Source organism: Macaca nemestrina, chromosome 13 (genome assembly GCF_043159975.1).
Source record: "Macaca nemestrina isolate mMacNem1 chromosome 13, mMacNem.hap1, whole genome shotgun sequence".
NCBI classification, from domain to species: domain Eukaryota; kingdom Metazoa; phylum Chordata; class Mammalia; order Primates; family Cercopithecidae; genus Macaca; species Macaca nemestrina.
The window spans coordinates 49,784,459-49,856,547 of NC_092137.1; the positions used below are offsets into that span (position 1 = coordinate 49,784,459).

The following is a 72,089-nucleotide window of genomic DNA, read 5'->3' on the forward strand; positions in this document are numbered from 1 at the left end:
TCTCAGATGAGTCTTTGGACTTAGACTTTTGGGTTAAAGCTGGAATGAGTTAAGACTTCCGGGGACTATTGGGAAGGCATGATTGTGTTTTGAAATGTGAGAAGGACATGAGATTTGGGAGGGGCCAGAGGCAGACTGATATCATTTGGCTCTGTGTCCCCATCCAATTCTCATCTCGAGTTGTGATCCTTAGTGTTGGAGGAGAGACCTGTTGGGGGTTTCTGGACCATGGGGTAGATTTCCCCTATGTTCATCTCATGATAGTGAATAAGTTCTCATGAGATCTGGTGGTTAAAAAAAAAATGTGGCACTTCCCCCCTTGCTACCTCTCTCTCTCCTGCTCCAACATAAGAAGATGTGACTTGCTTCCCCTTTGCCTTCTGCCATGATTGTAAGTTTCCTGAGGCCTCCCAGTCATGCTTCTGGTTAAGCCTGCAGAACTGTGAGTCAATTAAATCTCTTTTCTTCATAAATTACCTGGTCTCAGGTAGTTTTTTATAGTGTGTGAAAACAAACTAATACACCTCTCTATGGACTCATCTACCTTGTTATTTAAGAACAAAATATCTAATAGTAGAATAACTTATGTCATATCACAATGCAGTAGTAATCCATGGTCATAAAAATGATACACTAGGCTAGGTGTGGTGGCTCACACCTGTATTGCCAACATTTTGGGAGCCTGAGGTGGGTGGATCGCCTGAGGTTGGAGTTCGAGACCAACCTGGCCAACATAGTGAAACCCCATCTATACTAAAAATATAAAAAAATAGCTGGCTGTGGCGGCATGCACCTGTATTCCCTGCTACTCAGAGACTGAGGCAGGAGATTCGCTTGAACCCGGTAGGCAGAGGTTGCAATGAACCAAGATCACACTACTGCACTCCAGTCTGGGTGACAGAGCAAGACTTCATCTCAGAAAAAAAAAGAAAAAAGATACAGTAATCTTTCACTACTGATTATTATTTCACATTAATCTCATATGATCCAATAAGGACAGTTTATAAACTGGCAAAAAATTATGATAAAGCAAATTTTGGCAAAGAACAATGAACCCAAGAATTGGAATGGGTTAACAGTCATAGGGTTTTCCTTTATGCTGATAAAAGTATTTTGGAATTGGAGAGTCATTTTACAACCTTGTGAATATACTAAAAGCTACTGATGTGTACACCTTAAAATGGTGACATTTGTGGTTTGTGAAATATATCTAAGTTTTTAAAAGATGAAACTACTTTGAAAAACAAAAGTCTTATGAATATGATACTTTAAGGATAAACTTAGTTTTTAATCTAATATTACTGCCATGTTATTTTAAATATATTTGTTTCAAGAGTGTTCATGATAGTTCACTTGAGAATTTTTATAGCAACTCATTTAAAATCTTTGTTAAATAATACCAACATCTCAATTATCTCATCTTTGGTATCTGTTGATTGTCTTTTCTGATGCAAGTTGATTGTCTCACATTTCTTTATATGCTGGAATATTTTGAATATTATATCAATAGACTCTGAGTCTTGTCTAAATCCTACAGAAAAAATTGGTATTTAGTTTTAGCTTTCTATGGCCGTCAGTCCCAATATGAGCTTAATTTTTCATGCATTTACACTGTTATTCAGATCTGTCCCATGTGGATACTACTTAGTAGTAAGTCTGGGACCCATCTTCTAATTTCTAAACATTTTTTATGCTAAATAGGATAATATTTGTATATGTGCAGTTTGGGGGTGAGCCCAAAGGTTTATGGTGTCACTTTCCCTCTTGCTCTCCATGGCAGCCCCAGTAATTTTTCTCATGCTTCTTTTTGATTGTCCAGCTAAAAACCACCTACTTTCACAATTGTACCATGCCTGGGGCTAATTAGTTGGAGGATCAAAAGTGAGAAAGAAAGGCAACTGAGTTTGGATACATTAACTGGTGCAACAGATCCACTACATGGAGATGAATGTTTTCTACATTCAGAGTTTTGGCTCCAACCAGCCTCCACTGCTGACTGATATCAGCATCACTGATCTCTTCACCATGGGATTTCCTGGGACTGAAGCATGAGAAAGCATAGAAAAAGAAGAGAAGAAAGTCAAAGGATTTACCCTCATTCTTTCTGAGTTTTAGAAATTCCCTTTCATGCTCATACATGCAATTCTCTCTCTCTCTCTCTCTCTCTCTCTCTCTCTCTCTCTCACTCTCGCTCTGCTTGCACTACAATGCTCACTTCCAGGTTTCAGGCTTTGTTGAATTTTAGGCTGGGAGAGATCTGTAGGCAAAAAAAGATAAACTCACCACTAGTTCAATGATGCTCCAAATTCTGGTGTTTTTCTCTGATCCACTTGTTGCTATTTGTTTGTCAAGTTCTCAAATAGCTAGGCCATGATTCTTTCCTGGTTTTACAGTTGAATTCAGTGGAAGTGAAAAGGGGCTTGTGCTAACTCCATCTTAACTGGAATGGGAACTCTGTAAGGCATACAATATGCAAGTATTATTTAAACAATACATAATGCACGCAATTTATAAGTAGTATTTAGAAAGAGTTATCTTGCCTCAAATTCTTAAAATATTTTAAGACATTGTAAAAACCATGAAAATAATTGATGATCATCAGTTTACGGTTTCCAAGTTTTGCTTGATCAAACTTCTTTATCAAATTATAGAAAATCAGAAAACATTTTAAATAATAAAAACACTGTAAACAATATTAATTGATGTTTTGACCTATGACCTAAGCTTGGCGAAATGGTCTAAATGTGTCCCCTCAGAAAACATATGTTAAAAATTTAATCACCAATGAAACAGTGTAGGGAGGTGAGGTCTAATGGGAAACATATCGGTTATGAGAACTCCACCTTCATGAATAGAAAAATGCTGATAATAAAAGAGCTTCAGCCTGAAAGTTTGATCTCTTGCTCTTTCTCACTTTCTCCTTGCCCTTCTACCCTGGGATGTTGCAGCAAGAAAGGTTTCACCAAATATCAACTTCTTGATCTTGGACTTCCCAGCTTCCAGAACCATGAGCCAATAAATTTCTGTTTGTTATAATTTACACAGTCTGGAGTATTCTGTTATAGCAGCACAAAACAGACTGAAATACTTGAAAATGTAGAAAAATACAGAAATCTAAAATAGGATATATGCCCTCAAAAAACTTTTTAAACTTCTCAGGAAAACTAAATATAAACTAGTAAAAATTTATGTTACAGCAAAAGAGTAAAATAATAATTTAGGATAACAATTGGAAGAAAAGAGGAAGGCAACACATGTCAAAATTGACAAGAAACTCTCAAAGTCACAAAGAAAGATACAATATACTCTTGTGGGGAGAGATCTTAGCTGGGTCTAGAAGAACAGCCAGAATGTATATTGGTAGTACAGAAGATAGGAAATAATTCTAGGTGGATAGTGCTGCATGAACAAAGTATGACAAGAGAAAATATAAAAATAGATAAGCCAATTTGTCTGGAGATAATGGCTTATGAAAAAAGTAGGTAACTATGGTGAAAAAAAATCAACTATGAATGTAAAGCTCAAAAGTATAATTTTGAGTCTACACTTTTTCTTCTTGGGCATATTTATAGCTAAATGCTATGTAATAGGCTTAATAAATTTGAACAATGTATTTTCAATTGGTTGGTACTAAATGTTTTTTGCTTTTGGTGGGGCAAGGCCCATTGCTCAGAGCGCTCACATGGACAAGGGGTAATGAATAGCAAGTTTAGAACAGGGATAATGTACAATATCATCTTTCTGATTCTGGTGACAGAGTTCAGAGAACAGGAAGTCAATTTAGCAGCTTCAGCACAGCCCTGCCAACAATAAGCCTCATGCAGTAGGACAGCTCCCGCATTAAAGCAGGCTAATTCTAGGGTCTAAAAAAGAAATCTCAAGCAATCACGTGATAAGAAAGCTGCTCTGACAAACTGATCAAATAAATTATGCCCTTTGATGTATCATGCGAGCTACACTCAGAAGCAGGGACATTTTAGTTATGAAGGAACAGAGTTTGTTGCTAAAGATTGTTTAGGTTCTCAGAGACATAGCTTGGGTCCTATAGCACCCAAGAACTGTGGTCTCTAGATTGTATGCTACACCATGTTGTTGCAGATATGTTTATTTTGGAGAGGCATGTTGCTGTTAGGTTTCCCACTATCATGTTCTTATTCTTCAATCCTAATGCTGACATTAACTCAGTTTGGTTGATCAGTTTCTCCTTTCCTCTATCCCCACTTCTTTCTTTCTCTCTTACTTTTCCAATAACCTATACTCTCTGTAATACCTTCTTACAGAAATACTGCACAGTCTTATAATGATGCATTCTCTGACCCATTGGAATGTAAGACCATAAAGGCATGGGACACGCCTTATCCATCTCTGTATCACCAGTGTACACAATTGTTTGATGGTCTACTTTAACAATTTTGACTATAAATGAAATAAATCAATCCTTACTACACAAAGCAAACTATGTGCCTTGTTCCGTGATGATAATCTAAGAGAAGAATAAATAGAATGAAAAAAATTAAGTGATTGAAATTTTAAACAACGACTAAAAAACACATTGTGATAAATAACAAAAGCAAAATCCCTAAACATTCATTGTAGGTGACCATTCATTTTGCAAAACCAACAGCCAGATATATTGTTTGCATGCTGAATCCCTTCATATTGATTATGTGACAAAAAAATAGCAAATTCAGACCCATCCAAATTAACTAACCTCTACTTGGGATGATCATTACAGTGCATTTTATGGAGCTATGTCAGTTTGTGATACTAAATTCCAAGGCAAATGCTATAGAGCTTTGAACAATACCTTACTGTGTCTGACAACTTTTCAACTTGTGCTTTTAATTTTAGAACAACCATATTTAGAATGTTGATTTGAAAACTTGGCTTTTCTCTGTCCCCATGATTACAGCCTGCAAAATTATCACAGTCCTTCTTCAGCTTGTTCCTGTGCTCACTGTGCATCTTCATTCAGGTATCAATTGATTTCCAATGAGCTATTAGTTCCATGTGGCTCTGAAGACAATTAGAATCAACATTGTTTAAACTAAAAGGCAGTAATCACTATTCATATAGACATATGTATGTTTAATTCCTTACTGGCCACCCACTTTCAAATCTTAGCATGATAGCAACATTTCTCATACACTTTCGTCTCCAACATCTTCATAGCAACTAGCTTTCTAATTTCTTGACTTTTTTTTTTTTTTACTTCTATTTGCCAGTGGGAAATCCAATCTGGTGATATAGTCAGTGACAAAAAAAGTGCTAATTAGCAGATGAATGCAATTAGTATTTACCTCAACTGTTTTCAGGTAACTTTTCTTTCTGATATACATAGTTACAGTATATGTCAGCATTTTTTATTTTACACAATATATACTCAATGAAAACATTAAAACACTGAAGAAAAAGACTACAAACCTAAGCAATTTCATGTTAATATTTAAAAGGATGGGAAATTCTAGCCTTTTCTCCAGCACAGAAGGTGCATACCTGACCTCTCTGTTCAGCCAGTGATGGCCTTATCTCAGTCTCCAGAGGAAGGAAGTAAAACCTCTTCTCTTCCATGGAGCCATCTCTGCCCTTTTGCTTTGTCACCATACTCATGCTGAAGTCCAAATTATTTTCACCAGACTTTGACAAGTGGTCACCAATTTTTCTTGACTTTATTGTATTGTTGTCTGTTACATAATTCTTGTTTTTCAAATACTGTATACTTAGCCTTCTCCAACTAGACTGGAAACAACTTGAAGAGAAAGACTGTCATTTATTTTCTGCATTTATCACTGTACCAAAAAATACTGCCTTATATTTCATAGGCCCTCAATAAACACTTGCTGAGTTAGGATCTGAGTATCTCAAGCACCTAACAGTGATAGAGAAATGGATTGATGGATGGAGACATGGAATGATTGATGAATGGATGGAGGAGTCATACACATCAGAGAAAAAGGAACCTAATAATAATGGTCTGATTCAGGCACTTCATTTTTCAGATGAGAAAACTGGGACCCAAAAAGAAGAAATGACCTCCATTAAGGGCAACACTACTTAGCATTGCAATTTTTATTTTGTATTTGCTGAGTCATCTCGATGTAGTGATTCTCAAATCATGTTCTCTACCCCTTCAACTAATTTTTTGCCTCCTCTGTCTCTGTGTACTTCATTGGGATTATTGCGAGTCTCCGCATACAGCAAGTGCTCAATATTTATAAGAATTGTGATGGAAATATTAGTTTTTAATCTCTCCCACATATCACACATTTGCTGGGGAAAAACAGATGATTGCCCTTTCTTTGAGTTCTGTACTTCTTCCTGCTTCTCACATGATTATGCTGAGAATTGATAATGAGAGTGACTCCATCACTCTGGGCTTGTGCCTCTGGTCAGGTCTATCAGACCTGCTTTTCCAAAGACTTTTTCAAAATAAAACTGAGAGGAGAGGTTATTTACCTGAGGGCAGAGTTGGGAAGATGGGAGCCCAGGAATAATAGGCAGCCTTGGTTGTAGCCTGGGGAAGAAAGTTAAATATTGAGAATAAAATGTCCATTTAGAGAAAAGCCAAACAAGGACCAGAGAAGTGACAAAACATTTAGAGAATGCCCAAGCAGTCTGCCATAGTTCTACAGACCATCTTTTTTAATCCCCACAATAAATTGTATAAGGAAGGCTGCTTTATGGGCTAGCCTATATGGTACCTATGTGATTGTTAGAAAGGTTTGTTTGTTTGTTTGTTTGTTTGTTTGTTCCTCCAGGCAGAGAAAGTCTTGTGCCTGGATGCATGTCTTGGTGAATATAAGGCAGGTTGGATTTCAGTCCACAATAATCCCTCAACAGGTACTTTGTGCAGTACACAGCCTGCACAAGGGTATAGTGGCTATAAATGAAGTCAGGTGTATGATTTCCATTTTATGCATGAGAGAATTGAGGTTCTTCTATGTTAGGTAGCGCTTCTTAAAAAATGCAGAGAGTTTTAAAGAAATGGTTGTTCCCATAGTTAGTAAGTAACAGAGCTATACACTTACCTGAACCAAAGGTTTGTGTACTTCTCAACTTATCTCAATGTTTGCTTATCTGTGCTTATTATTGTGCTTGCTCTCTTTCTCCCTTCTCTCTCGCTCTCTCTCCCTTTGCAGGTGTATGTATACATCTACTCTCACCTCCATTCTCATTCCTCCAATGGTCCATGGTAGAGGCACAGTCAGAAAAGGCCCCAGTCTCTCTGTTTGCATAGGGCTTCTCAATCCAATGGAAAATTCCAGCAGGTGTTTTGAAATATGCAGGTACATATCAATAAAAATACGTTTCTAACTAGCATAAATTGATGTCACTTCTTCTATCCTTAATCTTTTCACAATTTCCATTTGTAAACAGGGTAGAGAGAGAGAGCCAGGAAAGATAGAATGCACATGCACACACACATGAACACACCTAAGTCCCTTCCAAAATTATGAGAAAGCATACCAGCAGAGCAAAGAGCTTCAAGTATCAGTTTGCAGAGTTGGAGATTTTCAGTTCTGCCAAATGAGTCTAAATTCAAAGGCAACATAAGGAGCTAAATCTGTTGGGTGAGTTACACATTACCTGGATAAATTAGATGTGCTTGGGGGAAGTATTCATTCTTTCAAGTTGGTAGGACAAATTTCATACACTGGGACAATTACTTACCAAATGCTATAGGCCTAAAAGAGATAACACAGTTTCTAAAGCAGCTGCATCTAATCGACAGTATAGCTTGCAAAAAATCATTGATCAAGAGCCTTTTGGTACACCATTATGGCTATACTTACATTGTGAAAAGAGAATGGAATGAGACCAGATTCTATCCTCCAGCACTTTGTAATCAAAGCATAAAGCAGTGCCTACTTTTCAGAAGCACTGGAGCACTAGGCACATTTTCAGGAAATAATTATGCCCAGCGATAAAATGTAGATACACAGTTACCAAACTGAGAAAGGACATGGACACCTGACTTCAGAAATAAGAAAACAGCTTGAACTTTTAAACTGGTGGAATAAAGGCAGAGCAGGGAAATTTGATATATATGTGCAAGATGTTGTCCACAGACCAGCACAGGACTGAGTTTACAGGAAAGATGTCTTAAGAACATTGATGTGAGGAACAGCTACCAGGCTGGTAGCTCTAACTGAACAAAGACCTGACCTCAAGGAATTTTCATTCCCTGGGGAAGTCAGACATATACCTAATTAACTGCATTGTGTAATTGAAATGTGTTGTATCACTACTTCTCAAAATTTAATGCACATGAAAATGTTGGGAATTTTTTTAAGGTAGATTCTGATCCAGTAGGTCATGGATGGTTACAAGAGCCTGCATGTCTAATTATTCCAGCTGATGTTGACACTGCTGGTCCGTGGATCAGGTGACAATACAGGAAATTGTAGACATAGGAAAGTACTATGAGAATGTACAGTAAGAAATGTTCATGGAAGATAATTCTCAGAATATAAGAACCCTGAGCTAAACTCTGGAAAATGTGAACCAAGAAGATTTGGGTTTTGTAATAAGTTCCAACAAACTGGTGAGCAAAAACTAGATATGCATTGAGGCACACCAAATACTTGTTATTAGAAGCTTTCATATTATTTTGATCACAAGTATAAACAATACAACAGCAGCCACAATGAAGAAGGAAAAGCCATGGGTATATGTCTTTCAGAATTCTAAATTGTAAAACGTTTGTAATTTTACAATCTTGGAAATGTAAACTCCAATTTGTGTTTCAAAATAAGAGTTATTGTAATGTGAACTCCGAATTTTCATGTTTGTCCCTTCTCTGAGTAGGTAAGCCAAGGGGATTGTGTTTTCATTCTGCTTGTATTTTGCTTGCCTGTTGGGAGAAAGAAATTAAGGCCAAAGACTTTGTTTCCATTGACTCAAGCACCAAATGACCTGTTTCAAGATGAGAGTAAACAGTGGTCATGTAGACAGCCTTTAATGATGCAGCAGGTGTTGACACCTGTAGCTAACTTAATTCCAGCCAAGATAATTGCCTCTCTCTCAAGGCAGCTGGCTCAAATCAGCCATTGTTGCCCCATTACTGAAACTATTTGGAGATGTTTTGTCATGGCTTTCCCTCAGGTAATGCAGCAAGAGAGAGGAGATTTGGCTGCCAGGAGGCCACTTTGGTCAACAGTGCATGTTTAAGTCACACCCCTAGTATCTTGGCAGCCAAGCCTAGAACACAGCACCTGGACAGCAGGGTCTTGAGCCAGACAACATCAGGCAGCAAAGGGCACCACCTGCCAATGGCTACATCTAGAATTGGCTAGAGGAGAAGTGCTGTGTGGGAAGGAGAGCTAATAAGACATTATCAGATTGGAAGTCATTAGCATCATTAGGATTCTCTACTAAATTTAGATATAATCAGTTTGACCCTGCAACTGATTAAGTAATTATTTTTTTGGGTTTAAGGTGTGTATGCGTGTGCGTGCATGCACATGGGTGAGTGAGTGGTCATGATACAAGAGTGAAAATTTCTCCTCTACCCTAACAAACACACACACAGTTTTTTCAGGTTGTAAGCACTACAAACAGGTTCTCATTACACTGGAGATTAGCAGATGCTCATTACCATTTATCAAATTAGGCATGAGAAGTGCAAACTGCTAGGACATTAGCTCTTCCTAATCACTCTGCCCTCACACTTCAGAAACACTGCCCTGACTCCCATACTGCAGCAAAAGATTCTATTTCAGTCTCTACTCCAAGTCCAAACAAAAACCTTTACATATAAAACCTGTGTTTGTAAGAGAATATTAAGCCAGCTTTTAAATGAGAAAACAATAGAGTAATAGGCAATCATAAGCTTTGAATGTTGAAATGAACTGCTGAAGGTCAAATAGTTCTGCTAGCCTTCAGGAAAGAGAGTATCTAAATAATTCTGTAAGATGTTAAAAATTGGTACTCATTCCAATTTTTAACATCTTCAGGGGAAGAAACTCTGCCTTTTCACTTGGTTATCTTATTCTAATGTATTTTTTAATGTCAATTTTTCATTTATTTAGTCTATTTCAACCATTTGTAATGAAACAGATACTCGCTGTGTCCAGATTTGTATATTTAATTTAGGACTCCCAAAATTGGGGATTACGACAATCAAAAATGTGTCATATATTGAAATTTATTAAATGTATTATTTTCTCTGTATTACATACAATTTTATTAACAGAAAATATAGTTACAGATAGTTCATATACGAATAGCGAAAGCTTCCCATATCCTTTCCTGAGCATTTTCTCAGTTTGTTCTATCAAAGTATTCATCCAAAAAATTTCAAAACATCATTAATATCCCTCTTTACCACAATAGCCCTTCCAGGGATTTTTTTTAAACCTGCTTTTTTTATCTCCTTAATGTTCATGAAACAAAGCGTACATTTGGAAATGGCCTGGGTAGATCGAGAAAGTGGGAAAAGGGAATTTGCTGTGCTTTTTGACAACTCTATCTGTTAGATATAGGTGGGCTAAAATTTTTCCCTTTCAAGCAAGATATGCACTGTATAATATCTCCGTAAAATGCAAGATCTTTTAAAATAACAAGCTATGAATAAGAAATTGGGGCAGTGCTGCAGCTCTGAGCTTTATCATGAAATTTTAAGAATATGCAGGAAGCCTAATTTGGTCAGTTATTTTCCCCAAAGACACAAAAATAGCAAAACAGCAGACATGACAAAATAACCTATGTTATATGCTGTCAGAACCATATGATAAGACATTATTATCATCAACAAAAGCCCCAGACTATTCCCCAGCTGTAGTCTAAGGATGAATGTTTCTAAAATATATACCATGGGCCTCCAGAGTTGGAAAAGTCTTGGAGATGCTTCTAATTTGCCTGTGGAATATTGTTCCTTAATCTGTCTCCACACAGATTGGGACACACCTAGTGATGGTTGCTCATCAAATATCTGACTAGGTAGCTAAGATACCATAGATACAAATGAATACTAAAGATCATTTAGATCAACCTTTGATTTTACAACTGGGGAATTAAGCTGCAGAGATATTTAGGAACATGCTCAGGGACATATCTTAAATTCAAGCTTTTAAAATCTCAGATCAAGACTGAATCCGAGTGTATCAAGAAAGAATATATATTATTAAATTAAAATTTTATTTCCAGAAGACACAAATAAGGCAGAAGAGAAAGGGAAAGATCCAATAGCAAGTTAACTTTAATATTTTTATGGGATTTTTTTTTTGTTTTTTGTTGTGTTTTGTTTGTTTGTTTGTTTTTGAGATGGGGTCTCACTCTGTAGCCCAGGCTGCAGGGCAGTTGCACGATCTGGGCTCATTGCAGCCTCTGCCTCCTGGGTTCAAGTGATTCTCCTTCCTCAGCCTCCAGAATAACTGGGACTACAGGCCATCCCACCATGCCCAGCTAACTTTTTATATTTTTAGTAGAGAAAGTGTTTCACAGTGTTAGCAAGGATGGTCTCTATCTCCTGACCTCATGATCCACTCACCTTGGCCTCCCAAAGTGCTGGGATTACAGGCGTGAGCCACCATACCTGACCAACTTTAATGTTTAAATATTAAGGAACATGTATAATACAAGTAAAAAATTGACTATGAAACCACAACATTGGGCTTGAGCCTTAGCTCTGCCATGACATAAGCAAATTCACTGGGTAAGTCCTTTTTCTCATCATGAAAATTACAAAGTGAGAGTGAACTGTTTGGAGTTCCAGTTTTACATAATAAGTAATTCTTGAGCTTCATTTCTTGTACTTGCTTTCACTGTGTTCACCTGTAATAAAGCATAATTCTCTTCCAGATTCTTTAGTCGTTCCTTTTTCTCTTCTTGGTCTCTTAAATATTGAGCTTTCCCTAAAGTCAGCCATTGGCCTTTTATTTTCTTATTTTATGTTTCTATTTAAACTGTATCAACAACTCTTCTTGCTTTAATCATAATCCATACGCATCTGATTTCCTAATTCCTTACTGACTAATAAGATTTTTGTCAAGTCTGCCTTAAAAACGCTCAAGAATATTCTTTTCTATTCTCATATTTATGCAGTCTTAGTCCCAAAGTTTCAACATCCGTTAAAGATTTCAAAGTTTTCCCTGATAATCTGTCTTCAGTCTGTCTTCCAATCCATCCTCTTTATGTCTATCAAAGTCTTATTTTAAAATATAATGATCATTTCTCATTTTACATTCCCCAATTTCAAACTCAAATTTATCTCTCTATTGAAATTCCATTAACAAGAACATGCCTAATACTTTTTCTAGCTTAATTTTCTACATTTTTCTCCATATCTGTGTCCACACCAACTTCTCCAAGGGATCTGCTCTTAAACATACTAGCCATTTTTCTGATCATGACTGATAACAAAATTAAACTAAATGAATCTTCGAAAGCTGTGAATTCCAACAGGGCATGGGTTCTATCTCAGTCATTTTTATACATGTTCAGAGCCTAGCACAGCATCTGGCACACAACAGGAACTCAGTAAATGTCTGTTGAATGAATACAGTGTTATTGAATGAATACCAATTAAACTGCTATTAATTGGTGAGGCAAGATACAAAGATCATGGGGCAATATTATGCAGAAGATTTTTGAGGGTTGAGCACTAAGAAGTAAAATGAAAATTCCCTTTTTAAATGTTTGATTTTGTTCTGATGCAAGCTTTGGTATCAAATAGAAATAGAACTATAAATATAAATCTCTGATTCACCTATCTATGTACTCTTCTGTCCTAAAATAAGACAGAAAAAAATTATAAGTCTCTACAGGAAGACATTGATTCAGCTCTGCTGAATTCTTAGTGTTGGACCAGCATATATAGCTCTGTGTATTAGCTCTCCTAAATTATAAATCCTCTCTGGGCTCTTGATTATTCAGATATCAAGGGATCCATCTACTACTTCTGCATCATAACATGTTAATCCAAAATCACTTTAAAATTTCTTATATTTATTTTGCTTGTGTTACATTTTTAAGGTGTTTTAAACATTTTAAATCTGTAGACAGCTACATATTTTCATACAATTTTCTCTGACTTCAAGGACATTTATGTTTCTTCGTTGTTATCTAACATCCCCAGTTAGCCCCTTACACAAGTCAGTGGACATGTGGGCTGTATATTTGAGGTAGTAAATCTTAGGCCATCTGGTTTGGATACTCAGGATATCTTAGTAGTGAACTATACTTGCAAAATATTTTTTTCAAAATGAGAGCTACTAAGGCTATAACTAGCTATGTATATCTTACAAATTTGATGCTTTTTCCAAAGCTTTTGTTGTGTGTTTCAGGGCAATTATCTAACAATTAAAGGTTTCAATCGGGGAATTTTTTCATTTAAGTTTTTATTCTCTCATTGTTTCATAAACATATGCATTATTTACCCAACTAGACTGCAATATTTGATCTTCTGATTTTCTCAGGATTTCCTTTTGACACAGAAGTATCTATTCTGGGAAATGGCTCCAGAGATAAATTCATTACTGATTAACTATGGATGAGTTGACCATTAATTGAGTATTAAGCTATATAAGATTTCTAAGTTTTCACAATTCCCTGGCATTTTGTCTCCCTTGCTATAAAATTTCTGAAGGAAGGGACCATATTTCATTCATCTTACAAATATGCATGAATGTCTCCTATGTGCTAGCTACTATGCTAAGCTTTAAAAATGGGACATTTGACAAAACAATGGCATCTTCACTTACCTCTTTATTCTGTTTATAGCTTTGAAAACTATTATTACAATTGACAGGAGGCTTTTCAATAAGGATAACAAAAGTCCATCTGTTACTTTTCTCTACAGGGAGGTTAACACTTCTTTCTTCTCTCTCTTCTTCTTCTTTTCCACAGCTCTTCTTACTGTCTTACTGACTTCTAGGCACAAACATTCAGAGACAGAAAACTTGTAAACCAGTAAAAAGGCAATTACCAAATGTTTAATAAGCAACTGTTATATGTGGTTCATTCATTTACTACTCAAATTCTTATTGAGCACATACACCAGTACAGGCAATATCCCATAGTTAGGTTGAAGGCAAACAAATATAAAGTGAAGAAGTCCTGTCCTCAAAACATTTTAAGCTTTGTTTGAGTCTATTTTTTCAGTCTACCAACTGGAGACCAATAGCCTGAATGGTGTCTAATTACTACCACACCCAAGTCCTCCAAGGAGAATTGGATGTATTCTTAGGCCTGTCCAGTGGGTCAGTTTTAATAACCTTCAATTTAAAGAGAAGGAAAAGATATGCAAAAGAGTAAAATCTTCTCATCTGTACTCTGGCCTTTAGGCTGAAATGTCAAGGAATTGTTAATGCTGCCTCATTTAATGATTAGAAACCTAATTACCTGGAATGGAGGGCTGCATTAGGAAAGTCTGGGAGCAGAAAGAACCTTTCCGATCATAAAGTGCCACCACCTCCTCTTCCTGGGGATCATCGATGCTGATTTTTTGTCATGTGAGGGTCAAACATGTTGAGATGACGGAGCATGTTCCATTTAGGATATTCGTCATCAGTGCATTGGGCTTGATCCTGCTTTAGTTCTGTTAATATTCTTCATGCTCTGAGAAAAAGGAAGTTTTGGGGTTTAATAACAATTGTGAAAGCTCAGTAAAATGAAAATCTGTTTCCAGGTCCCTCAGTTTCCCTAGAGCAAGACAACATTGCTTTTTGCTGATTATATAACACTGTTTTCTTTGTGCCATCCTCCTGGTGAAGAAATGACAATGACTTGCCACCATTGAGCACATCACATTCAAATTCATGCACTTCATATTTGTGGTCTTTGCACAGCCTGGACCCACTCTGCCAATCCTGATTATCTTTTGTCACACACCCTCTAGAAATCCCATCATTTTTGTTTTCAAGAGACTTGTGGCAAAAATTTGTCTCTGTGTTCCTTACTCTTGTAACTGAATAGTTTGAATTCCTATGACAGTCTACGTATGTTTCACAAATTTGAATACCAAATTATTTATCATCTCCTATCCTTTCCTCATTGCTTTGTGTGTGAAGAATACTTCAGGTCTAGAATGAGATCAAATGTAAAATGTCATAACACTCAGTACTAGAACAAGCTGCATTGTATTTCGCCTATGTGGTCTAGTCATGTTACTTTCTAATTTTAAACCTCAGATTCTCATCAGCAAAATTAAGAGATATCCCTTCTAGGGCAATGAATGTACATGTACAACTTTCTGACTGAATCATGGACCACTGAAGATTCAGGGCAAGTTTCACTTTGCTTTATATTTTTCAAAGCAAACAATACGGGTTTAATAAATAATTATTGGCCGGGCGTGGTAGCTCATGCCTGTATACCAGCTCTTTGGGAGGCCGAGGCGGGCAGATCACGAGGTCAGGAGTTCAAGACCCGCCTGGCCAACATAGTGAAACCCATCTCTACCAAAAATACAAAAATTAGCTGGGCATGGTGGCGGGCACCTGTAGTCCCAGCTCCTTGGAAGACTGAGGCAGGAGAATCACTTGAACCTGGGAGGCAGAGGTTGCAGTGAGCCAAGATCGCACCACTACACTTCAGCCTGGGTGACACAGACAGACCCTGTCTCAAAAAATAATAATAAATAAAATTATCAACTTGCCTAAACATTTATATAAATATTTACAGTGGAACTGTATACATTTTGGTGTGTCCATCATTTCTTTGGAGAATTAACCCAGAAAAATTTTTTCAGTCCATGTTACTTGGATAGGGTTGACCCTCCCCTGTTCCCTATATATGCACATGATCCACACTGATTGGTTCAAGGGTATGTTTTTCTCTCTCCCTCTCACTCTCTTCTGTCTCTTTCCCTGAAATTATGAGTTACAAGAACCTAGTAAAGTTAGAGCTGGCAGAAGCCAGTATTAAAAATGTGTAGAGAAAACCTGCTAAGTGAATGATGAGTTGGACTTTTTTCTTAACTTGTACTTAAATGATCCAATCAATATCATATTGTTATAATTTGAACCGATTATCCAACCTTGATGTATTTATACAAAGGAAATCAAGAGAAAAAAATGTAAACACAAAGGGATATTCATTACAGCAGGGTGTGGGGCTGGGGCTAAATTTCCAATATAAGAGGACTGAATATTAAATTACTGTGTATGAAATATTATATTGACATAATATTGAATGAATAAGTATATGTTATGAGTAACGAGATTGTAGGTTGTCTTGTATTATTTCCATTTCTATTATGATGATTTCTATGGGAAAAGAGGGTTATAAAAGAAAACCTAAGGAAAGATTATTCTGTGAGTAAAACACATTCTTGATTCTTGCACGGACACTTTCCCAGGCAAGGGAAAGGGAGGACAAGGTGTGTTATGGGAAGTCAGGGACCCCGAACAGAGGGACTGGCTGGAGCCGCAGCAGAGGAACATAAATTGTGAAGATTTCATTTTAATATGGACATTTATCAGTTCCCAAATAATACTTTTATAATTTTTTATGCCTGTCTTTAATCTCTTAATCCTGTTATCTTCATAAACTGAGGATGTATGTCACCTCAGGACCACTGTGATAATTGTGTTAACTGTACACATTGATTGTAAAACAAGTGTGTTTGAACAATATGAAATCAGTGCACCTTGAAAAAGAACAGAATAACAGTGACTTTTATGGAACAAGGGAAGACAACCATAAGGCCTGACTGCCTGAAGGGTTGGGCAAAAAAAGCCATATTTTCCTTCTTGCAGAGAGCCTATAAATGGACATGCAAGTAAGAAAAATATTGGTAAATTCTTTTCCTAGCAAGGAATATTAATATTAATACCCTGGGAAAGGAATGCATTCCTGGGGGGAGGTCTATAAATGGCCGCTCTGGGAATGTCTGTCTTGTGCAGTTGAGATAAGGACTGAGATAAGCCCTGGTCTCCTGCAGTATCCTCAGGCTTACTAGAGTTGGGAAAACTTGCCCTGGTAAACTTGTGGTCAGACCGGTTCTCTGCTCTCAAACCCTGTTTTCTGTTAAGATGTTTATCAAGACAATATGTGCACCACTGAACATAGACCCTTATCAGTGGTTCTACTTTTGCCCTTTGCCCTGTGATCTTTGTTAGACCCTTATCAGTGGTTCTGCTTTTGCCCTTTGTCCTGTTCCCTCAGAAGCATGTGATATTTGCTAGACCCTTATTAGTGGTTCTGCTTTTTGCTCTTTGAAGCATGTGATCTTTGTACCTACTCTCTGTTCTTACACACCCTTGCCTATTGAAACCCTTAATAAAAACTTCCTGGTCTGAGGCTCAGGTGGGCATCACGGTCCTACCGATATGTGATGTCACCCCCGGCGGCCCAGCTGTAAAATTCCTCTCTTTGTACTCTCTCTCTTTATTTCTCAGCCAGCCAACACTTGTGGAAAATAGAAAGAACTTATGCTGAAATATTGGGGGCAGGTTCCCCCAATATTGGTACAATGGCTCTGGCTTATGTTATCCTGTTGAGTTCCCACAATATTCCATGGAGGTAGCTGTTATTATTATCTTATATATGAGGAAACCCAGGCTCAGAGAAGAAACTAGCTTAAAGGCACTCATGAGTTTAGACACAAATACCTCTGATAGATTGTATGTCTCTATTTAAACAAGTCTTTGAACTCAAAACCAGACTGAGGACATATCAGAATTGCAGATCATATAAAGGTTGATAAACTAAGATTTAAAGTAGTGTGCAATCGGCCGGGTGTGGTGGCTCATGCCTGGCCAACATGGTGAAACCTCGTATCTACTAAAAGCACAAAAATTAGCTGGGCTTGGTGGTGGGCATCTATAACCCCAGCTACTTGGGAGGCTGAGGCAGGAAAATTGCTTGAACCCAAAAGGCGGAGGTTGCCGTGAGCCGAGATTGTGCCACTGCACTCCAGCCTGGGTGACAGAATGAGACTCTATCTCCAACAAATTAAAATAAAATAAAATTAAAAATAAAATAAGATAAGTGAGCAAGAGGCAGAGGCCAGAGTGGGCACAGCACCTACACCATTGAGTCTTTTAGAATTCATCTAGGTGCATAGCATAAATTTAAAACATTAAAACACTATGTAAAAATAGCACAGTTCCTTGAGCAGTATTTTGTTAGATGCACCATTTCTTCTTTAATACTTGAGATTTTGACTACCATAACTGATAGCAAATGCAGTGTCAAGACACTGAATTGTGTTGTCTTAATTTATGAAACTGGAATCATCCATGTATTTGAATGTTGATGAATGGTGATAAGTGATTGGATTTAAAGTGAGCAGATAAAAGTAATCAGCATTACAATTTCATGTAAGGATGGTCTTTTTATCCTTAAATATGTGGAAGTAAATGACAGTAATGGGATCTCTTTATCATCAATTTGTCTAGGTGTGGTCCTCTATCAACTTCAGATCAAAGAAAGACAAAAGTTAAATCTTCATGGAAGGATGCTCTGTAGAATGTTTTACTAGCTCCAACGAATGGCAACTATTTCCATACAAGAGCTACAGATCATCTGTTTATGAATTTGATTTGGTGGGGGAGGGCTGGGGTAAGTGTGTGTGAGACAGGGACTGGGGGTAGTAACCAGACAACTATTTATATTCCCATAATTACTACCTAGATTTCCTTGTGCCCAAAGACTAACTCTAGAAATACTGATAGTGGCAGCCTTCTTAAGTCAGTCTCTGCAGAGAACTCTAGTGAGTTCCAGATCCTTTTGCAATATTAGAGATTCAGGGGAAAAATGTTGGGCACTAAACTGTAATGTCCTCATACATTTTTTTTTAATCAATGGGTATTTGCAAAGAGGGAGCAATAATTGGAATTTAGAGCATATTTTGTGATTTCTCATTAGGAGTAAGGGCAGAGTTTAACAGTTTTTATTTTCATTCCTATAATCAACCTCAAAGATTCTGTCCTATTACTTTAAACTTTTCATATTAGCATGTCTTATACTTTAAAATAGCCTGGGAGTAAAATGACAAATAGGACAAAATTAACCTTTTTTTTCATGTCCTTTTTTCTCTTTGGCAAGATTCCATCTCTAGCACGCTGTAGTATACACCTCTACTCAACCCCCATTATCCAGTATACTCTGTGCAGCATAGACAGGCTTCTGCTGCTAAGAAGCTACATACATGTATCTAATTATACCTTTGTATCCTTTCTTTTCTTAAGATAGTTCATCTAAACATAGTTTTCACCTGGGATTATTGTAAAGATTAAAGTATATAATATATAAATTATTTTGAATATTAAAGTACTATATGAAAGCAATTTTTACTGTAGTACTCCACAGATTCAGGGCTCTCACCTCAATGAATTTCCATTAATGTCCCTTTAGAACCTACTAGATAACAGGCAACAAAAGGAAGAATTAATAGGCAATGCAAACACAGTCAAGTTGTATAGAGAAGTCCATCTAGCTGAAGACTGGGAGCTAATCATTGGATTTAGCAAAATAAAGGTTGTTGGTGACCTTGAGAAAGCAGTTTTGGGAAGCTAGTAAGAGTGAAAGGTTAATTAAAGTTTTGTTTTTGTTTTTGTTTTTAAGAATGGGAATAAGAGAAATCAGATGCAATAAGTATAACAACTATTTTGAGGAGTTTTGCTACATAGCAAATGAGTTGGTAGAGGCTGAAGAGCAGGTTTGTTTGTAGGCTGATAAAGAGGATTCAGCAGAGAGAGAAAAAAAATGACAAAACAGGAGAAACATTGCTGGAGAGGGTTGCTGCAGAGCCTTTGCATTGGCAAAATCAGACAAGATGGGGCAAAGGAGGGGTTGGTGTTAGATGGCAGCACAAACATGTCTTCCATCAGAATAGGAGGCAGAACTGATGCTAGTAGCTATTGAGTGTGATGGTGGGGGCTTGTCAAACTTTCCTTCTAATTGACATTATTTTCTGGTGAAGTTGGAAGAATGGCATAAAAATGACAGTGAATTGGAGTTAAAATGAGATGGGAAGGAGAATGGAATATTCATTTGGTTCTGTGGAAGAGGAAATGGACTAGAACATAAAAGTATGACTTCTGGGCAACATCAAGGGCCCAGTCGAGATTAGGGGTTCTTAAAGAGATAGGCTATAGGCACAAAGTACAAGATGATATGGATTTCTCTGGAGTTAAGGTTTTTACTAAATACAAAAGCCAAGAAGAGACAATGGAGTGTTAATGTTAGGGAGTGGTAATAATGGTTGATTGTGGAATTTAAAGGGAGGTGAGGACCTGAAAAGGCTTGGAAGTCAGTGAAAAGAATGTGGGATCAATGTATAATCAATGCCAGGTTCAAGCACTATTGGCATCAAAAAGCACAAAGGGAGAACTGCAAATAAAAGCAATAGTGGTCAAATGTAGAGTGACTAAAATTGAGATTACTGAAAAATTGTATTTAATGACAAGGTAGAGGTATAAGGTATGATAGTCTTTCTTCAGACACCTGCATGGCTTGCTTCCTCACTTCCTTTAGGGTTTTGCTCCTCATACCACTTCTCTGGGAGACCTCTCCTCATTAACCTATTTACAATTTTGACTTCTTTTTACCCTCACTGGCACTTGATATCACTATTTCCTGTTTTATATTCTCTCAATGAATTTTTTTACTGTCTCACATTCTATATATATTGATGTATTGTTTATTGTTTGTCTTCCACTACTGAAATTAAAAATCAAGAAGAACCAGGATTTGGATCTATTTTGATACCTACAGCTTCTCTAGAGACTACAGCGTTGCCTGGCACGTAGTAGACTTGGCACTCAATATATTTTTGTTGAATGGCTTGTATAAAACAATTGTCCATTTGACTATGACAATTCCAAAGAACTAATAACTTCTCGTAAGTTTATAGCTTCTTCTGCATAGCTGACTTTTCTGAATAGCTGAGGATAAATTAGTCAAGTTCCTATTTAATTATTTTTGAATAGAAATACAAATAAGAGGAAAATATGGAGCTGTCTTTCACCGTAAGTTGAGTTAAACGGGACACTAACCATTTATCAACTATTTTAGGTCATTATTATAAAACAAACTGTTAGACTTTCCTGAAATATGTATGAATTTTGGTCCCTTGCAAAGAAGTGTGCACTACAAAACTTTCAGTTGCACCTATTCCTTTTGTCTCCTCTTTTCTGTCAGGCAATCAACTATTATGTTGTACTGTAATGTGTGCACATTCCTAAAACAGATCATTCTACCACCAACATCTATTCCTACTCCAAAATTTGCTGTTTTCATATATTTTGAACCAATTTTACAGGATTTATGTAAAAGAAGAGAATATAAACATTAAGTGAGGGCACTAGGGCTACAGGTTTTTGTTATCTTTATTCCCTACTTCTAGATTCCTTAACTTTGTGCTAGAGAGGGGAGATTGATAGATGTTGAATTATGAAGATGTGCAAAGTTACTGTAATTTAGGTCATGTGATATTTTTATTCCTCAAATTTCCCTTTTCTCATGTAAATGGCTGCCTTCCCCACCTATTCATATAGCCAACCCTATGTTGAGAGAGCTAAACACATAATGGCATCATGAAAATGTGCAAGAAGAAAGGATACCAACTAAGGTCCTCTGGAAAAACCCTATCCTTAAAATGTGCTCATCTACTAAATTCCCAAATACTCTTAGGACAAAATTCCATTTGAAAGCATGGCCTTGCTAAATAAACAAATGACAAAGCATTTTAAAAAGAAGAAAAAGCAGTGTATTTCAGTAGTTTTAAAGATAATGCAAAGGTCTATGATAAATCTTGAATAATTCACCTGACCTAGATTTAAATAGCACAAATAATTCATGCAAAAATAAACATTTAGTTAACAAATGTTCCTATAGCTTCAAGTATTACATTTAGAGTTTATGTTGTTTTTGGAACCTCAGTTCTACTCCGTAATTTTGGGGGAAAAAATAGCCAACTAAGAGTGAGAAAAGCAGAGTTCTTTTACTGATTTCTGACATAACTTATCAAGTCATATCCCTGACTGTTGTGCTTTCTGGGCCTCAGTTTCTTCACCTGTAAAACAATCCCCAAAGTCTCTGATAGTCTGAATTCTACAAAACATTGCTGTTGGATTAAAGAACTGAGGAGGAATTCTGCTTCCACCAGTAGAGGGTAGTGTTACCTAGACAAGATCTCAACATGAGTCCAGGACAGATGGAGCAAAGAAAGCCGAATTTAGAATGGAGAATTGGTAGCTACCTACTTCTCCCAGTCTTGAGTCACCAGACCACAAATGCTTCTCCACAAAATAGCAATCTTAGGCAAGTGTAGAAATGCACTCCTCCTCAATAATTTGCCACTATTCCCAAAATGGTCACATTACTCATTTCTATTGGAATATGAACAGAAATTTAAACTCCTGCAATCTGTGTTGTTTTCTGAAATTTAAAGTTTGTTCTATGAATACATTCATTTATATAAAATACAGCAGCTTGTCTATACATATTTGAACATTTCAAAATTACAGTTGAAAGTAGCAGATTTTTCCTCCTGCAAAAATATTTAAGAAGTATTTATAAAATTTGATTATGTTTAATATCATGCTGAGAGAGAAAACTTTAATTGTACTTTTTAATTTACATGTAACCAGTTATTGGCTTGTAATAGGTAATTCTAAATGTCTAAGTATATAATGTATAGTCACAATAATGGATGAAAATATCTCAATCAGCCTGCAAAGTTTACAGAATGGCTCTCATTAAGGTGATTCCCACATGGGTCACAAAAGTTATCTAAGAAATGGATTTCCAGTCAGGTGCAGTGGCTCATGCCTATAATCCCAGCACTTTGGGAAGTCCAGGTGGGCGGATCATGAGGTCAGGAGTTCAAGACCAGCCTGGTCAACACAGTGAAACCCCGTCTCTACCAAAAATACAAAAATCAGTAGGGCATGGTAGCATGCGCCTGTTGTCCCAGCTACTCAGGAGGCTGAGGCAGGAGAATCGCCTGAACCCAGGAGGCAGAGGTTGTGGTGAGCTGAGATCATGCCACTGCACTCCAGCATGGGTAACTGAATAAGACTCCACCTCCAAAAAAAATTAAAAATTAAAAATTACAAAAAAGAAAAGAAATGGATTGCCAAATAGCAAGTTCCGTCTGGTAGGATAAGACTGATGCATGTGAAATAGTAGCAGAATTAGGTAGTTTAAGATACTGTCTGTTCAATACTAAGTCAGTAGGAGACAAGAAAGTATTCATCAAAAAACTGACAAAATAGATGAAGACAGGATGAGATATAGTTAATGGAGAATCCTTCAAAGAGAGTGTACCATTTAACAACTACAAATGAAAACTTAGACAACACATGTAAAAATATATTAAAAAGGCCAAGGTACTATGCCAATGTGAAGTATTATTATTATTATTATTATTACAGCCTTGGGGTTCATGGTCACCATGAAGCTCTGTCCTTGGTGACCCTTGGAAGGCACTTTGGTAGAATCTTTCCATTTCTGCTTCGTCTTTGACCTTTATCAATGATAGAAGTCCTACTTAGTATTTTTTTCTGTTAATATAAATGTGGAAGCCTACAAGTGAACACAGAATATGTAATTTCAGAAATATTAATACAGAAATGATGTCATTCCACCTGGATCCAGGAAAGCACCTTACGCTGTACTAGTCCCAGCCTAGACAGCAGCAATCTGTCTTTCCATGCAATACACCTCTGATGCTATTTCTGGTTGTAAGAGTGCTCCCTTTTAGGTGGAGTTAAAATGTTCTCAGATTAGAAGAAAACCTGGCTATTTGAGAGAAAATAAAATCATTCTTCTTCCCACCCCCCAATCCCTTCTCTTTTGCCTATGGCAACTATAAATGCAATAAAATGTGAAAGTGGGAAAGAATTGCTATGGCAACATAGTGTGCTCTAATAATGAAAATGGCATCTAATGAGCAGAAGCAGCTAGAACTTTAAGGGAAAGAGAAAGGAAGTGCACCTTGAAGAAGCAGGAATAACAAATGTAAAAAGTTTAAAGTTTTCCTTTCTCCAGCCTACGTATATTGGCCCCTTTAGAAAAGTTAGATTCGTATCTTAACTTCCTCTAAGGAATATTCTAACAAGACAAGGTGTTAAAATTTATCGGGTGAAACGGGAGGTTGGGGATGGGGACAGTGGTAGGAATTACCCAGTAATTCCTAAAAGTAGAAGGAGAGATCACTTTCTTTGATCTAGAAATATGGGACAATGTACAGTCACTTAGGGGATCCACAGAGATATGTGTGTCTACACTCTCTGGTTTGAGGCCCAGCTTCCCAGCTTCCTGATTTCTTTGACAACATAATTCTCTTCTCCACAAGAATTATTTACCAAAACAGCTTCCAAGTTGCAGAGGAAACAATGCATACGCATCATGACTAGAATGAACATGCAAGTTGAGATCCTTAAGGAAAACAGGAGGGACTGGTGAGAACCATACAGTGGCTTGAAGTAAATTGAATGTATTCCACCTATTTGTTCAAAGAAATGTATAATTGGGCTATCATTCAGAACTGGCTAGGTTATGCTGCAAAATAAGCCAACTGCAACAGTTTCATGGTTTAAGCAAAAAAGTTGATTTCTCATTCACACTGTCAATCACATATAGGTAGAATGCTCAGCTTCGTATCATCCTCATTCTAGGAATTAGGCTGAATTTTATCAGTATTGGGTCATGGTGAAGAACATCTGAGGGTCTTGTGGGAGTAATTATTAATAAATGCTCTTGTCTGAAAGTGAGAAATGTCACCATTGTCAATTCTACCTATAACACATGGGCCAGAATGACCCTGTCCAATTTCAAGAAAAAGATAATGAGTAATAGTCATCTCATGTATTCAGAAAAAGAAGAAAAAGAGACAAACATGATAAATCTACTATGAGGGTACCCAGAATTTTTATGTAATAATGTATGTATAACAAAGCTGTTACTTAAGATTCACATTTATGTTCTCTGGCAAAGTGGTAGGCCACTGCATTATATGCAAAGCCATTTTATTCCATCCAATAAGGTGAGTGGATAGAGACAGAAGAAAGGCTTGAGTATCCTAGATAGCACTGGTGAAGAAGCAGTGTGGTCATTTGAACTACCTTTCAAAACAGGGATTGTAGACTCCACCTACTGGCAAGAGTTCAGTAGCAAATTGTTCCAGGAGTGTAGGTTGAGGCCTTGTCGTCCATCAAAAGTTGGGAAGATGGATATAAGGATCAGGTTTCTCAGAACCTGAAAGCTGCCAGAACCTCCTGACAACTGTTTGTACATATTTCCTCATTCACATCTTTGTTAAAGGTGTTCCTCAACTTAAAACAAAAAATAAACTAAAACCTGTTTTCCTACTTTTCCCTTACTTTAATTCTTCACACTCAGTTCAGGCCCCATTGCTACTCATTCCATTCTTTGAACTACCATTGCTCTCATAATCAGAATGCATTTCTTTAAAAAAAAAATAGTGGTTCTCTACAATTCTACAGATTCCACTTTTTCTGCCCTCTCAACGTAAGCCCTGTGACAATAGTAACCACGCCTTTTCTCTTTTGCAGTCTCTCCTAGCCCTTAGCACAGAGCTGTTAACAAAGATTACAGACAATACATATTTATTGATACACTTGTAACTGGAAAAGGAAGAATAATTTTTATTGAGAATCATCTGAACTAATGCAAATATACTTTGGGTAACTATGTTATCACTAAAGCTTTATTTTAAGACAGCTTTCTGATCTTGAGTCTATTGATGCTTCAATCCTTTCAAGCCCCTTCCAGTGAGGTGGGAAAGGTAGTAAGAGAAAAAGAGTAGTTAGTGATGAGAACAATATGGTCTAGGGAAGTAAGAATTGAATTGGAAACCTGGAGCTTGGATTCTATTCTTGGCTCTGCTACTCACAAGCTATATAAAGATAGGCCTACACATCTTCATCTATGAAAAGGGGATGCTTGCAATTGTCTTGGCTACTTTATAGAATGTTGTGAGAATTGAATAAAATCATTTAAGAGAAATCTGAAACTTTAAAAATATTTTACAAATGTAATTTTAAAGTGGGTTCACTAAGAAGGATCTAACTTGTATCTAATGTCTTTTGTGCTATGGGAGGAATTTCAGCAAGGGTAGGAGGTATGTCATAAATCTCTGATAACACATGTTCTGAACTCTTTGAAAGCATTGTATCTAATCAGCACAAAGTCCTGTTGCTAATTGCAGGGGGTTTCTCCCTGGGCATTCAGTTCAGTTTGCAAAGTGTTATATTTATAACTTTCTGAAGCCTCAGTCCCTCTCAGAATCCCAGGAAATAAGAGTGTGATCTGATTGTGACTGAAGATTACAGGTTGATATTTTCAGGCTGGTGGTGATTTCTAACAAAAGCAAAACAGCAGGTATCACTGAGAGAAGGGCACTAAAGCTTTCCACAGCTCTAATAGGGCCTGCCTCCCCTCCTTCCTTCCCTTTCTCCCTACCTCCCATTGGAAGAGAAAAAGATCATGACTGCAGTCAGAATAAACCTGCTTACCTACCACAGTGGGCACAGACGTGGGTGGAAAGACAGGCTTATAGGGGCTTTAGCAGTAGTGAAAGAATTACCAGAGGCAGGAGAAATTCAGATTTTGAAGCATGTGGATGAGAAATAGTGATACTACTTCATGAATTGCAGGGACTCTGTACTGGAGAATCTGAATATGAGAGCTCAGCAGCCCACACTACAAGGAGTTATTAATGGTGAGGAACATGGCAGACATAACACGGGTGTGCAGGCAGGGGACCTGGGTTTGAGTTTCAGTGCCAAGTTATTACTGTCCTTAGCTTCTCTGAGCATTAGTTTTCTCACCTAAAAATAGCAAAATAGGAGCAATAACAACAGCTACTTCAAATCTTTGGTGCAATAAATGAGAATATTTATGGAAGGGTCTTTCCTTTAATAAGAGTAACTGGTACCTAGTTTATAATTATGAAAAGACATTATATCAATATTCTGCAGTGATCAAGGCAATGAGGATTATGAATGCTTGTGATATAGATGTAGAGAAACAGACCTGGGAGTAAAAGAACTTACATCTAGCATCGTGGACATAACACAGCCTGAGAGCTTGACAATGGGGAAAGGAGATTTAGAGTCCTGTGATTTTTTTTATGGAAATTCTGAGATTATAGTTGTGAGGATATGCAGCATATGAGAAGTGTGGTCTTGCAAAGATGTTAACATCCTAATGCCCAGAACCTGTGAATACATTACTTTACATGGCAAAGGGGAAGTAAGGTTACAGATGGAGTTAAGGTTGATCACCAGCTAACATTAAAATAGGAAGATTATCTTTCCTAGATTATCACGTGGGCCCAATGTTTTCACAGGCATGTTTGAAAGTACAAAAGAGGCCGGGCGTGGTTGCCTCACACCTGTAATCCCAGAAGTTTGAGAGGGGCAGGCGGGCAGATCACCTGAAGTCAGGAGTTTGAGACCAGCGTGGCCAACGTGGTGAAACCTTGTCTCTACTAAAAATACAAAAATTAGCCAGGTTTGGTGGCGCACACCTGTAATTCCAGCTACTCAGGAGGCTCAGACAAGAGAATCACTTGAACCTGGGAGGCAGAGGTTGCAGTGAGCAGAGATCACACCATTGCACTCCAGCCTAGCTTACAAGAGTGAAACTCCGTCTCATAAAGAAAATAAATAAAAGTGCAAGAGAGAGTCAGAGAAAGAAATGAAATGACAGAAGCAGAGTCAGCGTGATACAATATGAAAAAATCAACCAGATATCGCTGGGTTTGAAGATGCAGAAGAAGGATCGTGAGCCAAGGGATGAAGGTAGACTCAAGGAGCTGGAAAGGGTGAGGATGTGGATTTTCAAATTTTCTCCCAGAGTCTCTAGACTAGAAGGAACGCAGCTCAGTCTACACCTTGATTTTAGTTCAGTGAGACTCCATGTTGGACCTCTAATCTACAGAACTATACGATAATAAATTTGTTTTAAACCATTAAGTGTGTGATAATCATACATCAGCAACAGAAAACTCTTGCCATATTCAAAGTAAGATATTAAATGCTAAGTAAGGTCTAAGTGTTTAAGAGGTTTGCACATCAGAAGTGTGAGTGGGTAAGCAAAACAAAGACTGTAGTGAAAATTAGTACACAAATTTTTTTCTGAATATTTGCTCCACAACCTAATGAAATTAGACAACCTCCTAAATTCAACCTCTTCACTTCACTGAGGACATTCAATGAATAATAAAGCCCACAGATTCAATTGTCTTTTTGTGAAATAAAGTATGTGACTTATACAACATGTAGAGGAGTTGTTGTTGTCAGAGTGGGTAGAGGTTTGTTTTGGGCAAAGGGACAGAGTTGTCTTTTTTTTCTTTTTTAAAAATCAACCATGAACTACCTCAGCTCATTTTCTCATCCTACAGTCTAGTGGGTATATTTAATTCAGTCTGGGCTTGAGGAAAAGATCATGGGTAAGGTAAATCTCTTAAACAGCTGTTTTATAAAGGAAGTTTTGTATTTTCATGGTGTAGTTACGAATATTCTTTTCAAATGAGATTTTTGAAAATGATTTTTCTGCAAACTTGGAACAAAAGTACCTGGACCAGACTTTGAATGCAGAAGGCAAGTTTCACTTTAGGTGTTAAGCATTTGAATCAGGACCTGCATGTAGAGTAGCTGTGTAATATCAAATGCTTTTGGAGAACTCTCTTGAATATTTGCTTTTGCAGACCAGTTCTGCAAAAGGGGTATTCTTCACTCATTTTATCACAACTTTTCCTGAAGAAAATGCCACTGTTTTATAGGAGCAGAACTTAGAGGGAAAAACCTTGTGTATCCATTACATTGTCACTGATCCTCCTAAGCCTCCAGATGTTTATCTGTGTGGTCTGTCAAGACGGGGAGACGTGGGTAAAAATAAAATTGACAATAAATAATGTACCCACATTTAAATATTTTTCTTTCTATTTCTGAAATTATTGCTAAGATCTAATATTAATGGAGAAACATTACCAAGACACACGAGGAGCATGTGTGCACATATGTAGGTAGTGGGTATTTCTGTAGGGTCAGTGGTGTGACACCTGTAAGAGATAAGAGCATTCTGTCCACAAATTCTAATTGAACACAGAATGACTTCATAAATCTTTCCCAAATGCAACTCAGCTATTAAACACAAAGTAAAAACAGGAGCATCACTCTTGCTCACACCAGCTATATGCCTAATTTGGAGCTTTGCTGTCTTTCAGGTTCCCAATGGACACCATTCATTTCAAATTACGTAGCTTCAATACACTAGATACTGTTTGCCTGTCTCCACATAACACTGCCCAGATTTTTTAGATTTACCGGATTTCCCACAGCTACATGAAAATAACTGTTTCATCACATAATGATTGAGCTTTTAGTGTTTACCTAGTCAGGGACTATTTCTCTAATAAGCTATGCCTGTAGTAATTTCTGAAGCAAGAATACTAAGAATATTTGTTATTGAATGGAGCCCTTACCAGTCATTAGTGGCTGTTAAGCCACAATTAGATCCATTTTCTACATGATATAAAATTAGTTAGGCATAACTGATTCATAGGGAAAGCTGTGTACAATCTCCTGCTTTTTGTAATTCAAAATGAAAGGTGATGCTGTGTATGCAGGGTAACTTTGATTTTGCCCTGTTTCTCTCTCTCTCTCTCTCTCTATATATATATATATACACACACACACGCACACACACATATGTATATATGTATATATAGTATGTGTGTGTATATATATACACACACACTTGAATTAAGTGTTGCAGTTTATAAATTATTTCAGGTTTAATTCATAGCCACTCCATTTGCACACTCAAATTTATCATTCCCTAGCTGATAATAGTGTGTGTGTGTGTGTGTGCTGTGTGTGTGTGTGTGATGTAAAAATGAAGGCTAAAAATTGAAATGGTTTATATAAAGGTAATATCCATTTATCAAATGCTTGATATTTTATAAATCTCAGGCAGGGTGCACATTTTTACTCACTCTTTAGTTGAAATCTAGAAATTATTTGGCTGGTACGTATGCTAGCTTTTACTAAATGTTAAGTTATAAAGATGCAAGAGGTATCTATGAACAGCTTAATACACTCCATTTCTGCTTCTGCCAAGAAAAAAGTGGAAGATTTTGTGCTGTTGAGAAAGGAATAGTAGAAGTGTTGAAATAACATTTTTCTACTATTTATTTCTATATAAAATGTTCAGGCTCTGAAAACTCATCTACAAATTACTTGTGGAATGTTCATAGGATAACTACACATCTGGATCAGCTCACAATAGTTCTAGTTTAAGCCAGTGCCCTCTGTGAATAGGAACACCATTCCACTTTCAGAAGTGTCATGGTTTGAATGATAAATTACATTAACCGTCTAGATGTTAAAGAAATTGTTTAGATATTCAATAAAATTGTTGTCCTTAATTACTATGTAACTCAATTAGCAAGTTTTCCTAAGCATCTACTGAAGGCACATACAAAATGTTACAGGAATATGCAACATGATTCCATCCCATGAGAAGTTTGCAACCTTTGTGTTTTTAATCCAATATAATAAATTGGACAGTATTCTGGTAAAGAAAGAAAAGCACTAATGTTTCCCAGCAAATTATAACAGTCATATGACACAAATTTATATCTTTACGACCTTAAATAATTTATCTGACCTTGCTAAGCCGATCTTTGTGTACATAAAATGAAGACAAACGTAGGATTCTTAACAGAACTGTGGTGAATATTCAATGAAATAAAGTCTGCAAGTGCTTAGCAGAATACTCGTCCTATGGTCAAGCTCAAAAGATATTGGCCAAAAAAAGCACAGACCAATGAATAGATGGATGGATGAATTAACAATTAACATATACCACAAAATTAATATTTTTGTTGAAACGAGAGAGAGGAAAGGGCAAGCGATTTTTAATGCATCTCTCCCATTCTCTCCCTTTCTATGCAATTTGGGGCAAGTTATTTCATCTCTTTGTGCCTCAGTTTCCTCAGCTCTACAATGGGAAAAATAATAGTGCAATTGCTGTGAGGATTCAGCACATGTAAAACACTGGTCCGTAGTGATTGCTCATGAAACTTCAGTTATTGCTATTTCATTTAGCGGTTATTATTACATGAAAAATATACTAATTAGAGGAGACGTGGACCGTACTCTACTGAAAAAAAAATGGAGGATCACATTAAATGTCTCCATGATTAAAGATTTTTAAAAGGAATGGGTTGCAAATAGGTTATATCTAGAACCCCTCTGAGACTCAGTACTGTCCTCTTTCTTTCAGTGAGCATGATTACTCACCCACATGATTATTTGCTGCAGCTAAAACAACAAAAGTGAACAAACAACAAAACCTAGATGATGTGGTTAAGACAGATTCAGCTCCCGAACTCCCGGAAGCTTAAGAGGTTCCTTCAAGGCCAAATCTGAATGCTTATAATTCAGAGTGTTGATAAAAAAAATTCATAAAAATATTTGTGTAAGCAGTGCTTCAGTAACTGAGTGTTCTTTATCACAAGCAGCCATTCTTCCTAACCTGCCTTAAAAGGAAAATTGTTGCTATTATTGTAATTCAAAAGATGAGATGGAGGGAAGTGGACTGCCTGGACTAAGGTCATGTATTAAGTCAACAGCAGAGGGAGACCCAGAATCTAAAGTAAAAGTAAACAATTATTTTCTCCCAACAATAGTGGTACTTCAATTCTAAGACTATTACCTTTCATTGCCTTGACTTTACATTTTAGCAGATTCTACTGCTTTTGAAAGCAGCAAGCTTTATACAATTCCACCTACTTGAATGAATGAGTTTTTAAAAATCACAAATTTCCAAATGCTGGTGGTTACACTTCAACTCTCAGTGCATTTATTAAAGAAACATTCTCTCAATCTAGTCAGTCTACTATATTCTAAAATAATAAATGGGGAGTTGAATCTGGGCCCCATACACATTAGCTGACCAGCTAGCCTTGCTCAACTGGGAGCTTTTGACACTGAATCCACGTTTTTCAAATAGCCAGGGGGTATGTAGGACAACTTCTAGTTCTTGTCACGTGTCCCTGTTATTTGGGAAAGCACTTTATTCAACTGACTCATTATTATTTTTCATGAATATTAAAAGTGGCAGTAGATCATGGAGTTGTAGCCAGATATCTCAAATCAATGTGGAAATTGACAAATATCAAATGAAGCAAACATTCCCAACAATTAACTTCCAGCTATCCTATAAGAGAGTCAAAGCTAAAGAGCAGAGACCATGCCTAGAAGAGCTTTGTAAGATTTCTTTAGCTTGACTTTATGGGTTTTTGTTCTGTTTCATTTTGCCTCCTAGCTAGTTTATCACAGTAATTAACATGGAAATGTGGGATACCTCTTCTGTTAACTGAAAGCAACATCATGGGGTCAAAAGCTGGGGTGCCACTTCCTTTCCACAATCTTCAGGGAAGAGTGATTTAAAGGGCAGTGATGCAAAGCAGGCTGAGCCCCCAGAGTCTTTTGAAACTGTATGTGAAGATTCACCTTGAGTTTGATGTGTGACCTTGGAGGTTTGAAAAGACAACTTACATATGGAACTTTTATATTGAAGAAAAACAGCCTTAGCTGTCCAGGAAATGATAAAGGACACTCAAGAGCCTTGCACAGTACCATCGTGGCCCCACTGCCTATGGAATATAGTCCTAGTCTACCTCTTCAAACATACTGCCTTTCATACCCACTATGTTTTATGTAACCTAAATTATTTGCAGTTCCATGTACAAACCCAAGGCATTGCTGCCACAGGGATATCACTTAAATACTTCCTTACGTTCAAACTCATTGCACCTTCAGCTCCATGTGTTCCTTATCTCAGTAAATTGAAAATCCATTCACTGACACCACTAATTGTTCAAACTAAAAATTTATAATCATCCATGAACGTTTTTTCCCACCTACCCATCAGATCCATCAATAAATCCAGATTTCAACCACTTCTGACCCCTTCTCCTACTTCAAAGCAGGTGCAAACTATGTCCTTTCTTGCCTAGATTATTGCAGTAAACTTCTAATCAGCCTTATTTTTCCTTTTCACTGGAAAGCAGTGATTCTGCTAACATATAAACCATTTAAAAATATGTCATTCCTCTGCTCAAAATTTTCTTTACTTCTCATATCAGTCAGACTAAGGCCAGTGTCCCAACAGTGACCTGTAAGACCCTGTATGATCCAGGTTTGTCTTATATCTTTAGCCTCATCTCCTATTTCTCTTCTTGCTTATTCTCCTCCAGTCAGAATAGCCTTTTTGGCTTTTCTTTTACAAACCAATGACACTCCCTCCTTAGATTCTTAATACTTCCTGGGCAGACAATTTTCTTCTCTTAGTTATGCAAATGGCTTTTCTCTTTACCCTCTTCAGGTATCTGCTTAAATGTCATATTCCCTGTGACAGTTATCTTTGATAGTATCTGCCATCTAGCATATTGTATATTTTATTTATATTCTTTCTGTCTCCTTTCATTAGAAGGGAAGTTCATTTCCATAGAGAAGTTTATTTATTTTGTTTATTTTTGTGTCCTCCAACACCTAGAAGAGAGCCAGGCATATAGTAGATTCTCATTACACATCTCACGAATGAATGAATATATGAATTAAAGTCACCTCTTTACATCGCTAAAAATACTTTATGAGCATCTCAAAAAATGATTGATTCTTTCTTCCTTGAGGGGCCATAGTTCCTGGAGGGTCTAGAAACACCCGATTCCCAAGTTCCAGATAGCAAGAATTATAAAATCTTTTCAAAGATATGTCACTATTACTACTAGGTTCTGGTTACAATTCTACAAATTCCCTGTGGGCATAGTTAATCTGAAGTGCCTTTGAAAAAAAAAAAAAAAAAAACCAATTACCTCTTGGTTTCTACTCTCCCCAGCACCATGACATCCCCCCATGATTAATTCTCACTTCATTTTCTATACCATCAGCTTCAGAGCCAGCACTGTCTTCAAACAAATTACTAAAGGCAACATGATAACCTGGCAGAATTGCCTTCACTTCAGTTGTCTTTCTCCCTTTGAAGTTAAATCCCCTCTGCTCTTATCAGATTATTTTAGCAGATTGTATGTGATGTTTTATTGGTTTTGTTGTTCTATTTCAGTATGAACATTTTGGCTTATTCTAATGAGAGGTGATATAAATTTGCTAATGACATGAATAATTATAAGTCTAAATATTAGCTGGGTATGTGACTGCTGGTAGAATGCCTCAGTGAAAAACAAACCCCGTGGAAGCCAACAAAGAGACAAAATGACAACTATAATCAAAGTCTTTCTTCCCGTCTGGCAACTTATATGCAGATAGCACCTAAAGCTGAGTACATGAGCAAATGGTAAGGAGGTGGAGTATATAAACTAAGTTTTCAGTTTATAAAGTTGGTAGATTACAGATAAATGGTGGATGTGGGCTGTGTTGGGCTCTAAATTGCTGATTGAGATGAATGGCTCAATTAAATTTTAATTGTCTAATATGTATTATGGTCTTAATTGTTACAAGGCACTGGGGTAGGAATTTCCAAGAAAACATGAATAATATTGAGTAAGCATCATTTCTATTTCAAAGAGCTTTTAACTTAATAGAGAAGAATATAAATGAATACATTACAAAGACATAGTTGCAGATTGGCAAAAAAGATGTAGGCACAAATTGCAATGAAGTTCAATTGATGAAGAAGTTATAATTAATTCACTTGTGTTTGCTGAGAAAGCTGCGGAAGAGGACAGGAAATGAATGTGGACGTATGTAAATGCTGAAAAAAGGCTTCCCCTATGCAGAGAGAATCTAGGATGAGTTCTGAAATATAACATTTTAATAGTCAGAGATGTTCAGGAAGAGCATGCCAGGAAGAGTGTGGCAAGAAGTGAATGTAAAGTTGGAAAAATTCAGAATACAGTAAAGTAATCGACTGGGGTGAAGCACAGGGAAGTGACAGTAAGAAGGACCAAAAGACAGGTAGAGTCAGTATTTCAGACAACCCTTAAATATCAGGCTATAACTTTGTACTTAACTTATTGGAAATGAGGACCTCAGAAGACTTTGGAGCATGAGTAGGGACATGATAAAAGTTCCTAAAATGGTAAGATTCTTTTAGAATTATCAGAAGAATTATGAAAGTGCTGCTTTCTTTCTTCCTTCTTTAGTCTTTCTCCATCTCTCTTGGCCATTGGGTTCCAGAGTCTCTTTGGAAATAATCAAACCCTTTGTAAGTAATGTAGACATCAAAGTTAAGAGTTTGATCAATATAAGTCCTAAAACTGAGTAAATCCTCACAGTAATTGTACTATTATTTTTCCCATCATAGAGCTGAGGAAACTGAGACACAAAGAGATCTGAAGCATCCTGCACAAAGTCACATAACTAGTAAAGGGCAGAGAGAAGGGGAAGGGGTGAGGGAGAAAGGAGAACCAAACATGCATTGTTGAATTGTTATAGAAGTATACCAGTAGACATTTGCTTAATGTATTATGGCCTTGGGTAAATTAATTTAAAGCACTAGAATTTTAATGAGGATTAATGAGTTGAATTAATAGTTAGAATTTTTAAATGTATTACTGACTATTTTGGTAGTTTTAGTTAAATATTTCTCAATTGCCTTGTTATATTGAATGAACAGTTCTAGTCAAAGAAGGTTACACAGGAATATTTCATGTATTCTGTGCTTACAAGGCTGTGGTTCTCACTGAAGAACAAATGGAGATATCTGAAGCATGAACAAAGAGAAAAGGGCTGCTTACTTTGAACTGTAGACATATACTTTTCTGTAATAACCAATGAACAGGAAATAGATTTGGTTTTGGAAAGTATGTATGACAATAATTCTGCAAACTTTTTTAAAGGAAACATTCTCATTAATGCAGCTAAGGTGTTCTTGTTTGCTCCATTTAACAGCTATTCAGCTTTATTCTCACCCAGGGTGTGTGAAGAAGTCAGTTATAAAAAATGCCGTAAGTGCACTGATTTAGGGAAAAACTAGCACAATATCATTCCCTTTGCTCCATCAACTCACTTACCTGCAAAAAGATAACTGCAGCTACAAAGGTGTTTAAAAAATCTTAAATTGGTCATGATCCAGAGAGATGCAATAATCCCCCTTTCTCCCCTTCAGTCTTCAAAACTGAGAAGTTGTGATTGCTCTAATATATGGTCCTGCCTAGCTACTTAGCCTAAGAATAAATGTCTCTTTATCCATCCTTTGGCTACTCTCCTCTACTTGGGGTAAGTACTGGGGACAAGAGCTATGTTGGGGACATAAACTGTGGTCCTTGGTTAGGGCTAGATGATCATAAGGATAAATTTATTATGATTTGTTTACATTTATTCATATGGGTACATTTCATTTCAGTGTAATTATGGTATAAAGTCCTCACAAGGAAAGACCTGAAGAGGGTGTGTGTGTGAGTGTGCGTGTGGGTGTGTTGTTGTCAAACATTTTTCTGGATAAAAAATTAGTGAAACCTGCACAGAAAAATCCTTTGGATTCAAAAGTCAGGAGAGATTTCTTTCTGAGTGACTCAAAACCATTAGAAATCTCTAATGTTTTAGCTGCCAGATATATTGCGCATGCTTTTCTCAACCAAAGTAGACATTATATAATTGTATTTATTCATTTTCCATGAACCTGAAGCTTCATTAGAAGTTTGTATTTGGTCAAGAATTTTTAAAATGTAAATTCTACCTTATTCAACAATCCTTTCTCTAGAAATATAATTTAAGTAGCTATACTATCTTTGGCTCAGGCTTCTAGATAAACTATCTTAGGTCAGGCTTCAGAAGCAGCCTCTGAAACAAGAATTTATGTGTAAGTGACTTCTTAAAGAAAATGCCCCAGGAGAAACCAGAAATATAATCGAAGAAGTAGAACAGAGAGGAGAAAGAGTTCAAGCAGGAGTGCAAAATCAGGCAATGATCCACCATGATGGTAGTGGCCTGATGACACAGGTGCACTCTGCGGTATAAATTATGTCTGAAACTTTGTCCTGATCTGTGGCAAAGGAGCTGGGCTTTAACATCCTGTGCCTGCATCAGTCAGTTGTTCACTAAGGGTGCTCTATGTATGCAAAGCTACTTGTTCTATGTACGCAAAGCAGCCTCTCTGGCCCCAAGGCAGAAATCAGAAAAGTCACAGCGCAAGTAGTGAAAGCAAAAGCACGATGGAGATGAAAAGGGGCATGCAGAACCTGCCTAACGGATGCAAGGTTGATGTGAGCAGAGTACTGAGAGTGTCCTCTACATACACCAAGGCAGTAATTAGAGGTAGACATACTTATGTCTGAGTTTACTACCATTACTTGAGAATCCAGAAGAGGGATGATTTGCTTTATTCACAGAGTGAAATACTAAACAGATATTGAAAAGTTTTCATTAATTTATTCAACAAGCATTCTTTTGAGGTTGATATATTCCAACTGCCATGAATACATCACACAATACAGAAAAGAGAGTCTGCCCACAAAAGGCTAACACTCTACAGGGGAAATAGACAACAAACAATAAGCAAAGGAAATGGAGAATGTAGAAGAAAATGGATTATACAAAACAAAACAGAACCAGGCATGGTTAGGCAGGAGTTCCAAGGGTAAAAAGTGTACGTGAAGACAGGAAAGAGATATTTTAAATTGAAAAGGTAATTGAAAAGGCTCAACTGAGCAACGATTTGAAGGAGATGAATGAGTAAAGACTGACACATGCATATCTGGTGAACTGTTTTACTAGTCAAGGGAGACAGTACAAAGGATATATGTAGAGGAAACATACCTGCTGTGTTTGAAGAATAGCAAGAAGTTTGGTGAGCCTGGATTAGGCTGGATAAGACATAGAAATAACGTAAGTGACAAGGTCAGAGAATCAACAGAGTGCCAGATCATCTAGAGCTGAGTAGGTCATGGTAAGAACTTTGGTTGAGGAAGATGAAAAAGAATTAGATCATTTGAGCACAAGTCTGACATGATCTGACTTACATTTTTAAAGGAATCACTCTGGCTATGTATTAAGAATAGGTGGGAGCAAGGAGATCAGTTGGAAACTATTAAAACTATTCAGGCCCATAGTAACAGTGAATTAAACAAAACAGTATCCCTGGAGATAGGTGAGAAGTACTGGATTATGTTATAGACGTAGACCATGGAATTTCCTGGCATATTGGATAAAAGGTATGAGGGGAACAAGAGAAGTGTCAAGGAGGATTCACATTTTCTGCCTGAGAAACTGAAAGGTGAGAGCAGCAATTAATATTACTTCAGTTCCCACTTGAAGAAACATTGACCTTCCCATATTCATTGATCACGTGACACAGGATTTCCTCTGAGGAGATATCGAGGTTTGCTGAAATTGTTGAGGGACAAATAACTCATGAAACAATCTTAAGCACCTAATTGAAGGCATCTATGAACAGGCTGGTACCACTCACTTATTGTCTGCTCTTTGGCCTAGCCCTTTATTCCTTCTGTTTAGAGATTACTTGAGAATTCAAAGAAGGATGAATTCCTTTATTCACAGAGTGGAATACTATACAGATACTTAAAAAGCATTTTCTTTAAGAAGTCACTTACATATAAATTCTTTTTCCAGAGGCTGCTTCTGAAGCCTGACCTAAGATAGTCTATCTAAAATCCTGAGCCAAGACTTGCCATAGCCTGAAAGGACTGCGCCCTTCACCTCATCTTTAAATTTTAATCACATTAGTTTTATTACTTCTGTTAACTTCCATTCATGGGAAATGGACTTGTATGTTTTCCATCATTTTAAGACCAATAAGAGACATAGTGTCTGTATATACATGGTGATAGAATGTGTAAAAGCCTGACCAGGATCCACTCTTTTCCTAATGTTTCTATCTTAATGTTCAATAGCAAGGTCCTCTGTGAACACAACTACCCTAACTCGCATCTGGGTTGATTCTTGTTTCCCATCTTCCTTCCTGTGGGTATCACTGTCTTGAGTTTTCATGAAACTAGATTTTCAGGCAACAAATAACTCCATCTAGAAGAGGTAATTAAAACAGATGTCCTTAAAATGAATTCCTAAATCTGATTAAATTTATTATCAACCTGTAGCCCAAATTCAAGGTAATAAAATTGATAATTAGTCTACCTTTACATTCATGACCACTAATTTCAAATTAGCTCCCAAGTCTACCCAAAAGTACTCCTCTTCAAAATCATTATTTTGCATTTCTTCATCTCTCTTCAAATGCCCAATACCTCCTTAGCTTGCTTCTTGAATCACTGGAAGAAAAATAAAAGCAATCAAATGATTGTCAAATCTCTCAAATTACTTGGATCTACAACCTTTCTCTCTCACTTACCTCCAATTACAACAGTTCTCTTGTCCTTCTTTAAAGGGCAACTCCTTTACTTTTGTCCTGGATTCCAACCCTATCTGTCTTTATAAGAACTATTTTAGGCCGGGCGCGGTGGCTCAAGCCTGTAATCCCAGCACTTTGGGAGGCCGAGGCGGGCGGATCACAAGGTCAGGAGATCGAGACCACAGTGAAACCCCGTCTCTACTAAAAATACAAAAAATTAGCCGGGCGCGGTGGCGGGCGCCTGTAGTCCCAGCTACTCAGGAGGCTGAGGCAGGAGAATGGCGGGAACCCGGGAGGCGGAGCTTGCAGTGAGCCGAGATCGCGCCACTGCACTCCAGCCTGGGCAACAGCGTGAGACTCCGTCTCAAAAAAAAAAAAAAAAAAAAAGAACTATTTTATTCAGTTATCACCACCAATTTGTTGCATTATTAATTTATTTCTCTTTAATGGTTCATGCCCTTCAGTATACAAAAATGCTCCCATAACTTTCTAACAAAGAGAAAAATTCCTTAACTTTTCTTGCTCTCATTCTATATCCCATGTCCCAGCTCTTCTTTACAACAAAATCTATTATTTTACTTTTATTTTAGGTTCAGTGTTACACGTACAAGTTTGTTATATAGGTAAGTTGTGTATCACAGAGGTTTGGAATACAGATTATTTCATCACCAGGTAGTAAGCATAATCACCCATAAGTAGTTTTTCGATCCTCACCCTACTCCAACCCTCCACCTTCAAGTAGACCTTGGTTTCTATCATTCCCTTGTGTTTCTGTGTACTCAATGTTTAGCTTCCACTTACAAGTAAGAACATGCGTTATTTGCTTTACTTTTTCTGCATTAGTTCACTTAGGATAATGGGAACTAGCTGTATCCATGTTGCTGTATAGGACATGATCTCGTTCTTTTTATGGCTGTGTAATATTCCATGGTGCATATGTGGCACATTTTCTTTATTTAGTCTACCGTTGATGGGCATGTAGATTAATTCCATGTGTTTTCTATTGTGAATCATGCTGCAATTAACATACACATGCATGTGCCTTTATAGTAAAATGATTTATATTCTTTTGCGTATATACCCAATAATGGGATTGCTGGGTTCCATGTTAATTCTGTTTTAAATTCTTTGACAAATCAAACTGCCTTCCACAATGGCTGAACTAATTTATTAACTAATAAATTAGAGAACTAATTCTAATAAATTAGATAACTAATTTCCACCTGCAGTGTATAAACCTTCCCTTTTCTCCACAGCCTCACCAACATCTGTTATTCTTTGACTTTTTAATAACAGTCATTCTGACTGGTGGGAGAGGGTATCTCATTATAATTTTGATTTGCATTTCTAATGATTAGTGATGTTTAGAATTTTTTCATAAGCTTGTTGGCTATACGTATGTCTTCTTTTGAAAAGTGTCTGTTCATATCTTTTGCCCACTTTCTAATGGGGTTGTTTTTTGCTTGTAAATTTATTTAAGCTCCTTATAGATTCTGGATATTAGTCCTTTGTCAGATGGATGATTTGCAACAATTTTCTCCCATTCTGTAGGCTGTCCATTTACTCTCTTGATGGTTTCTTTTGTTGTGCAGAAGCCCTTTATTTTCTCACACCATATTCAAAAATCAACTCAAGATGGATTAAATACTAAAATGTAAAACCTAAAACTATAAAAATCCTGGAAGAAAGCCTAAAAGATTGGTGAAGAGGTTTTTGCACTAGATGTTTCTACTTTCTCACATCCCTTTCTCTTATTAATCCATCCAGTAGGGTTTATAAGCCAACCATTTCAATGATGCTGCTTTTACCATAGCCCATAGCAATCCACATCCTTTCACATCTGTGTCCTTATTCAATCTTTCAGCACCATTCAAAGAAAGTATAAAACTCTTCTTTCTTGAAACATTTGAGACATTTTCTTATCTTCCAAAACCACACAGTTTTCCTCCTTACCACAGTGTCTTATGTAGTTTCTCCTCCAGAGATCAATTTCAAATATTAGAATAACCCAGGGCATGGTGTCAGTTCCATTCTCTTCCCTTAGTCATATTGCTCTTCTGTGGTTAGGTCTTGTGAGGCATTTTTAAGGACAAACATAGAAATAAAAAGAATATGAACAATTTTTTTCATGTAGGTCTTATCTAGATCTAATTATTTCACTCATAACATTTCATAACATAGATTTCCTCACATAGCATTTCATTCTTTATTCTAGGATACTTGTGCAGCATGAAATATACATGATTGCACAGTGTAATTATAAAATAAAAGGTTTTGAAAAACTTAGTTCTATATACAGATACTAAGAACATTACATAAGAGCAGAAGCAGACGAGATTTTTTATTTTTAAAAGGACAAATTCTTACCTTTTGAGACTCATAGGAGAGTGGATTTATCCATATTGGATGATGACTATACATCCTAACATAGTAAAGATATATTAGCATCATTTGATGAACAAGGGAAAATATTTAACTTGAAAAATAGACAAAATACTGTCAAAAATAGGCATTCTATGTATTCTTCCTCTCTTCTGATTTCAAGCAAGATAATGACAGATCCTTAAATTATTTATTCATTGAGGGCTAGGTTCCTTTTTCTTCTGTATTTAGCTCTGTTCTGCTGTTAGAAAAGAGAAAGTGTGTGGTGTGTGTGTGTGTGTGTGTGTGTGTGTGTGTGTGTGTGTGTGTTGTATATGTGTGAAAGAGAGGGAGAGAATTTGATTTGGCATTATTGCCAATCAGTTAAAGAACACAGACATTCATTATTGAAGCTGAATCAGAAGCATTCTCTCTTGCTTTTCTTTTTTAAAATCCCTGATGCCTCTTAGTTCTTCCTGTGCCTAATCCTCTTGCCTTCCTTTGTCAGTTTTACAAAACTTATTTATTCACAGCAGGAAGAAGAGTTGACCCTTCTCTCAATTCTCCCAATTCCTACTTAAGCCAAGCCAACGCAAGAACCACATGGATGAGCTGGCAAGTGTGGAAGGAATGACACAAGCCTACCAAATGAAGCAGGCAGTGATGATTTTGGAGATCACAGAACTGTTCCCATGAAGCAAGGATCAGATAAACTCTACTGATTCCCTGGATGGTATCTTTCTCAAAATGATGAGAGTACTTTATCTTGGGGTACCTCAGGAAGCACAACTGCTCTCATTCTTTCTAGGCTTTCTAAAACTTTTGCAGCTATAAACACTTATATTCAAACATTCCCATTTTCCATTCAATCCTGCTAATGAAACACATCTTTACTGGTTTGGTTTAGTGGTTCCTATTTTTTCTTTCTCTCATTAGAATGAAAGACTTTTAGAGGTATGTTGGATATTTCAGGGGTCTGGCTTTGGGAAGCATCTTCTTTATAGTGTCTTGGGTTGATTGGAAGCTGCATGTTAAGCTTATTTGTGACCTCAAAAAGAAAAAGAAAAATAAGTCTCAGGATTGACTTAAAATATCCACTTAGAACAATAGTCCTGGCAATTGTGGCTCTACACCTGCTCAGGAAGTGCTGAAAACTAGAGAGATCGTCCCACACTTGAAACCACCTTTGCAGAATTATAACTGAGGACGTTATGACAGTGAAAGAAATCTGATCTAACCGACTCTATCTTGCTTCTAATCCTTAAGCTGTCCTTGTTCATTCCTGGGCATAGGCTGAACTAACTTTGGGAAGGAATGCAGTTCATTGCTTAACTCTGAAACAAAATTGATAATAGCCCTTTCCTGAAAAGATCCCCTTCTTGCCTGGGGTCCAGTTTGCCTTTCTAGGACTAACAAATTAGCTACCAAATTAGAAATTACAATTTCGGGGTCATGCAGCCTCTGGATCCAAGAGTCTGGACCTCCCCAAATTGTTCCTGGGGATAACATCACTACTGTAAAACCTAATATTAGTGCTTGAGACATTTTGCAAACCCTGCAGCTGACACTAGTAATCTGGCTCAACTAATTCTGCCATCCTACCCAGGAAACATATGACAGCAAGAAAACCTCATTTCAACCCCCTGATTCCATCTCAAACCTGACCAATCAGTACCCCTCACTTCCTACACCCCTACGTGCCAAATTATCTTTAAAAACTCTGATTCCAGAATGCTTGGGGAACTGATTTGAGCAACAATAAAACTCCAGTCTCTCTCTCAGCTGGCTCTTCATGAACTACTCTTTTGCCATTGCAATTCTCGTCTTGTTAAATTGGCTCTCTCTAGGCAGCAGGCAAGGTGAACCCATTGAACAGTTACACACTTAGCTGCCCACAGGAGCAATGAGTGGGCCAGAGGAGTAAGGGCATATGCATATATGCTATGAGTGCTGATGACAAGGGCCTGGTGGAAGGCACAGGCCTAGCTCCAGGGGAGAGCAGCTACTCAGTATCAGTCAATTGTCATCAATTAGAAATGCAGGCCCCGGTTGTCTTCTGCTCACATTTTTAAAAAGAAAAAGAAATACAAAATTTTTGATCAAAACTCCTGATAAAAAAGAATTAGCTTACATTCAATTCACTATAAGCCAGTTGAGAAGTGAGATCTTAGTTTTTCTTACTAACACGATGAATACTTTCTCAATAATTGAGCAAAAATAATCTAGTTAGAAGTCTAACATACGTAAGTCCAATACACAGGGAATAGAACTATGACATAGAGCTATATGAATTATCTAACAAGTATTTTAAGAAAAAATGGAGCTCATTTCTTGCCTGGGAATGTTTATTAGAGGAGACAAGACATAAACTCCCTAGATTGAGAGGGAAAAAAAAAAAAAAAAAAAAAAGTCAGCTCTGTGCCTCCTTGTCCAAACTCTCTAGGAGCAAGAGCTGGGGCACTTTTTTTTTTTTTTTTTTTGGTAAATAGGTTTTTCAGGACATATGGTCTCTGTTGCAACTGCTTCAGTCTGTCACTGTAGCATAAAATCAGCAATGAATAATATGTAAATGAATATGCATGGCTGTGTCTCAATAAAATGTCTATTTATGAAAACAGGCCTTGCCCACTTTCGGCTCACAGGCCGTAATTCGCTGACCCCCTACTCGAAAGGAGGACAGCAGTGCCTCAGTTGGAATCTCAGCTAAGCAGTTTTCAAAAGGGGGTTTTGTTTTGTGTGTTTGAGCTGCGTAAAGTGAAGGGTGAACACAAACTACAGCCACAGACAGTTCAGGTGAAAACCTGGAGACGTCAAGTCTGACTTTGGGTGTAAAAATTAGATATATCACAGAGGAAAAGAGCAAAAATATTAGCAACTAAATAATATGGGAAAGAAGTAACTAATGAGAAATCGAGCAATGGATGAGGCAGGAAGAAGTACCTACACTCATTTTGAATAATAACAGGGATGGAATGTGGTCTTCTTAACAGGTCCAAAGAAGCAGACACTGTCTTTATTCCCCACTATGAATATTATTAGGTTACAACAAGAAATAATTTCCATTTTTCCTCCATCAGAAACAGCTGGCAAAGAAAGGATGCTAGACGGAGTAGCAAGCCTGTAGAGATAGACAAAATGAAATAGACAAAAAATTTACAAGCTTTCAACTTTTTGTCTGCATTAGTCCCACTTAGAGATGTCTGTGATGCAACTCATCATCATATAACATCTAGCTAGAAGTTCTAATCAGGCTTGCTAGGCTATACAAGGTTGATTCCAACTCTAAGTTTATATAGCAGTTCTCTTGGCTAAAAACACCTCTTCTCAGATGAGGCAAGATGGCTGTACTTTCATGTGTCATGTTGTGTGCTCAACTGATCTGATGGACCAACCAGCTAAAGGAGAATTGATTTCATTGCTAGTTTTATATCACTAGCCTTTTGGAGAAGATTTCCGTATTACTTCACCCAAGACACTTCCAGGCATTTAAGCAAAATGCTTTTAGCTAAATGCGAATGATACAGAAAATGGCTTTTTTCATGAAATACTCAAAGGACTGTACCTTCTAGTTTCAAGGAGCATTTATTTCCATTTTACTTCTATATCTTCAGTAGAAGTATAGAAGTAAAATTTTGACTCTTGATTCACAGCACTGAACATGGGCTTCAGTGGGTGAAATAAATTAAAATTTTAAGCCCAGGTAAGAGCTCTTGGGAGAAAAATTGAAGGTCAGATAAGGTTGGGTAGCCTGGACCCCAAAATGAATGATAAAGAAGGGCACTTAAAAATGAACTCTGACACATGACCACTTGGTATTGCTTGAACAAAGCAGTTGAAGCGGGCATGTGTGATATTTGTTAAAGGAGCAAGTAAACATATTGCTGTTGTCATTTAGTGACTAGATGGTGTGGCCCACGTGAGTTATAATTGAATATGTATTATTAAAATACACTAATGGACTTTTACTTGTTAGTTAACACATCTGCACAAATGCTGTTTATCAGCCATTGCCTTTCTTGGAGATCGTCTCTTTCCATTTTAATCCTTTATAAAAGGCATTCTCTACTCTGATCCCAGTTTAATGGGGGAAAAGATGATAAGAAGACTAACTTGAAATAGAAATGTAACTTAATATTTCAAAGCCCTCAGGTCTCTGATTAGACCATTACTCTCTGCACATAATCTCTTACTAAACTAAATTGATTCTTTTTCAACGTAAAAATAGTACAAAGCCTTTGAATTTTGAACTAGGGAAGTTCTGTGAGCTCTCTAAATTGCAAGCCAGAAAATAACAAATCTTATTTAATTAATAAAAGAATGAGATAGGGATGAAAAACATGATGTTAAGACACAGTAAGAATTGATTGGAGCTACGTTTTTAGCTGTAAATTTGGTGAGAAGACTTTGCTTGTGAGACAGGCAACATTAATTACTCTGTTACCATAGCAAATTCTGTATTAAAAAAAAAATTAAACTGCAAAGAAGCAGGGAAGCATCTGTGGGTGCATTCCTTTGCACCAATAAAATAATTTTATTGAACTATCTTCATGTGCCTACTTAGAATTTAAATTCAGGAGATCTTATAGGCCTGTATTCATTAAATATTATGCACCATTTTATATGGCAACGCTCATAAAAGGGGAATATGGAACACAATTAAAAGAAATAAATTCAGCATGGCTTTGGCACTCTATAAAATATCCTTGTCACTGTGTGTCTTTAACTCCTCATAACCAGGAACAACCAATATTCAGCGATTGGAGAATTTAAATCCTGTTTGGTTTTAAAGTCAAAATTCACTATATTTCAAAACCACACTGACAGCCTAGTTTCTATTCAACCACATGATCAAATTGATAAGATATGTATTTTATAGGTTTTTGTCTTTTTTTGGTCCTAGTCATGTTGGAAAACTAATACTGGTTACTGAGTCTCAATTTTAATCCTATCATGTTAGTATTCTTGTCCTAATGACATTTCCATGACCCTATGTCCTCCTCAACTGAAGCCAAGCTTTTTCCTGTTCCACCTGTCTATTCACCTACGTCTGAACCACAGTCCCTTTATCAGGCCATCTGCAGTCAGATTACTTTATCACAAACTGCCTGTTACCAACTTTTCTAGATTCTGTGTTTGATCTGGTCTTTATGTTCTCACCAGATCCCTTACTTCTCCTCTTGATGGCCAATTTAAAAAACATTTTGGACACTGTCAAATGTTGACAAAATATAACTTGATCTATTTTCAGCTACCACATAATTTTTAAATGACATTCTTTCTCAATGTGCATATAAACATACTATACCAATTCCTTCCTTACATACTTGATCATTCCTTCTTCACTGCCATTGCTGCCTCTTGTTCCTTCTTTCACAGAACAAATATAAATTGCCCTCAAGATTGTCTCTTCAATCCTCTTCTATTTTTCTTTTTTTCTTCTACATACTTCCCCTTAGACACCTCGGCTACTCCTATGGTTACAGCTATCATCACTAGCAACTGACACCCACGTCAACACCTATTTACCATCATTTTCCTAGGCACCCAGACTCAACATTTAGCATCATTTTACATTTGCCAACTACTTCAAATTATCAGTAAGACCCATTTATTTTCTCTCACATTGTTTATTTACTCCTTTAGTGAAGACTGTAATGTAGGTTTTTATTGACTCATAACTATATATTCACCTTAAACTGTTATTTTCTCACCTCTAGTCTTCTTATATACCACCACAGAGTAAATCTCGCTAAAATTATCTGACTAAAGCTTTAATAGCTGCCCATTAATTTGTTACAATATTTACCAAAAAACGGGACATGTAACACTGGTTACAATGGGAAAAACGTAATCGGTTTTAGTAGTTATGTATCTCTAACAATGTTCATAAGAAGTTTATCACCTTAAACAATGATTTTATGGCTAATATTGCTCAAGATGACTACAACTTTTTTTTTTAAATGAGCCAATTTAAAGAAAGACTAAGTGCAATACAGTAGAAAAGCATGGCCAAAAAATTGAGGTAATACTGACCCACTGAATAAAACCCGCCTGACTCAGTCTCCTCTACTATTTTCCCTTTTCAATCTTGTTTCCCACGATTTGACCACAGACATGTTCTCTTGTCAATAATCAATTTAGTGTTCTTTGAACAAGGCATGTGCCCTTTCATCATGCCAGTGAGGTTGCCACAGTGCAGGAGGACAGTAAACATAAGAAGTTCAAGGATAAATGTCCTCAGAAACAGGAGCCAAACTAAAAGATAAAAGGGATGGAATAGGGTATCAAGCAGGTGAGGCCAGCCAATAACACACACACGAATCAGTGAGCAAGGTTGTAAGCAAGAAGTTTCTAAATTGAATTATAGAGTGTAGTACCAGTTATAGTGAACACTCAAAATAATTATTTAACATGAACATCTATTAATGCTTGGAATTCAGCAAAATTGAGGCCTAGCTTTTTCAAGACTCCAAATTCCCTTAGATTTTTCTATATCTGTGACTTGGCCCTGTTATCTTCTCAGCTTGTAGTTCCCCATCTCTTAACATTTAACTTCTAAATGCTACCAGGCTTTGATACCCAGCTCAAATTCCACTTTTTCTTGGGGATCTTGTTTGATAATCCAAACTACATTTAATACTGCCCTTATTTGAAATGTTATAGCATTTATTATGATTTCTAATCCTATGTCCTACTCATATCAACATGTTCTTCTTTATATCAAAGTGATTTGCATATATACTTTTTTATCTCTTTCTTTAAAAGCCCTCTACAAAGATTAACAGTTGACTTGTATAAATAAATTCAGTAGTACCTCACCCATATTTTTTTAATGGCAAATTCTTGAAATATAGGCTTATTTTTATTCTAGATCTGTAAGAAAATAGTTTTGCTTATGCAGTGCTTCATATTTGTTCAATTTGTTTAATATTTGAACAGAAGCCAACAATATGCCCTGCAATGTTTTGGAGGTTAGTTATGATGGTAAATGACAAAAATAACTGATTTAGGGGGCAGATGCTTGTGTCAGTGCTATTCAATGACTCCTACTTACAGGAAAGAAGGAGCAATGATAGACGGTTGCCTTTCTTCTACAAAGAAAGGCATCTATCCATATGGATGGATGCATAGATGGATGGATGGATGGATGGATGGATGGATGGATGGATGGATGGGTGATTTTTGAGACCATTGTTGTGTACCAAAGGAAATTTACCACGTAGCTGTTTCAAACCAAGTAGTTTAATAAAGTATTCTTATGTAAAACATAACACCTATGTTACTTTGTATCTCTAGAGCCACAGGAGATAGGAAGGTAGAATTATATATCTATATATATTTTTAAAAGGAATGTGGGTACATAAAAAGAGTTTAGGAGGAACATACCTGCATTAATATGATGCTTCATCATCGAATCATGAATGACTTTGGTCCAGGTATCTACTATTCTTCCTGCAGAAATCTAAGAAGACTCTGAGTTTTAATATGTTAGCCTTCCATTTGACCTGTCTGTCATGAGTCATCACTCTAATCCAGATTAGACTCAAAAGGAAAAATATAATTTTTCAAGTTTCCCTTAAGAATTCTCTTTCAATAAAGAGAATGAAGATTCCCTTTGAAATAAAAGTGCTTTTACAAATGTCAACATTGGCGATGCATGGGATCATTTCCAAAAAAAAATCTAATAAAGTTGCTGCTGCTATGCCTACTTCACTGGAAATTTTTCAGGCTTCAATATTGACCCAATCTTTGCTTCAATCTATCAATAAAAAATAAACACCTATTAATAATCTTTCTACTATAGCTAACTAATTATTCTAGGTATGATGAGAAAATTTAAAGTATAAAGATATATTTCTTTCCTATCCTCAATGAATAACTTTACAATGTAATAGTAGAAATAAGATAAAAAATACGAAAGTGAAATTAAAACAAAATTACAATTAAAATTTTAGCGAAATATAACATCTAAATACATGCTAAAATGGGAAACGAATAATATAGACAATAAGTATCATGTGTCAGACATTCAGAATAAAAACATCAATGTGACTTGCATATAAAAGCCAATTTTATACATCCTAATAAATACTTGATTGTTATCCACTTGTAAAATACAGGTTAATAACTTCATTTTTTATTTTAGACTTAGGAGGTACATGTGTAGGTTTGATTCATGAGCACATTGCATAATGGTGGCGTTTGGGTTCCTAGTGAACCCATAACTCAAATACGAATATAGGACCCAGTAGGTAGTTTTTCAACACTTCCCTCCACCCTCTTTCCTCCTTTTGCATTACCCAGTGTCTATCATTTTCATCTTTATATCCATGTGTACTCATTGTTTAGCTCCCACTTAAAAGCAAGAATATTCAGCATTTGATTTTCTGTTTCTTTGTTACTTCACTTAGGATTATGGCTTCCAGCTGCATCCATGTTGTGCAAAGGACATGATTTCATTTTTTATGGCCATGTAGTATTCCATGGTGAACATATACCACATTTTCTTTATCCAATCCACTGTTGATGAACATCTCCATACTGTTTTCTGTAGGAATTGAACAAATTTACATTCCCACCAACAGAGAACAAGCATTTCCTTTTCTCTGCATCCTTGCCAACATCTGTTACTTTTTGACTTTTTAATCATAGCCATTCTGACTGGCGTGAAATGGTATCTCAAGTGATTTTAATTTGCATTTCTCTGGTTATTAGTGATGTTGAGCTTTTTTTCTTATGTTTATTGACTGCACATGTCTCTCCTTTTGACAAGTGTCTGTTCATGTCTGTTCCACACTATTTAAAGGGGTTACTTGTTTTTGGCTTATTAAGTTTCTTAAAGATTCTGGATACTATACCTTTGTTGGATACACAGTTTGTGAATATTTTCTCCCCTCTATAGTTTGCCTCTGTACTCTGTTATTTTTCTTGCTGTGCAGAATCTCTTTAGTTTAATTTGTTCCCACTTAACCACTTCTGTTTTTGCTGCAATTGCTTTTAAGGACTTAACCATACATTTTTTCCTAAGGCCAATGCCCAGAATAGCACTTCTTAGGTTTTCTTCTAGGATTCTTACAGTTTGAGGTCTTACATGTAAATCTTTAATCCATCTTGAGTTAATTTTTGTATGTGGTGAAAGGTAGGGATCTAGTTTTATTCCTCTGCATTTGGCTAGCCAGCTATCCGAGCACCATTTATTGAATATGGAGTCCTTTCCCCATTGCTTATTTTTGTTGGCTTTATCAGCAATCAGATGGCTGTAGGTATGTGGCCTCTCACTTTTCTATTCTGTTCTATTGGGTATGTGTCTGTTTTTGTTCTATTACCATGCTCTTTTTGTTATTGTAGCTTTATACTATATTTTGAAATTGAGTAATGTGATGCCTCTGGCTTTATTCTTTTTGCTTAGGATTACTTTGGTTATTTTGACTCATTTTTCATTCCATATGAATTTAGGATAGTTTTTTTATAATTCTGTGAAAATTGATATTGGTAATTTGTCAGGAATAGCACTGAATCTGTAGGTTGCTTTGGACAGTAGGGACATTTTAATGATATTGTTTCTTCTAGTTCATGAGCATGGAAAGTTTTTCCAATTTTTGTTTCATTTATGAGTTCTTTCAGCAGTGTTTTATAGTTCTGCTTGTAGCAATCTTTCACCTTCTTGGTTAAATGTATTCCTAGGTATTATATTATTTTTTTGTGGCTATTATAAATGGAATTGTATTCTTGATTTGGCTCTCAGCGTGACTGTGATTGGCATATAGAAATTCCATTGATTTTTGTACATTGATTTTGTATCCTGAAACTTTACTGAAGTTATTTATCAGCTTTAGGAGCCTGTTGGAGAGTCTTTAGGGTTTTTTAGATATAGAATCATATCATAACAAAGACAGATAATTTAATTTATTTTCCTACTAGGATGCCTTTTATTTCTTTCTCTTGCCTCGTTGTTCTGGCTAGGACTTCCAGAACTCTGTTCAGTAGGAGTGGTGAGAATGGGCTCCTTAAATTGTTCCTAGTCACAAGGGAAAATGCTTGCAGCTGTTTTCTGTACGGTATGATGTTGGCTGTGGATTTGCCATAGATGGCTCTTAATATATTGAGGAAGAGTCTCTTGATGCCTACTTTTTTGAGTGGTTTTATCATAAAGGGATAATGGATTTTATCAAAAACTTTTTCTGTGTCTATTTATTTTTCTCTGCTTACAGAGTAAAATGCAAATTCCTTAGTTTGGAAATCTAATTAGATTCCACTTTTCTAAATTTACTTCTCATTATACTGCTGTCTACTCTTTATATATGTCCCATGTTTTCCCAGTCTTTGTTTATGCTGTTCCCTCTGTCTGAAAATCTTCCCTACTCTTTACTTTCACATCATCATTTCAGAACTTCCAAATATTTATCTTATTATTAAAGTTCGTTTTAAATACTTTTCTTATAAATCCTTCATTGATCCAGTGCAGCTTAAGGTGCCCCCTTTCTTCTGAAATCAGGCCCTATACTCTGAACAAGATATGTTTCTAAGGAGAAGCAACAATTCTAGGGAGCCAAAGAAGACAGAGGCTGTTTTCCTTCATGTGAGAATCTGTAACAGAGTTCTGAGACATATAGGCATTGTACTATGCAGACAGTATGGTGCCATTTTGTGTGTCTTAAGCATTTCCTCTGTGAGGTTTATGTAACATAACATAATATCATTTTTATCCTTCATTTCTGTAATACCATTCTTATAGTTGCCTTATGAAACTTTAGCAATTTCAACGTTCCAAGTTTATAGCCTATGGAAATGTGTAAATACCATCCTCTTTTTACAAGTTATATTCAAAGAATGGGCATAAAACATTTGAATATTTTAAACTATAATAATGTGAACATACATGATGCATACATATGTTTTTAAGCTTCAAACACCATTATGATAAATAACATAAATCACTGTACGTTCACAACATATTCAAATAAATCATCATTATCTAAAGTAATTAAGGAAAGGACAATTGTAATTACATCTTTTGAATGAAATGGATTGGTAGGTGATCCATCATTTTCTAAAATTTGGAGTTAGGGATCTTAAAAATCAAGGGCTTAATTTTTCTGATTGTTGCAAAGAAGTGCTAGGTATACCCAAACCCAAAATCCAGAACTATCTCTGACAAAACATCAAAAAAAAACTTAATCAGAAATTGTCAAATTTTTAGTTCTGCTTAAAACTTAAAGCACACGGAATTTTCCTCTAACATAAAGATATTTTTAAAAATTGGTTTTCTTGGCTGGGCGCGGTGGCTTAACGCCTGTAATCCCAGCACTTTGGGAGGCCGAGGCGGGCAGATCACGAGGTCAGGAGATTAAGACCATCCTAGCTAACATGGTGAAACACCGTCTCTCCCCGGGGAGGCTGAGGCAGGAGAATGGCGTGAACCCGGCAGGCGGAGCTTGCAGTGAGCCGCGATCGCGCCACTGCACTCGCCTGGGCGACAGGGTGAGACTCCGTTTCAAACAAACAAAAAAAAAAAATTTGTTTTCTTGATTTTCTATTTGTGCTTTTATGCCCAAAAGTATATCCTCACAAAACCTCTTACTAAAAGAACAAGTTTTATGATGTTGAAATTCGGAACATTGTAGCAATTTTTTCATAGTAACTCCGTTTATTTTCGTGTAGTTATCCATGCTCTGGCCCACCTATAATTCCCCTCCCCTGATTTCTGTCTGTTGCAGTCATAGTCATTCTTTACAATCCACATAGCTAAGATAGTGTTGCCCAACTCTATGAGACGTATTACTGCATAGAGTACAGTCAAAATTATTTTAATCCTTGAATTTCCTCTTACTAGCAGTGCTACTTTGGACAAACCGCTTAATTTCAGTTTATTTCTAAAATGAGGAATAAGGCAAGTTGTGAGGGATAAAATAATGCTAAGAACATATTGGAAGGCTGGGTATATAGGTATGAGCCGAGCAAAAATTAGTCTTTCTTCCCATTTTGGCAGCCAAAGAGAATGCTTAGCCACCCTTGTATCCTCCGTTCTTCATACCTTCCAAGACTCTCCTATGAAGGACTATTCTTGGGGTTTTGCAATGGAGAGTCAGGTACCAAGGAGGAGCAAAAGAGGACTATGGGAAGCACACTGGTACAAGGGCTGGAAGAATTGGGGCAGGCTTGAGAACTTAGGTATAGAAGCAGTTACTTTGTGTAAGGTCATTGAATAGGAGGGAACACAGAGAGAGTTTAAGAAATTTGATCGTGGAGTAAGTGCTCTCTTCAAAATGTTTGAAAAACACAAGAGGCTAATTATTGCAAAATTACTTTTGACATAGAAGCCCACTTAAAAGAGCTCCCAATGGCCAAAGCTGTAACAATTTGAATAAGAAAATAGTGATAATACTAGATTATAACCCACAGAATAAAATATTCATGAGCCCATTGTGTAATAAATACATAATTGAATAAATAAATAAACGGTGGATCTTGCCTCTAGCAATTATTGCTGTCTTACAGAAGAATCTTAATTAATAAATGCGGAAGAAATAAGGAAAACATACGAATGTTAAAATTAGTGGGCAAAAGTTTGAAAAGAAATAGAATATTTGCAGATAGTTACTAAATTAAAAAGAAAAAAATGGTAAGTTTACTGCTGAAAACCCCAGAAGCAAGAGATCTATCTTAAGCAAGGGATCATTATTATCACCAGTAGTAACAAAATGACATCATGTACCTCTTAATATAACGCACTAAGAAGAGTATATTACTTATGTGGTATTCTTGCTACAAATGGCAAATCTTCAATCTAATAATGACAAAATAGCAGGAAACTCCACGTGATGGGCATTCTACAAAATAATTGTCTAATATTCTCCAAAAGTGTCAAGGTAATGAAAAGCAAGGAAAGACTATGCAAATATTACAGTTTGAAAGAGACTAATAAGACATCATAATGAAATGTTCTTTGCCATCTTAGATTGGTTCCTGAAACAGAAAAAAGATGTTAGTGGAAAAACTGATGAAAATCAAATAATAAAGTCTGAGATTTAGTTAATAGCATTGTGCCAATATTGACTTAATTTTGATAATTGCACTATGCTATTCCTCTAATGTAACATATTAACATTAGAGGAAGCTGCGTGAAGGATATATAGAAACTGTATTATTTTTGCACCTGTTCTGTAAGTCAAAAATTATTTCAAGCTAAAAATATTTAACAACAATTTTGGCTGAATCAACTACATGTTTGGTTTACAACACTGTTCCAGGATGAAATATTTTGGTGCCATTAATTGCCCTCTTTACTTCTAAGAGGCACAAGCATATTTACCATTAAACAAACAATGCTTAAACTTTAGGTCAGCCCCCTAATTTGCCTGGGGCTCTCTCAAGACCCTATATTTAATGTTGAATTTACAATTTTGTATTATTGTCTTAACAAAAAAGACCTCTTCTCATATTGTATACGCTTCAAATCTCACTAGAGATCTGTCTTTGCCAGTTAGCAAAGGAAATTCTAAGATTGGTTCCAGAATGGTAGGGAGGGAAGGAAGCTTAAACCTTGGCTAAAATAACCAAACTAGATGTAGGACCAAGTATTATGGAATGGCCAACTACCTAATTTACAAGGTTTAAATAAGCATGGCAAACTGTACTTACTCAGACCAGAGGTCATATTCAAGAGATCCCATCACACAGGGGAAAAAAATATTAGCTACATGGTATTAAAAATGAGACAGGTTGCAATATTTGTTTGGATATTTTTCTACTATTTAGAAGAAGCAGCCCTTTCAAAATGAGGAAAATGAGGGATAGAGAAGGAGTTGACAACAGCTGGGTGAGATTCCAATTAGGGGTCAACTGTAGAGCTCTAGATCTAATGAAGATAAGAAGTCCTAAGTGGTGAAGAGAAGCATATCCCAGTGAAAGAAATAGGAAAGCTGTGTTTTGGTGAGTGAGTTTTCCACATCCTTTCAAGTAGTGAGAATGGGATTAGAATAATGGAGCAAATTTCAGACTATTCTCTGGAAATGCAGCTTCTAATATTCTTTATGTCCTGACAAGTACAGGTGTGGGAAAAATGAAACTGGGTCTTCAGGTAAACGTAACATAATTAAGAAAGCCTAAACTCTAAATAAGTAGGATACTTTTTCCCAGAGTAAAGGCTCAATAATTTTGGTTTGATTATTATCAAAACATTCACTTACTCTTTCTTGCTAACTCAAGAGTATTTTTATGTATAATAATAAAAGTGTTTGTAAGAGTAATAATACAAACACATGTACCATTTATGGAGATGTGCTATAAGCTAGACATTCTTTAGGGGCTTGTTAATCTTATTTACTTAAAATGATGTTGTTTTTTTCTTTCCAAGACTTGATAACATTTGGAGATCTGGAAGTAGGAAGGAGAGCAGAGAAGTTTGTGAAGAAATCGGAAGAGATAAAAAAAAAAAAAAAAACAATTTTGAGAGTCCAAGGAGAAACAGTAAAGTCAAAACTGGAAGAAAAGGAGAGGTAATTTACAGCATATTATTAACTTGTGATTACTTTGCTGTATATTTTGTGATGTATTTTATCACTCTGGATAGAATATAAACTTCTTAAGGACAAGACTAAAACCCAAACACTTAAACAGGCATCAAACTATTTTCAAACTATGTAACCCCAAAATATTGCTGGTTGACATATAAACCTGCCAACTGTTGACTCTGAGGTTGAAGAATCTGAGATGAAATACTGAAATTGATTAAAGAGGCCAAATTCCACATTTTAAACTCTACTTATTCTTAGTAGTTATTTTTTGCATATCAAATATGTGTGCCAGAAAATTGAGTTCCTCTGATTTCCCTAATTTAAAATAAAAGATTAGAATAATAAAAATTATCTTGGGTGGTTTTAGACAAATGTGTGGCTAGAATCAATCAGCATATGAAGAATTCACTTTTTTTCCCCTCTACCCTTCCTTCAGACTGAGATATTTGCATATCAGATTTTAGCTCAAAGAAACTTTTTCCATAGTCAAGTTATAGATTCTGACAGGAATCAGTTACCACAGAACTGATAGATACTTATCTCTAACACTGCTAGTGGGTACCATTGAAAATGCCAAATCAGTTAAAATGGCAACAACAAAACAATTGTACTGTATACAATCTCTTTACCAAGCTTCAGCAGAAGTAAAATGTGTAGGGCTGTTTTCCTTACTAAGCAGAGCCCATAATTAAGGAAGCTCACAGATAGGTGTAGGGAGATACAACATTCTATATGCTCACCACTGCAGCAAGATCTGCCTGAGGTTCCACTGAATAATTCAGTGTTTGGAACTCCTGGGTGGTGAATATCTTCCAATAGAAACACTCAGCAGAAAGAACTGGGAACTCACATGCTGTAGATTTTCTTTAACGGTTTAGCCAAGTATCACACACAGCAGACATAATGGTGTTTAAACAGTCTGCCCAGCCTACTGGGTCCTTGCCTTTAAGTAGCAAATACTCTCTTAGTCTTGTTACTTTTTCCTCTCCATATAAGAATATTTAAGGACACAAATCAAGTACCCTTTTCTGCTACTTGTCCCCATGTAGGTTTAAAATAGCACCAATACATAATGCTAAAATTTTACAGTTGACCATTTGAAACATAATTGTTCTATGCATTGATGTAAAGACAAATAAAATGATTTTGCAATGCAATGCGATGTTATTTACTGTAACTTGATTTAACTTAATACACTGGTTAAATTTGTTGCAACCAAGTGGAATTACCTCATATAATACTATATCAAGTTTGGTTAATAATCCGCTTACCATAAAGAAAACCGATTCTGTGAAATTGTACAACAAAAAATCTGCACAGTCTCTTAGATATGTACAGAAATCAATGAGATTTGGAAAATAAACAAAGAAAAATAATATTATATTTCTCATTTTTGTAGTTAAATACTTCAAACAATTAAAATCATTACAGTACTTGTTTTCTTTGAAAAAAAGGTTTTTTAAAAAATTTAAATTTTTTGTATAGACAAGGTCTCATTATATTGCCCATGCTGGTTTTGAACTTCTAGCCTCAAGAAATTCTCCTGCCTCAGCCTCCCAAAGTGCTAAGATTACAGACATGAGCCACCACTCTCATATTAAAAAGATTTTTTTTTTTTTTTTTTTGAGACGAAGTTTCACACTGTTGCCCAGGCTGGAGTGCAATGGCACAATCTCGGCTAACTGCAACCTCCCCCTCCCACATTCAAGCGATTCTCCTGCCTCAGCCTCCTGAGTAGCTGGGATTACAGGCATCTGCCACCATGCCTGGCTAATTTTTTGTATTTTTTGGTAGAGACAGGGTTTCGCTGTGTTGGCCGGGCTGGTCTCGATCTCCTGACCTCATGATCCACCCCCCCTGGCCTCCCAAAGTGCTAGGATTACAAGTGTGAGTAACCGTGCCTAGCCTAAAAAGTTTTTAACTTGGATAGCTAACACTACGTTGACAAAACCTCTTCAGTTATAAGCATCCTACCTGATTATCATTTGAATATTCAACAAATTCTTCTAAAGTGGTTGCGACATCCTTTCATATTCAACAGCATAGTACCATGCTGGCAGTAGAGATAAAAGAATCAGCTAATCTGGATTAGCCCAGTTGTATTTCTGATCTGAGTACTGCACTTTACGATAAAATAATATTTACTGTAATTTTTAACAGTACAGGATCAGTCTTAAGGAAAGGCAGGGTGATGACCTTTATTGTTAGGAATGCTTTGCTGACTAAAAATATCAATCTCTCTCCTCTCATAGTTTTTGCAAGCCTGTGCTGTTATATTTTTGTAACCAGGTAAATAGTAGAGATAACAGTTCTCCTGTATCCAAATGAAAGTATTAGTATTTACAGTAGAGAATTTCAATGGAGAAGCCAACTGAAATCCTTTCTTGTTCAAGACAGGGTATACATAATATGTATAAACATTAATAGGGATTTGTTTGCTATATGTGCGTCTAAGTGTGGGGAATAAAAGAAGCAGCACGCTGACATTCGGTGCTAAAGAAATATTGCTTGATTGATATGGTACCCTATAGGTGTCTCATTATGTTGTAGATGACTTATGCTTTAAGTAGGAATTTCAACTTGTTTATTAGTACTGGGCAGATTGAAATATCTTTACCACTTTAGGTGAGACTCAAGGCACTGCCACACATGAGCAGTCTGAGAGAAATAGACTAACAAATCGTACATCATTATAGAGAAATGAAGAGTATAGACTTTAGAGACAGGAAAACACAATGCCAACAATTTGGGTTTGATTCGTGGCTCTGTTTCAGCCTAGCTGTTTGTCCTCAAGTAAGCCATTCAACTTCTCAGAAGCTCATTTTCCTCTTTTGTAAATGGGAAAAGCAGGTTATCTTGGAGAATCTTCCTGAGGATGAAATGAGACAAGGTTTTGAAAGTACCTGAGCATATATTAGGAATTCAGAAAGCTATATTCACAGACATGATTAAGTATCTTCAATCATATAGGTTTTGTTTACCCTCTTTCATACTACACATAGCTATTTCATTTTTCTCCCTTTAACTTGATTTTACTTCATAAATCTCTCCTCCACCACCCCAACAGATGTGCTGTTTAATCAAACTAAACCTGTCTAATTCCACCTTATGTTATAAATCATACCTAACCTGTCTAAAACCCTTTAACACATAATGGTTTCCCATAAGCTTTTCAAATGAGTAAATCCAAGACACTAATTGAAAATGAACTTGTACAGCAGAGTAGATCTCTGCTGCTTCACAGAAGGGGAGGTTGCAGGTCTCCTTGAAGTGCAAGCTCTTCATTTACAATGAGTTTAAAAAAAAAAAACTACTAAGAATAGAGTGGAAGTGGGCAGAGCCATGTTTCTAAAAACTTGGGCTATAGAGAATGCATTGCTGTCTTGGTGCAAAGTTCAGATGCCAGCAAAATGAGCCAGGTCGTTGTATTAATTAGGACTGCTCCTGCATGCACTAATATATCATGAAAATTAGCAAGGATTGCAAGAGAGCTCATCTTCTCTTCTACACATTCTCAGGGCAAAAGTTCCTTCTAAATAATGGCAAGGTAGTCACACAAACTGACACAGAAGAGGTTCTCTTTGTTGGGATAAATTGGCTTATATCCTCCTTCCCTTTCCTGCAATCTAAAGGAATATTATGAAATAAGTGGATAACAACAATAATGACTTGTTTAATGAAGAGCTCATAATAGTGAGAAACGACATTACATATTCTTTAGTCAGGCAACCTGGCATGTGTTGGCATATGCATGCAGCCAAAAAGACAACAGTATGAATAATAATATAATTTTTTTAACATTATCTCAGTCACTAGAACCATTTGTTACACAACCTAAAGAATACATTGCTTGTTTTCAAAAGGGAAAAGTAAGGCAATAATTCCAATGAAAGAAAATGCACTGGATTGTTTTTCTTTAAGGCTATTCAAGGAAATTCCCCCTTATTCTTAATGCTACCTACAGATGTAAGTACTAAACATACCATCTTAAATGTTGATAGAGAATTACAAGTAACGTGACTTTAAACTCTAATGAGATTTTAAAATAAAATCATCACACTCTTTTTGCTCTTTTTGGCCTGGGTACGAGCCTTTTCAGTAAATTAACTAATTTTGGCAATTTTCTAATCACATTATATCTTTGTCAGGTGAATGATTTATCAGAATTACAATGCCTGAGGCTGTATATCTTGTTAATATTGTCATCCAGACCAAGCCAGTATTATCATTTGACTCTTTCAATATATGATATTTTCATTAGCAGCAGGATATTCATTCCTTCCCCTCTACTCAGCAGGGCTATAAATAGAGAGGCCATCCAACGAAATCACACAATATTGAAAAGGTCAAAGAAGTACAGTATATTACTATAATTTACAGAATACTGTTCTTGATGCATTATAATTATTGACAGTTTATGTGCAAAGAAAATAATAAAAACATAAAGCAGCGTGGAATGGTCATGTTATTATTGCTGTGATTATAGAGATAGTATTTAATGAAGCTTTCCTTTACACTTAAAAAACAAACATACAGGAAGGTCTATTTATACAGTCAATAATAAAATTAAAGTGGTACTTCCTTCTATTAGATTGATACAGAATTTGAAAATGAAGAAAAGGAAAGGAAAATATGAAGAAAAGAAGCACACTAGTTAAGACAAAGGCATAGTTTATCTTCCTAGTCCCAGAAAAAACTAAAACTTACAATCTATTTAGCAGGGCTGGAAGAGACCATCTCTAAGAGCACCTGCTTCCGATTAGACATAGACCATTTAATTTTACATGGTCATATCTATGATTTGGGGTAAGCAAATAAATGAGATTGACAATGTAGATACAAGTCTAATGCAAGGTTTTTGGTCTTAGTAATTCTTGCTTATGCTGTCAGATTACTCGTACTGCTGGGTAAAGGTTAAGCCAAAAAGACTAAGGTTAAGCTTGTCTGCATTTAGGCAAATGATATTTGTGGGAAGTGCCTGTACAACTTCATAAAAGAGATGTTAAAATCCAAATCTTATTGTTTGGGGAAAAAAAGAGCTTAGATTAAGGACAGCCATATTTAAAACCTTTCAATGCCCCTTTTTTCTCCCAGAATATTTATCTGAATATTAGAAATTCTACTGTATCTGTTCAAGATATTTCTTGCCAGATACTGTCTAAGGTGCTATAGATAAAAGAATGCACAATCCCCAAATTTATCATTTGTCTTCCTTTTTTTTCTCTCTTCTTTTATAGTATTCAAACACCTCTAACTGCCATTCATGCCCCTTTTTGATCATACTCTTGCCAGTCTCTCCAGCCCTGTCTCCTATCAGGCCCTACCTCGGGGTCACAACAGCAGCATCAATCAGTTCACAATGCCGTGAAACTATTTTTATGGGGATGGTGTAGAAAATCTTCACAAGAAGTCTGATATTCCCAGCTCCTGCCACAATACCATTTTTTGTTCTTATCAAGAGAATGTAAACATTAAATTATGGTCCTTCTTCCAATTAACATAACTGGGCCTTCCTTATTTAACACAGGAAAAGGTACAAAAATTATTTTTTAAAATTACTACATTTGTCTTGAGGTAGAATAATAATCCTTGTAAATCCTCTCCTTAAATCTGTGGTCGTGTGCTGATCTCTTCAATATATTTACCTAATTAAAAAGGAGACAGTAAAAGAAAGAAAAAAAATTAAAGGTGAAAGAAAGGGAAATAAATGAAGAAAGAGATGGAAGGAGGAGAAAGAAAGTAAGTATCTCAGATGGACTAATCTAACAGGGGTTTTCTGTGGGATTAAGTCGTTGGCTTGATTCTGATTCATTATGACTATGTGAACAGTGCCATTTAAACACTTTATTCAGAGGCCAGCGGATCCCTTCCATTTTCTGGACTAGAGAACCATCACCGGGAATTTTCCTAGAAAAATGGTCTGTTATTTTATACCAAAAAACAAAAAAATCTGTTTTTTTGCTACCAAATATGAGTGAAGAATACCAGTTTTGCTAATTACGACTGTGTGGAACGTCAAAATGACCTACCTTCTAAGCAGAGCACATAAAGCAAACTAGGAATATCTCAATATTATTTTTGTTTTGTCCTTTCCATGTCATTATGATGAAAAGATCAAAACATGGCAACAGTACGAGAGGGGATGCAGTCAACGTTAGTCAGATACCCAGACGGTCCCATCTAAAATGCCATCCCTGGTCTTCTCACATCTTATGTATACTTTCTTTCATTTTCTAGATATATACCTGGAATTACATAACCATTTGGTTATTACCCAAAATAATTTTGTATGATGGAAGAGAGCTTGTTTAGACATCTATTAGAGACGTGATATCATACATTCTTCTAATATTACTAAGTCTTTAAAGATAAATTTTAAAAATAGCAATAAAGGAAATAGCAGTATCTTCATTACTCAGTTATTAATGAGGATGAACCACTTTTCCAAACTTGCCTGCCTTCCTCTAATAGAATGTAAGTATCTATACTATATTGGTAACTTCTGATCCCTGGTGCTTTAATCAGTGTCTTTCACATGACAGGTACTTAAATAATATTTGTTAAGTAAAGGAATGAATCCTCCAACTAGTTGTAATATTTCTGCCTCCATGCTACTGCAATATTATTTCCTTGCTCTGGAAAGCCTTTCCGTTTCCTTCATTCATAGCTGGGATTCTAATTTGTCAATCAAAATTCAACTCAGAAGATACTCCTTCTATGACCCAATCCACCGTTCATTATCTTATTCTCTATGCCTCCTTTGTGCATAAATATGATGTACAATGGTGCTCATAAAGTTGAATTCTACTGTGTGTTTTCTTGTTTTTAAAACTTAAAATTAAAACCCTTAAGCTAACCCTCTCAGTCATTATATTTTTGTCTAGGATAACTATTCCTCTCAGGTGGCCTAAAACAACATCTATGTATGCCTATTGTCCCCACTGAATTATTTATAACACCCTGTGACAGTTAATACTGAGTATCAACTTGATTGGATTGAAGGATACAAAGTATTTATCCTGGGTGTGTCTGTGAGGGTGTTGCCAAAGGAGATTAACATTTGAGTCAGTGGGCTGGGAAATGCAGACCCACCCTTAATCTGGGCGAGTACAATCTATTTAGCTGCCAGTGCAGTTAGAATTAAGCAGGCAGAAAAATGTGAAGAGACTGGTCTCGCTTCCCAGCCTACATCTTCCTTCCCTGCTGGATGCTTCCTGCCCTCAAATATCGGACTCCAAGTTCTTCAGTTATGGAACTCAGACTGGCTCTTCTTCCTTCTCAACCTGCAGACAACCTATTGTGGTACCTTGTGATCATATGAGTAAATACTTAATAAACTCCCCTTTAACCATATATCTATTCGATTCATTCAGTCTCTCTAGAGAACTCTAATACACACCCCTTTTCATTCCAAAACATTCCCTGTTTGGAGGATTAATTATATCATCACTAAACTCTTGTAGCTACTACCAATTGATGAAATGCTAAGCAGTCCTACAAAAACCCTCCCATCCTGTTTGATCACAACTTGATTTTTCTGATCTCTATCTCATCTCCCTGGTCTCATAGGGTCTCAACTCAACCCTGGTTCTTGTCTTCCTGGGCATTGGAGCATATACTTCTTGTAGTTTCTGACTTATCTCACCCATCTTTCATGATGAGAATTCCTTGCTTTAATCTGAATTCTACAGAGCTTTTCCCTGTTCTGGCTCCTTGGCAGAGTTTAGGTAGCTGGGCTAATCTTGACCTCATTTTGGAGAGGGGAGGAGGGCCCAGATAATGCATCCTTATCTCTTACCAGATATTGCATTGTTATTTCTTTCTCTCCAAAATACTAGGCATATTTCCTAGCACACAGTAGATATCCTAAACATCTATTGGATCAAATCTAGTACCTCAGAATGCGATCTTATTTGGAGATAAGATCTTTATAGGGGTAGTCAAGTTAAAATGAGGTCATTAGGGTGGACCCTAATTAAACACAACTAATATTCTTATTTTTTTTTTGTTTTTATTATACATTAAGTTCTAGGGTACATGTGCACAACAGGCAGGTTTGTTACATATGTATACATGTGCCATGTTGGTGTGTTGCACCCATTAACTCATCATTTACATTAAGTATATCTCCTAATGCTATCCCTCCCCCCTCTCCCCACCCCATGACAGGCCCTGATGTGTGATGCTCTCCATCCTGTGTCCAAGTGTTCTCATTGTTCAGTTCCCACCTGTGAGTGAGAACATGTGGTGTTTGGTTTTATGTCCTTGTGATAGTTTGCTCAGAAAGATGGTTTCCAGCTTCATCCATGACATGAACTCATCCTTTTTTACGGCTGCGTAGTATCCCATGGTGTATATGTGCCACATTTTCTTAATCCAGTCTGTCACTGATGGACATTTCAGTTGGTTCCAAGTCTTTCTAATTGAAACACAACTAATATTCCTACAAAAAGGGAATTTGGACACAGATACACATAGAGAGAAGAGCGATCTATTAGTGAAGGAGAAAGGCCTGAAACAGATTCTTCCTTCACAGTTTGCAGAAAGAACCAACCCTGCCAGCACTGTGATTTTAGACTTGTAGACTCCAGAAGTGTGAAACAATAAATTTCTGTTGTTTGAGCCACCCTTTCTGTGGTCCTTTGTTAAGGCAGCCCTAGCAGATTAATGTGAACTCCAGTGTATTTTCTCATGTATAAAATGGAGATAGTAATACTACCTTAGAGTTCGTGTGAGGATTAAAAGAGATAGTATATGTAAAATGCTGAGCAATACCCAGCATACTCAATAAATGTTAGCTGTTATTGTTATTATCTGAAGTTTCCTTGACTAGGCACTGCATTCCTTGCTAATTTATTCTTATGAGTTATTTATTAACCTTTTACCTAAGGTTTAAAAAAATCTATTTTCCTGATTATTAGAATATTTTATTTCCCCTTTTATGCTTAAACATATTTTAGTCATATATTTAAGTTTCTAAGCTTTATTTTCTTTAGCTAAATTCCATAGCCCTATTTACATGTGGAACACACTCCAGGAGACTTGAGGTAATAGACATGTTTAATAATTCAAGTACCTCAGTTACTAAATGACATGCTCTTAACTGCTGTATACCACAGTTATGCAAAATCTCTCAAAATGTGTGCCTTTGAAGAGTGGACCCCATTCACTTCTCAAAATAATTTTGTCTAATGCAGAAGAGCTGGCTCAGATATACATTACAGATGTGATATTAAGAATTCCTCTACTATGACTAAGTGTTTATGATAATAGAAGATAACTACAATGCATGTTAAAGCAGTAAAGAAACCAGTAATACATTTCTTCAGGTATTAATAAGGTTGACCCTCTTTGCTAAAATTGAAATGCAGAAGTGTATTTTAGAATATAAAGTAATGTGAATGTTTTAGAGAGAATGGTATCACATTTTGGAAATTTAAAATACAGAAGAAAAAAAAAATATTCCTAGCATCAAAATTGTACTTTTTGAAACGGATCAGCAGGGTGGCATTAAGTACCTCTACAGGATATTACAGTGATCTAAAACATTCAAGTGGCAGTTAATTTGTATATGAGGAATTTCTTTAAAGTGGCAATAATTTTTGGAAGTTTTGCTTTTAAGCTAATATATCCTATTCACATGATAGTGATCACAGACTTGCTTTTACCAGGACAAGTTGTACCAAGAGTTGTGGCCATCAGACTTTAGAGAGTGCTTTAGACATGAGAGGCACTGATGTGTTGGAGACTTCACTTCCAGTCAAAAGCATGGGTTACTTCCACTGTCACTTGTTTCAGGAAAGTAGCACAAGCACTTTGTGTATCAGTTTCCCTGTTTGATTCAACAGAGAATAATATGTGTCCTGTTTACATCAAGATTGTTATAAGTAATAAATGAGGCAATGTATGTAAAATCCATGGGCTATTTCACTTTGGTAAACATAGTTTATCACGGCACAATCTAGCTCTCATCTGCATATACTCTATGCCAACTCAATTTCTCTGACTGTTGTTATAAAAAAGGAAATGAAGAAAAGTTTTTAAAATTATATGAAGCTATAATTAGAAAATATTATTTTATGAAGACTCAATGGCAGTAGTTGGGGATAGTTTAATGGAGGGACTGTTTACTTTCTTGGATGAACCGTTTTGTCACTACCGGAGCCATTACGTGTGTTGAGCAGTTGATTCATGTGATGTTTTATGATGAAACAGCAAATTAGTATTTGTATTGGTCTCTACAGATAAAAAAAATTATAATCCCATTAATGGGATTATTCCCACTGATGGATTTATGTTCTAAACACTATGAATTTCTCTTCTGTGTCTGGACACTAGTGATTTGGAACAAATAACAATATTATGAGTGCAAGAGTCTACGCTTACTCTGAAGATGACTGGGAGAGAGGGACAGAAAAAAATCCTCTTAATTTGTATAGTGGATTGGAAATGAAATTTGACCTCTATTATGTTTCACTTTCTTCATTTGTTAAAAAGGGGTAGCAGTATTTGGTTCTCTCACTGGAGTGGCACACAAATTAACTTGATAATGATTGTAAAATGCTGTGACAATTCAAAGGCCTCTCTATAGATTTCTCATGAATACAACTCTGGAGCAAAAAATAGGGATAGTCAGTCCATTTTAAAGATCATCAACCCTAGAGTCCATTTACAGTCCACGTTAAAGTCTCCCATAAGCATAATGGGAAACAGCTTAACTACTTTTAAGAAGTTATTGAAATCATTTTGTGAAAGTGTATACTAAGACATTTTTTATGGACTTTCAGAGACTGATAATTTTTTTCTAACAAAATTAATATCCAGTCATTTGTGTAACAGCAAAGGAGATAAACTCCACGTGAATATAAATGTGGGGTACAAGCCCCCAACTCACCAATTAAGCATAAGGACCAAAGTACCATTCAAGGAATAACAAGGTTATGTATTTAATTAATCTCTAGGCAAGGAAAAAACTCATATCATCATTATTTTTATTATCACATCAATTATAAAGTTATTTGTCAAAATCTCCATAAAAAGGTCACCAGTGAAATGTGTTGATTATTCAAAGCTGACCTCTATAAATTTGCTGAATAAGAGAGAACACAATCCTCCCAGGGTCTGAGTGTGGTCTCCAAAAGGAGAGATATCAAGGATACTTATCAGCTTAAAAGACCTGGGGTTAGTGAAAGCTGATTTTAGGTCAGAATTAGAAAGCATAGTAGTGGATACAGATCGCTCGAGATTTATAAACTATATGAGTTTCTGAAACAGTTATAATCTTCTCTTTGAAATACGTAAACTGTGAAACATGAAATACTGACATGGAGAGTTAGTATTGCTCTGGTGTTTTCCTATAATGTGATGGCTCTGTGAAGCTGGTGTTAAAGTAACTTAGCTTAGATACTTTTGGAGCTTAGATCCTTTTGCTGCATATTATGTTTGCTATAGTTTATCTTTTTGAAAGTTGTAGTTGATTGTATTTCTCAGTCCCAGTCCTACCCTACTTCTGGTTATACTTCAGTCTAAGTTGAAGAACAGACCATCATTATTTTAAAGGAACAAGATCAATCAAGATCTTCACTGAAACTTGATGTTTCATGATTGTGTGTCAAGTATTTTAAGATACTTGTATTGATTTGTGTAAGTGCTGGACCTTTTTTGTTATTACTATTAGATGATCATATTTTTTAAATACTCAGTTTGATAGTAATCACAGAGCAGCATTTATGATTCTGGCTATCAACCACTTGGTGACTAAAACACAGATGAATGTTAAAATCTTTCTTGAATAACCAGTGGCTTATTTAGTGCCACTTTCAAGATCTATTGTAAGGCAGGTCTGGTGGTAATCAACGCCCTCAGAATTTGCTTATCTAAAAAGAATCTTATTTCTCCTTGGCATAGGAAGCTTAGTTTGGCTGGATATGAAATTACTGGTTGAAGATTTTTTTAAGAATGTTGAATATAGGCCCTCAATCTCTTCTGGCTTGTAGGGTTTCAGCTGAGAAGTCTGCTGTTACTCTGATGGGGTTCCCTTTGTAGGTGACCTGTCCTTTCTCTCTTGCTGCCCTTAAGTCTTTCTTTCATTTCAACTTTGGAAAATGTGATGATTATGTGTCTTGGAGATAATCTTGTGTAGACTCTTGCAAAGGTTCTCTTTATTTCCTGAATTTGACTGCTGGCCTCTCTAGTGAGGTTGGCGTTGTTTTCATGGATTATATCCTGAAATACATTTTCCAAGTTGTTTGCTTTCTTCTCATCTCTTTCAAGGATGCCATAGATTTGGTCTCTTTACATAATTCCATATTTCTCAGAAGTTTTGTTCTTCATTTTTCTTTTTCCTCCTTTTTTCTGACTCTCTTATTTCAGAGAGCCAGTCTTCAAGTTTGGAGATGCTTTCCTCAGGTTGGTCTGTTCTGCTGTTAATACCTGTGATTGCACTGTGAAATTCTTATAGTGTGTTTTCAGCTTTATCAGGTCAGTTAGGCTCTTTTTTATACTGGTTATTTTGACTGTCAGCTCTTATATTATTTTACTGTGATTATTAGTTTCCTTGGATTGGGTTTTGACATCTCCTGAATCTCAATGATCTTTGCTTCTGTTCATATTCTGAATTATATTTCTTTCATGTCAGCCAACTCGGCCTAGTTAAGAACCCTTGCTGGAGAAGTAGTACAGTCGTTTGTAGAACTGAAGACATTCTGGCCATTTGAGTTTCTGGAGTCCTTGAATTGGTTCTTTCTCATCTCTGTGTCAGTGTTCCTTTAACTGTGGTGTAGATTGAGTACAGTTAGTGAGTTCTGTATGTTTTCACAGGGTTGAGGCTTTGTGCAGGGTAATTTTTGAAGCAGACTTCTTGTCTTTGGTTTCACAGGGGGTCATGCTAGTGAGATAAGTTTTGTGTTGAAGCTTTGGAGTGTGATCCAGTAGGTGGTAGTTAGACATATTGGTCAGTTGGTAGACTCTTTCTCAGTTGAGTGGCTCCCCTACATTGCTTCACAGTTGCAGCCGTGTTCCCTCTCAACACTCTGATAGTGTGGGCTCCTCTCCCACTTGAGTGTGGACTATACATCACAGTTTGGCTGGGCCAGGAGTGATCTCAGGGTTTATGTTTCCTCCGCAACCTGGAGAGAGCAGAGGAAGGGACCTTAGCAGTGGTTGTGGCCAAGGGTCTTTTACTTGTCTACTGGGGGACCCACTCCAGAGAGATGCAGATCAGCAATGGCTCAGTGCCATCAGTCTGAGATGGGAGATTGGTGCTGTGGGCCCAAGCCAGAGATTCCCTACCTGGTGATGAGCAGTGGGTGGGACCCATGGGAGGCAGACTGGCCTCCTCTGCTTGGGTCAACTGCAGCTCACTGAAGGTGTGGATAGGACACTTAGGGTCTTTGCTCCTTCATTAGTCCAAGTGTAGTGGGGTTAGTACCACTGCAGAAGCAGTGGAAGAGTGGCTTTTGGTTGCCCCTGGGGGGTCCACCTCCGAGAAAAGTGGAGCTGTTGTTACTGAGAGAGTTTAGCCAGTGAGGTGAGGCATCTGTACTGCTGGAATGAACTTGAGGCTTGTTGGGGACAAGGGGGATGAGGACTCACTGGGAGGAAAGACTAGTCTCCTCTCCATATGGTGACTGTGGCATGCTATAGGCTCAGGTGTAGCCCTCAGGCTCTTTGTTTCTTTCCCCATAACAAGGGTAGCAGTAATAGGACCCTGCTGTGGCAGGGGCAGAGGTGCTGTTGGATACCTCTGGGATTCTCTTCCCAGGGAAACTCTGGGGCACTACCACTGAGTATGTTTAGCCATGGGGTGGGGGTAACTGTTCTGTGGTCACAAGCCAAGGGCCCTACCTGGTGAATAGTGGGAGGCAGGGGTTCCCAGGGAAGAGAGGCTGGACTCCTCTCTGTATAATGTCTGCAGTGTGCCAGCGGTGCCAGCATAGTGACTAGGGTTTTTGTTCCTTCCCCAGCCCAAGGGCTATTTGGGTGATACCCTACCACTGCAGTGGTAGAGGAGTTATGAGTTTACTCTTGGATATCCTCCTTGGAGAAATGCTAGGTGGTCTCTGATTCAGGTGATCAAGCAGAGGCAGAGTGGTTGTGCTGGTGTCCCAAGTCGGGTGGCCCTACCCAGTGAGAAATGAAGACTGGGACTTGCATAGAGAGAAGTTCAGTCACTTTTCCATGAGGTGAGTGCTCTGTGCAGGATCTCTGCACCAGCCTGTAGTCCCTGCACACTCTCTGGAGCCTGAAGACAGCAATGGCAAGGGTGGTGAGACAGCAAACACGGAAACATGCCCACTGAGAGCTCTGTGCCAGAAAGTTGAAGAGCTGCTACTGGCTAAATAGCCTTAGTGGAGGGTGGCTGGAGACTCAGGCTGGAAGAACCCACCCAGTGAGGAGATACGGGATCAAAGACCCACAAAACGAACAGTCTGGCCACTTTTCTATAGTGTTGCTGCAGTATGTTGGGAGTCAGCTCCAGTCTCTAGTTACCTAAGATTTTCCAGCATCTGAAGGTATCAACAGTGAAGGCTGTGAAATAGCAAAGATGGAGGCCTGCCCCTCCCTCTGAGAGCTCCATCCTAGGGAGGTATAAAATTGATGCTGGCCCTAACACACAGGCAAGAAGTGGCTGGAGACCCTGGTCAGGAGATCCCACCCAATGAGTTGGAATGGGATCAGGGACCTGCGTAAAAAACCAGTCTGGCCACATTTCTGTAGAGCAGCTGTGCTGTGCTGGGGTCTGGTGCATCCCCTGGTCACCTCAGACTCTCTAAAGCCTGAAGGCAACAACACCAAAACATGTTTGCTGTTAAACAGCAAAGACAATGGCCTTGCCCTCCCTCTGGGAGCTCTATCTCAGGGAGGTTTGAAACTGCTCCTGGCTGGAAGACACCGGAAGGGGTGGCTGGAGACCCTGGTTGGGGAGGCCTTGCCCATTGAGGAGGAATGGGATCAGGGACCTGCTTTAAAAAAGCACATCGGGGCCTATTGTGGGGAGCGGGGAGGGGGGAGGGATAGCATTAGGAGATATACCTAATGTAAATGATGAGTTAATGGGTACAGCACACCAACATGGCACATGTATATATATGTAACAAACCTACATGTTGTGCACATGTACCCTAGAACTTCAAGTATAATAAAGGAAAGAAAGAAAGAGAGAAAGAGAGAAAGAGAGAGAGAGAGAGAGAGAGAGAAAGAGAGAAAGAGAGAAAGAGAGAAAGAGAGAAAGAGAAAGAAAGAAAGAAAGAAAGAAAGAAAGAAAGAAAGAAAGAAAGAAAGAAAGAAAGAAAGAAAGAAAGAGAAAGAAAGAAAGAGAAAGAAAGAAAGAAAGAAAGAAAGAAAGAAAGAAAGAAAGAAAGAAAGAAAGAAAGAAAGAAAGAAAGAAAGAAAGAAAGCAAGAAAGCAAGAAAGCAAGAAAGCAAGAAAGCAAGAAAGCAAGCAAGAAAGCAAGAAAGCAAGAAAGCGAGCAGTCTGGCCTCTTTTTCTTAGCTTAACACAGCAGTTGTGCTGTGTTGGGGTCCACTCCAGTCACTAGTCACTTCAGACTCTCCAAAGCCTGAAGGCAATAGTGACTAACGCTGTAAAAAGCAAATATGGCGGCCCACCCCTCCCTCTGGGAGCTCCGTTCCAGGGAGGTTTGAAACTGCTGCTGGCCAGAAAACACCAGCAGGTGTGGTTGTAGACATTGGTCACGAGAATTTGCCCAGTGAAATGAGATCTGAGATGCATGTGAAAAGGCAGTCTGGTCACTTCTTCATGGAGCTGTTGCACTGTGCTGGGGGACCACTCAGTCCCTAGTTGCCACCCATTCCCTAGAGCCCAAAGGCAACAATGGCTAAAATTGTGAAAGAGCAAAGATGACAGTCCATCCCTCTCCCTGGAAGCTCCACCCATCCCTCTCCCTGGAAGCTCCACCCATCCCTCTCCCTGGAAGCTCCACCCATCCCTCTC

At 36.9% G+C, this 72,089-nt stretch overlaps 1 long non-coding RNA gene across 1 annotated transcript; it reads right to left on the minus strand.

Moving 5' to 3' along the window:
• Window positions 1-14,349: 14,349 nt before the first annotated feature.
• On the minus strand, window positions 14,350-41,911 carry LOC105465011 (uncharacterized). Its single transcript, XR_977213.2, has 3 exons — window positions 41,626-41,911; window positions 41,212-41,327; window positions 14,350-14,559 (listed from the first exon to the last, which is right to left on the minus strand). It is a non-coding gene; the product is annotated as an uncharacterized lncRNA (long non-coding RNA).
• Window positions 41,912-72,089: the final 30,178 nt, after the last annotated feature.